This window comes from Carassius auratus, chromosome 31, assembly GCF_003368295.1.
Source record: "Carassius auratus strain Wakin chromosome 31, ASM336829v1, whole genome shotgun sequence".
In the NCBI taxonomy this organism is placed as follows: Eukaryota; Metazoa; Chordata; class Actinopteri; order Cypriniformes; family Cyprinidae; genus Carassius; species Carassius auratus.
The window spans coordinates 9,347,206-9,419,294 of record NC_039273.1 but is presented as its reverse complement, the minus strand read 5'-3'; the positions used below and the strand labels follow the sequence as shown (position 1 = coordinate 9,419,294).

The 72,089-nt window shown below is 35.7% G+C and overlaps 1 protein-coding gene across 2 annotated transcripts; it reads right to left on the bottom strand.

Annotated features, from left to right (window-relative positions):
* Positions 1-31,638: 31,638 nt before the first annotated feature.
* Positions 31,639-63,759, bottom strand: LOC113050484 (BMP/retinoic acid-inducible neural-specific protein 3-like). 2 transcript variants are annotated; one of them, XM_026213471.1, is made up of 8 exons: positions 63,214-63,759; positions 62,360-62,634; positions 51,538-51,725; positions 50,816-51,000; positions 41,480-41,585; positions 40,473-40,709; positions 38,456-38,678; positions 31,639-33,861 (listed from the first exon to the last, which is right to left on the bottom strand). In XM_026213471.1, exons 2-8 carry the CDS (start codon positions 62,587-62,589, stop codon positions 32,745-32,747), a joined length of 2,286 nt encoding a protein of 761 aa, XP_026069256.1. In that variant the 5' UTR covers positions 62,590-62,634; positions 63,214-63,759; the 3' UTR covers positions 31,639-32,744. The 2 variants fall into 2 exon arrangements, with proteins under 2 accessions (XP_026069256.1, XP_026069257.1); XM_026213472.1 differs by having other exon boundaries at positions 62,360-62,631.
* Between the last annotated feature and the right edge of the window lie 8,330 nt (positions 63,760-72,089).

Here is a 72,089-nt window from a genome sequence, read left to right as displayed (position 1 = left end):
TCACATACCAATTCTGTTCAATAATGTTGAAGAAGCAAGCTTTCTGCAGATTTCCTATCTGTGCATCAGGATCCATTTCTCGAACGCACCGCTGAGCACCTGCCGGACCTGCTGTCCTTACGGAACACCCAAACCCTTGAGCTTCTGACATGAGCGAACATCCAGGTGGTAACCTCACACTCGACTCAGCACTGTCACGCCGCATATAATCTATTTAGAGTAAAGGTTAAAGGCAAGGACACAACGGGCGTTGGCTGGTGTATCCTCATTAGAAGAGTAACACCAAATCAATCCTTTGTTCTCCCTCCACACATGCAATAAAATTCTCTCGCACGGAGCCCGGAGGCTCAAGGGGCCCGTACTGTTGATTGCTTATTTTACCTAGGTTCCAGCTGGGGTTGTGCGCCATGCTGGCACGCTGCACGGCAGACTCAATAAGCTGCTGCCCCGTGGAAACTCTGCCAATCACTCGACTGCCTTTGATCCTATCCGGCACTCATGCCATTCCTCTGCATGCCACTGTGCACATGAAAAGATGTTGGCTTTCACATATCTGCAGGTGCCTATCGCCTACATGCAGTCTCTGTGACTAAGTATTATTGGGACGTGGTGTTAGTAAAAAACAAGGTCAAAGGAAATAATTGCTCTTACGTTGGTGCCGCGTTTAGAAAGTCTACTGTTGTTTACCTCAAGGTTGTCTTACAAACTGGGAGCACTATGGTCAGTTGTAACCCAAGGAAATTAAAATTATGCGTGAAGCATGTAAAAAGTCGCTCGGAAATTAATTGGGCTCAAGCTTGAAGAATCATTATTGTTGAAGAGTAACTGTTCTAGATAATTTAAATTGGGTGCTTATGTATCTCCCCATCGATTTTACTGCATCACAAATCTGAGCACGGCGAGTGAAGCAATGCAATTGTTCTGCTGGAGTCATGGTGGAGTAGGGGAACTTTTCTGAAAATATCAGGTAATAAATTCAGCGAGCACTGATATCGATGGATGGGGGTTTCAATGTTATAGACAAAACTCAAAACAGCAAATTATTCGGTGTCTAAGTGATTCATTTTGTGGCAGGCCACTAATATCAATGCCAATAACTTACTCTTAGTGTATTGAAGTAAAGTTGCATGCTGGGACTGCGTTGGTGAACATGAACTCTATATTATGTGGATAACTTCTATGTTTGATGACTTCTTTGAACAGACTAGCAATTATATAAGGATATCGAAAATCCTGATCAGTGATCTAATGGTATACGTTTTAGAAATTTACTATAGAACCTATTGTAATGTAGCTGTGTGGTATTAAGAAGATTTCTACATCCTCACAAAATCAAATGGAGCAGTGAACACATATCATGAGTGAAATTTGATTTACAGTTTAGTCCAGTAATGAGATGTCTCTGTGAATTCTTCTTTCTGTTCAGTGTTATAATTGGCTGAAGGGTGTAGTGATCAATTTTGTTTTCACTGGGAATTTATAAATTCCAACTCTATTCGTGACTTACTAGCCTATATGACAGTGTCCCAACCTTTCATGTAAATCAGCGCTTTTGTCCAGCCTTGACTGAAATGAGGGATAGGATATTTTGCTTGATTCATTTATGAAGTGTCTCACTAGCGCCACCTACCGTGAAATCTGATTGGCCAAAATATAACACTACATTAAACATCAAATTGTAGGTTGACTGTGTCTGTGTGTGATCGCACAAAATTTTTGCATTAAATTTTGACAGATAAATTACTTATAATAATTTTGATGAACAAATCCTGTTCAAATGCGAAGTATATGTATTATATTATATGCTTAATTTTGATTAATTTGTAAACTGACTACAGTGTTTGAACAAAGAAATCCTCTTAACTTACAGTGTTATTGTGAAGTTACTATTTTACATTTCTGTGCTTTGGATGGATTGCATTCTGAGACAGAGATAAATGTGTTATGATTTATTCTGTATCTTTGTAGGAAAATGGAAATGTATGTTTTTGAAATGGCGATGATATCTGAATCCATCCCCCTGTGCTCTAAGGAGATATGAGATATATTTCAGCGCTCAAATGAATTGTTTGATGAAGAATGCATTTGTGAACTGATGAAATTTACTGAAGATGTACACATATTGCTCAAAGGCAAATGGGTTTAGTATTGAAGATCACTGGTGACTGAGAGAGCAAGATTTTTATTAAAACTCGAGCTGACGACATATAACCATAAACCCTGAGGCGCACATAGAGGATATTACCGATATTCGTGGTTCGATTACATAAAAACAGTTTAAATGATCTATTTGAACTGAACTGGGGATATTTCTTTTTTTTGCTCTGAGGGAAATAGCTTGTTATTACGAATAAGCACTTGACCAACCTTAGATGCCAGTGGTTTGAAGAAAAAAATATGCCTCAATAGAGATGGTTTTGGTGGGTGGGGGCTGTTCAAAACATGAAAACTAATGGCTGTGTAATTCCTGGTTCCTGAAATTGGCTGACATGGGCGGCCCATCTGGTACAAGTGTGTTCTAAACAAATTGTTTGCCAATTAGTGTTTGCAAGTATCTGAAAGTAATTACTGAGCCTGAATTGTTGAATGGTAATTAACAGAATTCCATCAGTTCATCCAAATGCCAGTACTGTTATGGCCAAAAGTTTTGAAAGTGACATAAAACTTGTGTTTTGCAAAGTTTGCTGCTTAAACTGTTCACATTGTTTCTAGGTTATTGTGTAGAGTGATCAGATGCATGTTAACTATTTGCTAAAAGCTTCATTGGCCAAAAAAGGAACTTAGTTAATCCAAATGATTTATAACATCTTTTAAAAATCATTTATTATGTCTGTCCTCTGTAATTTGTAATTATTTCTCTAGCCATCTGAACAGATAATTGTTTTGCCCCAATGATTGATTGTGATAAGGACCCATATAGCTATTTTTTGTGTCCCTCCCCCAAAGGAAATCTGAATTATTTTTTCTTGTATTTTTGTATTTTTTGGTATTGTTTTAAACAATATTATATAGGTGCAGTTATTTGCACTCCATTGCATACTGAACAAGCAAAAGACACACAAGAGACTTCATAATTTAAAATATGTTTTTACAATACTAGGGCCCTCTGCAATGTTATTAATTTATTTCTCATTTAGTCATTTATCCTATATTGTGTTTTATTTTTTTCTGGATTTATGATTTAATACAAATGTATTATCAAAAAACAGTGGTAATCAAATACAGCCATAAAACATCAGCAATTTAATTTAGAATATATCTTTTAAAATGTCATTAATTTTCAAAGTGCTGCACAGCAGAACTTTACTGTTAAAATTAAAACCTGAAAAAAGTGTAATATTATTCTTAAAATAATATTTATAATATTAATAATCAGTGACCTTTGGAATTGTGTGAAACTCTCTTCTCAAAATGTTGTGCTTTGGAGTAATTGATATGAGGTTTAGAAATGTAATTTTTAACCTGGTATACATGGAAAGGTCAAATGCACACATTTAGCTAGTTATTATGCATACCGTATACATCTGCTATTACCATCCTTCTGTACATTCTAGCTGTATGTTAGACTCTGAAAATCAATACATGGCAGGCTCATACCAATACTGCGCTTTTTATCTAGACTAACTTCAATCTGATACTGACTTCGAGGCTTTTCCAGAGGTCAGGATGAGAGGAAAGTAGAGTCCTTCCCAGCTGCAGATCAATGCATTTATTCATGAACGGAGTGAAAACAACTGATTTGATAACTCGCCTACTAACAGTTCCAGATGCTAACTGAAAGCAGAGCTATTAGTATAAGAGGGTCATAGCAGAAGTCAAGTACCATTATTCTGCACAGTTCTTTTTTTTGGACAGCTGATGGAGGAGAAACATAGTCGCTAATAAACACATTGTTTTAGCTATGTCATGTACTTAATGAGTCTACCAGGGGTGAAATCCCATAGGCTTACTGTAAACATTTGTTTTGATGAAACAACAGAGACAAGGCTATGGAGATCCAATGAGCAACATAAAATGTCTTTAAGAAACATGAAAGTTCTGCTGCCGGTTGTCAAAACAGTGCATGACACAATCCCTCATGGCCTAGTGCACAGTTGAGTGGTAGAGAAGTAATGGCTTATGTCAGCTTAAACACTTATTGTGTTGAGCGGAAGACTGCAGTCAGCCTGACTTGGCAGTCTCAGATAGATCCTCTTTTATCCCTGGAAAAAGGCTCGCCAAGAATTAATTTTCTGCCCAAAGTTGACTGCTGACTGAAAATGGAGGCCTTGCTAGAGGAGCAGTCATGCTTGACATTTAGCATGGTAAACCATTGACCCGCCTCTTGAAAAGCTCCCATCATGAAGCTTCAGTGTACTAGATGCTCGCAAACCACCTAACTCCATTTTAGAAGACGGCATCTGATTTCCGTTAAAGCTCCTCCAAAGTCTGTTTAGAAGTGCTGACTCAAAATAAAGTTTTCCACATACTGGTGCTCGTTAGATGTTCATATGCAAAACTACATATTTGACAATGCACTTTTCATCTATAGAAAAACCTTAATTATTAGGGCCCTCCAGACCCCGTTCTGACATGCTTCTTAGGAAGCATAATTGTGTTCAGAAAAAAGAGTGCAAACTGAATTCAACAGAGTGCAGCCCCTTGCAGTACATTTTAATCCTACAAAACCAATTCACTGTTTTTTTTTGTTTTTTTTTTTAATAACATTTACAATTAAAGCTGTAACAGTGGCAATGCTACATAAGGGTGGCAATGGCCCACTTAGATTGATGGCTGGTCTATTCAATGTATTTATGTAAAAAAAATAAAAAAAAAAATAAAAAAATTGGCCAGCTAATTTGGACATGCAAGTACAGCTCCTATCTCTTTGAATGGGGAAACATCGAATTTTCCATAACTTTTCACTAAGTTTACAAATTAAATTTCATATTTGAAATCACCAATAAAATCTGACAACTGTCTCAAAAATTTTGCAGCTGGAGCTTCTAATAACAGCTGTACTGTACTGTAGCTATTGGCTTTTTTATACAGAAGGTTGGACTATGGCTGGACTAATTCTTCAAGTGACAATAGAAACCTTTGCATCATTGTCATTGCGACACAATTGGATCCCGGGAATCCTACAGCTTTAGTAAAGCAGTATGTAATGTCACTCTAAAGCCCCTTTCACAATGCATGTTGGACCCGGAACATTGCCGGTTAGCCTTCTGTAGCACTTTTCACACTGCGATTCCGGAAAATGCATGGGTAATGTGTCCCGACAATTGTTCCCGGGTCACTAGATTTTGCACTTTCACACCGCCAGCGATTACCAGGGAATATGTGTGTGCGTTCACACACAACCCGTAAAGGTCATGTAAAGACACGTGACATCAGGATGTTACGTGTAATGTACGAGTCAAAAATGCTAGGCACGTTAACTTTCACTTAAGCTGGCGAATGATCTCAGCGTAAGCATGGAAAGTGAGGAACTAACTGATCTCTGCTTCATTACAGTTTGCACTTTTTTTTTTTTGTCGCGAACGTTGATCTGCCTTCAAAACTCCTGGTAAATGAGTATAGTGATAATGTGCGTCATCACTACGACACACCCTTTATGGCATTAGTTCTGACTTTTGTTCACACAGAGCTCATTCCGGGACTGAACTCGGCAATGTTACTAGGTCCCCAACCCGGGATCAATCCCGGAATCAATCCCGGGACGTGTTTTCATGTTATTTGTTGACTATAGGCTATATACTCCATTAATAATCAGAATACAGATATTAAGAGAATATGAAATCCAGATAAGACTCCGCAACCCTTTACAAAGTAAAAGGTCAAACATCCGTAAGATATTCTAGGAGCTCGTAAACAAGCAGTCCATCAATGTCAAACTTTTTCCACCATAGAAGGGGCATGAACTTGAGCCTGCAGCATTTGATTAGCCTCCTTACCTCTCCTTGTCATCCTCCACTTTGTCAAAACCAGCAGTTGTAACGGGAAGGCTCTGGGCTTTTCAGGCTGACTAGGTGACTAGTGAACCCAGTCTGAAGAGTCCATCAGCCGTCATAACTTTGGTTCATCTGCAGGCTTTTGGTCTCAGAGAGACAGTGACAGTTATGCAGGCTGATTTTTGTTCCCCTAGAACCAAATAAATCATGTCCAACCTTTGACTGGCTGGACTAGCAGAAAGGGCACAACAAAACAGGTCACGATTACAAGTCAACACCCTGCTAAACCTTATGTCAGTTGTCAGGTTGGGAACCTCTGCTACTGCTTTATCACACAGAAATACTGTTGACATTGCAGCTACAAATTAATTTCTTCTTCCAAACATTTGGAAACAATGGCAGACAGTGATATAAATAGAAAGACAATGTGTTCACTCATGCAGTGGAACGAATGAGGTACAACAAAGCCATTTTTTTGCACAATTTTTCCAGGCATGTCTGTGAGGTTCATTCATCACATTTCTCAATTTCATTTATCTTACTTCCCAATTTTCTTCGCAGCTATTTTACAGTCACACAAAATACATCATTTCAAATATATAGGGGATGGTTGCATAACATAGAAATTATATTCATCCCTGTTCCTAATGGGAGATATACAAGGTCATGTGAATATGAAGTTTTGCCTTTTTTTATTACTTATTTAGAAAAAGTATCTCGCAAAAGTTACACCTATGCATTTATACTCGCGTGCATTGGTTCATTCATTATTTTTTTTCATTTTCCCCCAACAACACTAGTTTACTTGCAATAACATGCATTATACAGTGCTGCCTCAAATAAATAATTACCTTTCACATTTCATTATTGTCAGCAGGAAAATAAACAATTTTGAAAAAACATTACAATAATAAGTAATGTCTTCTTTGATTATTTCTGTTTTACTGAAGAAATACTGATTGTTAAATTTACAAGTAAATAGTCATGGACTTTTGAGCAGGTTATTATTTTATCTTGATTTTGCCATAGAGAATACAGTTAACAGTAGGTACAACGATAACGATTTAAGACAAGTAGGCTTGGAAAACAGGCATGCTTTTTCAGCTGTATCTGTATCAAGAATTTTAACAGCATAATTGATGCTTATGAAGGATTTTGAAGGGAGAACACTACTGCCAGCCATATTATGGGGTCGCTCCAAACAGAAGTGCTAAAGAAGTACTTCAAAAGTTTTAGAAGGGCTCAGCTGATGGACAGTTTGCTCTCAATATAAGATTCTTTGTGCTGCAGAAACTCTCACTCTGACCTGATAGTTTTAAATCTGCTCAAAGTTTGCCAAGCGTAACATAAATTAAACCATCTGCACCTGCAAACGTGCTCTGCTTCTGTGAACTAAACACTTTGAAATTCCTTGCTCGCACATTCTTTTAGAAAAGTCTATTAGGAACTTTTTAAAAGTTTTCCAGTAACCTCTTTTTTTGTAATTGATTATAAGTGATATTACACTGCAAAGTTGTTGTACAGTATAATAAATGAGCTTAAAGAGGGAAAATTGCATTAAATAGTGTATAAAGTGATGTTTGATTTAGTTATTGAACATTTGCTGTGAACTACATGTCTAAGCTTTGTAATTGTCTTATACAGTAGTTGAACAGCATGAAACATTTAGAAAACAAACAAACAAACAAACCTTTTTGGTTTGGATTTGCAAATTGTCAATTGATGAGGCTTTTAGGTGTATCTTTTAAATATGATGTAATATTTAACACCATTACAAATTTGTTTAATCACTTTTGAGACAAGGGAATAATCTTGCATGTACAGTATATGTGAAATAATATTTTTTAGTCTATCACTCACCCACCTACATACTCCCTGGTTAGACCCTCTGTTACCATAGTAACAAAGAACATATAAACTTGTGGGACTGTATTTAATTCTCAGGTTTATAAATAACGAACCATGTTAATGACCCTTCAGTAGAATTTCCATTATGTCAAAATGAAGCAACAAATAAAGGCTTCTTAAAAGGAAATTGCTGTAAGCACCTGATCTGAGAACAGTTGTTTCATAGAATCATTAATTCTTCCCACTTAAAATGAAGGGCAACAGGGAACGTAACTCTCACATTTATATATAATATATATATATATATATATATATATATATATATATATATATATATATATATATATATATATATATATATATATATATCTGTGGAACTTATGATGCTTGCATAAACATGGAAAGAATAGTTAATACCAAATCAGGATATTAGAAAGACTTCTGAAGGACTGTGTGACACTGAGACTGGAGTATTCAGTTGAACTGTAATATTTCACAATATTAGAGATTTTCACAGTATTTGTTGATCAAATAAATCTATAAAAATATTGCAAAAACCTTATCGACCCCAAATGGTTTGAATGGTTGTGTGTGTGTCTCTGCAATTGCATTCAGTTATTGAAAGTAACTGTGCAGCTCTTCGTATTTACTTATATACTCTAACACTTTGCCCTGCTGTCACTTTGTCATTTATCATCTCCAATACTTTACATTAAAATGGAAGATGACACACAGTAAGGTACCACAGCAAAAAAAAAAAAAAAACTAAGTAATTATGAGTCTGATGTAATGACACTTGAACTGTCAAAATGCAAGGGAAACACAATAGTTAATTCATGCCATTGTTCGTTCAGTCATCTATTTCCCCAAAACAGTGCTAGTACTGCCTCTGCCTGCCATCTGCTCATCACAATTCCAACATTCCGGCTACTTCATTACGCTTGGACTGAGATTAGCAAGTGACACCAGATTGTTCTACCATGAATAAAACATCAATAACATTCTTGTCCAATAGATTTCCCGTGTTCATCTGCGCGGAAATTGAGATCGCCTCATTTTTCCACAAGAGAGTACTGTATGTCCTCCTGTACCGCGGCTCAATATTATCACTTCCTTTGAAAAAACTGCATTCCTTTAAGACGACTTGTAGGGTTGCCCTCACTGTGCCGGAGTTCTGAATAATTCAGTCAGGCCACGAGGACACCTGCTGTCCCATCAGCACAGCTGGGGCCCCGACTGCTCTCCACAGCTGCCCGGACACATGCCTGCACTAATTGCAGTTTGGGGCAAGAAAGAGTTTTATTTTCCTCAATAAATAAATAAATAAATAAATAATATCTGAGGGACAAGTCCCACTGCATTGCTGTAGAGCGAGATTTTCTTTGTATTGATCTGAGTGGCTGAATCAATTAATCAGGTTCTCATCTTCTGGACTGATGCAGCTTAGAGAACATGAGAACCCAAAGGCCATGTACAGTATGATTTATTTGTGCTTGGAAAAAGAATGAAAGCGAAACAAGCATGACCTTGACTTGATCTTCTCTTTTTTGCAGACCTGAATGGAAATTTGTATTGTGTTAAGTCAGAGGAAACCTGCTGTTACTTTTAAGCACTGATTTTCCAAAGCTGCAAACAAACTTTTGTTCAAATGAGTCATTCTAATAAACAAGTCCTTTTTTTTTCCTTAAGCAAAACTATCTGTAAAGCCTTTAATATAACTCTGCAGTGTTGCTCATAGACTTTATCAGATTGACTGTGCATGTGAAACTGTGCAGATGTATGAATATTTTTATGTCAAACTGAGATGTTATCTTTGAGAAGGGGTTTTCGTGGGAGGAAGTTCTCAACTGATTATTTTGACCGTTCCAGTGCTCTGGACTAGGTGGAAAGCACTTTATTTCTGATGTGTTGTCGGCATACTCCTGATTTTCATCACAACAGTGTGACAACTGCTTCCTCATTGTACCCCCCATCATTCTGAGAGAGAGAGAGAGATGTTCTGCTTTTAAACAGACTTTTTCACTGTTGCAATGGCACCCAGACTGTATGACATACATACTGTAATGAATATTTATGACATAACATATTTTCTAATAGGGGTGTGCAGTCAATGCATATGTCATCGAAATCTGTTGCATTGACAAAATGATTCATATTTGTATTCAGATAAACCAGAAGCGCAACACAACTAAATTATAAGATGTTTTAGATTGTTTATAGTTTTCACAAAGACAATATGTACAATTTGTAAACAGTGCTTAACAAATTTATTACAGACCATCATCCATCACCCAATGTAAGGTCTGTGCCACAGCTGCCCTAAACTGGTGTATTGTGTATTGCATTTGTGTGTGTGTGTTTGTGCGTTTCAATAAAGGTTAATCCACCATGGTATGTATAAGCTGCTAAAATATAATTGTTTGTTATCCGTGAATTTTTTTATTTACTGTTTTTACTGGTTTACAAGAAAGGCAGTATTTTTTTTTAATTCAGATGCCCAATAAAGAGCTTTACATAAAAATTATTTAAAAATAATTATGCAATAATTATAGCATACTCTATGATCATAGCTTATCTAACTGTCTGTCTTTTTATCTAGATAAACAGATATTGTTAATAAAGTTCACACTTCAGTCATAAGGGTTTCGTTGCTTTGTATTTTTTATGACTTTAAAATGTTCATTAGAAATATCACTTAATCCTTGTGCTAAACTTTATAACTATAACCAGTCTATTTGATAATTCAATGTAATTCGTTATTCATTTAAATCATTATTTGTGGCATTACAAATAAGGTATTCAGCTTCAGGAACATGCCGATTCCAAAGCTTGCCATGCCTTATCTTTATATATATATATCAGGTAACATTAACACTAAACTGCATTGTAAAACCACGACATATGGCGACGGGCAGGGTGCCCCAGGTTGGTTTGTGTCTAAAGTTTCTAGTTAGCAAGTTTTATGTTCCCTCTTTTCCCTGTTCAACCAAGGTCTTCATTCCTGAGGTCTGCAGGTGTGTAGCATCCGCAGAGCAGATGTGATTAAAAGGTCTACATGTAAGAAAGCATCTGACCATTCTGTCCTCTCCTGTTCATGTGACCCAGTTCTAACCTCATTTATGTTGGATCCCTATCCGTTTCCTCTTTGCCAGGGCAACTGGGATAGTTATTAAGCTGCATTCATTTAATAATTACTCATAACCTGTGTGGTGTGGTGCTGATGAGTTATAAAAAGGTTTTTCATTTTCAAAGAAACACATTGGTGTGTGGTTTTGGGTTTGGTTTCCTGTCATAACAGATGATTAAATATAAAGTGGCTGCCAATGCCGTTGACAACAACTTGAAATGGGAAATCAAATCAAATCCCAGAGGATCCTTCTATGTCTGTAAATAGGCAGGTTGACGTTCAGCCAACATCAATGAAACAATTAATAGATTAGTTAGGGATGAAATATGGCCTCACAAGAGTGAAAGAAGGAGGATTAAGGTCTTTCCAAGTGGATAGTGACATATCAAGAGTTTGAGACACAGGTCTAGCCCAGACTAATGAGGAATGATTTGGGGGTTAGCCTGAGATATAATTACTGCATCCACCTCTGCTGCTCAATGAGCCTTGGTCCTCTCGGGAACGGCCCATTTCCAGTCAGTAATAGGGAGCGAGGCTGAGGTTGGCTGATCAAATTGCCTGCTCAATGGCAGGTTTTTGCTCTCCTGATTGTCCCAAAAGACCCAAAGAGCTTGACCCATGGATGTGTTTTCTCTCGTTGTTGCCAAATTTAAAATCCAAAGCTCTCCCCAGGCACGCTGTTTGTGCTCCGGCCCTCTTTCCTACGACGTTTGATTTATGTGAAGCCGTTCAAAGACAAGTCCATAATGATGTTCTTGCAAGCACAAAAAATGTGGACTCCAAAGAGTCAGAATAAAAACGCATACATAACTGGTCCGCGATTGTCTCAGTGTGTAGTAACTTGACTAATGTGTTGTGGAAAGAACAAGGGATAACCCAGTTTACCGTGAAACTCACCATCTGGAAGCACGCGTCCCTGGTGTTTGTCTCTAACACGGGGGACAGGCGTTTGAATATGTAGGTGCATTCTGCACTTGACCTGATCCTAGGATGAGAGATATGCTACAGTGCACTTGTTTTGGAAACAAGTGAAAAGAAGCTGGTCAAAATTTCATGAGGAAAGTTTTTGTAACCCGTCACTTTGTGCTAAAATGCTAGATGAGCTTATAAATTGAGTTTAGAACTTATCTGGAGCTTTCATCTACATTTATAAGTTCTGGAAAAGAGAGCATTTTACATTCTGTTTGTCAAGTAATTTAAGTTTCTCTGTGAATAGCCAGGCGTTCTGAGAAAGCTTGTCAAAGGAAAACTATAGTATCGGGCAGATGGTTTACATTGCTAGCGGAAGTTTATCAGTTCAAGATCTTAAATTTATTTTCTTTGCTTTCACAAGTACAGCACAAAAAGCACGCTCCCATTCTCCCATCAACCTTTGTCGAGTTGTCATGACAACATCAGTAGGGGACCTCTGCTTCCATGTCATTGCCTGCAGATCCCTTTGGAATTAAGCTCAGCATCAAAGGTCCACTGGGTTCCGCTTTTACAATACAACTTATTAATCTGCGGACCTAAAAAACAAATTTGTAGGTGTCTGTACTGAATAAAATATTTGGTGATTTACTTAAATTATGTTTTTGATGTTGGCGGTCATCATTTTAAGAAGAAAAAAATCCTTGCCCCACACCATTTTAATTAAGACATGTATTTATTTCATTAAGTTTAAATAGTGTCCTTCAATGTTAAAATGCATATTAGCATTATTATGTAATTGACAATTTACATGGTCAAGGTCAATGACATGGCACTCAGTTTTTTTTTTTTTTTTTTTTTTTTTTTTTTGTCTGTATTAGTGATTTTAATTATACCATTACTGCAATGGACATGTTTTTTATTTATTTATTTATTTACTGAGTTTCAAAAATGTCAGGGCAATATAACTGTCTGATATCATAATAAATAAAAAAATGCATTTATGCATAACATTATTAATTCATTATTTAATTATTATTTAATATTATATAAGTAGGCATATCATTTTTTTGCACAAAAAAAGATACATATTTGTGGGTATTAATTATTAAATACAGTTATATCACTCTTTTTTAAATATATGTATATGTTTTTACAGAACTTATTCATAGCGTATTACTATTTGGAAGTCATGTGGTCCAACCAACATCCAGAAAAAAACAGAAAAAAAAAAAACAGCAAGTGATATAATAGAGAGAGGATCCCTGCAGATTCCTTTCTTTGTCATGGACACACTTATCATAGACCTAAAAACAAATCAATTTGTATACTTTTCATCTCATAAAGAATTGTTGTTCTCCTCAAGTTCCTCTGAACTTCAGAAGATAGTTAATTTTTAAATGATTAAAAATACAAATGGCTTATAAATGTCAGTGTATCTCTGGCGACACTCTTTCCTTGCAGACCACCGCAATTGTCTGTAACCATGCAATTAAATAAAAAAACTGAGAATTAAGAATAAATCTGGTATTGTTTAAATGTCTTCTGTCAATTTTCATTTTCATAATTTGCCGTCGATCCAGTCACAAAACTGGAAAAGGTCATTCTGTAATAAATTGGAAGAAGATGAAAAGGCACTGCTGGCATCACGTGTTGATATCCAGCTCTATTTACACAACACTGCCGAAGATGCTGTAGCAGTGTGGTGTCTTTGTCTATGGATTACGCTGAGCCCAGAGGTGACACGTAAAGGAGACATAAGGGTGAGAATCTTCATCCTGTGCGGATGGCCGTATAGCACCCCGTTGGCTGAGATGAGTATCAGCTGAAAATCTCTACGGTCGAGGAAAGAGCGTGCTCAGAAGCTGCCGTCGCCTAACATTCATCATCCACCACATTCAGTCCAGAAGAAATATGCCTTTGGAGCTGCCATCTTTCATGGGAGTCACTGTGTGAAGCCACCATTTGTTTTGTGGACATAAAGTTCCTTTAATTCTGCTGAAAGAGTCACAGAGCTGGGAGGCCTGGATAAGTACTTCAGCCAGCAGGGTGATTTGCCATTGGCTTATGTCATAAACCACGAAATTTACAAGCAACATATGCTGCAGAAATTAATCTCAGGTTCAGGTATTCAGGGGTTCGTGCTTAAATTAAAACAAACATTGATCTTGTAAGAGGGGGGTAACTTGTTCGACCCGTCCCGAAATGCACAGATGTGATAAATAGCTCAGAGACCAAATATTTGCAGTGGAGCTTCTTCATTTAGGTGAAAGTATCTTTTCACAGCCTATAAGGGCATTCATTTTAAAGACTGCAATTAAAAAGACTGCAATTAAAGAATGTTAATTTAAACCATTTGCTAAATTTCTTGCTATATTGTCACCAAACTGCCTACATAAAAAAAAAAATGGTAGCACTTTATTTTACAGTCCTGTTCCTCATGTACATACTATGTACTTATTATAGTAATTACAATAACTATGTAATAACTAGGTTAGTATGTTAGTATGTATGTACGTTATACACGTACTGTAAAATAAAGTGCAATCAAAAAAAAAATAATAATAAATAAGTCAACATATTTATAAAAAAGCTGTATATTGCAGAACATGTCTAAAAATAGAGCACACATTTATGTTTAATCTTGAATCTTTTTTCCAATATTTAAAGCAAGATGCTGCCCTTTTATCAGAGCACTCATTTGAGGACATGAGAGACTTGGCTGCTTTTACATGGTCTGGTGGAATATTGACAACTCTGAGATAGATTGGTATAATGGTGAAATGATTGATTAGCACCTTGTGGAGGGAAAACCGTGCATGTATTGGAAAGAGAGTGGAGGGATAGAGAGATTTAAACCTGAAGATGAAATTTCTGCACCAGTAGCGTTACCAAACAGAATTGAAAACTTGATGACTGTTTTTAATCTGGCTTCCTGAACACTCGTTCTTTCATTGTTCAGTTAACAGATAGTCCCTCTCAAAAAATAAAAATGTAAATAAAAAATGTAAATGGTGCACTCATTTGTCATTGTAAAGTTTGATGAATGCAGTCATTGAACATTACACATAATCATTCGTCTTCAGACTGGTTACATGTAACTGGAATGCTTTTAAATTTCCAAGACATAATCTGTGACATGATTGCCAGGGAAGCAATATTTTTTTTATAAAATAAAACGTTGGAGATCTCTGATGAGTACGATACAAATGAAGACTGCATCTTTGAAATGTAGTTTATAGTACTTTATGGCAAAGGTAGAAGCATTCCATCAAATTCCTTACATACATGCTGTTCACATATTATTGTAGCCCAGTTTGTGCTGATTAGTGTTACAGTGTTTTCGGCAGCACTTGTGTAGTTTAAAAGTAGACATGTCAAATTTTCTATAGATATCCCTCTCATGTCTCTTCATTGAGTATTCATGGAGTTACAGTTCATTTTAAAGAGCCACAAAGATGGGAACTCAAAAATTACCTGTATTCCAGTGTATGATGGAGCTGTCCATCAGTGTAAACAATGTGCAAAGTAATTAAACCAAAAAGTACACGATTTATAAAGTTATTGGCTTCTAAAGTAAGGAGTCGACTCTGAATCGCTGAAACGAGTCGTTATAGATTTCAAATCTTTTGCCCATCTATATGTACGTCACTAGGAACACTTTGCATAATAATCTCCGCCTACCGTGTTGGGAGAAACGGAACTCTGACCTGCCCCACCCCCCACACAGACGCTCTGGTTGGTGTGATAGCATCATGTCGAGAAGACAGTGTTTTTAATAGTAAAGGCAAGTTTGTTTTATTTTCACTGCCAAAGAATGAAGATCAGAAGAACCAATGGCTAAAATTCATTTTTACCACAATACCAGAGCAGTACAACCAATCCCTTTTGTTGTGTTCACAACATTTCACTGATGACTGCTTTTCTAATCTCGGTGAGTTCAAGGCGGGATTTTCAAAGCATTTGGCCATAAAAGAGGGTTCATTACCAACTTTATTTGGACCAACAAGCATCTCCGAGTCACAACCTGCAAGTATGATTATGAACTTATGTGTTTGTTTTCTCCCGAGCGTCTTATCAGTATTTTGCGCTAGCTCTTTATGTTAAACTTTAGCCATTAATATGTTTAAAAGCAACTGAAAAAGATCAAATGTCAAGGCATCTATCTATCAGTTCTTTCTGGTCCTCGAATCTGATTGGCTTATAAGAATGCATATTAGAGTGATAACAGAACTCCTCCAATCGATGGCCTGTGGCCTCGTGCCTATGACCAAACTTATAGTCAAATCACAGCCATGCCGATATAGGCTACTATATATGTATGTATATGTTTACAGTATATGTGTGTGTGTAGCTCAAATGATTCCCATGACTCAAAATACTGGGTTATTTAATGAAATGATGATGAACAGTACGGTCATCAGTTTGACCGTACTGTGGCCTGATGCACTGTACATCAGACATTTGTGATTGGTTATTTGATTGCTTTAGATTCAATGTCACTATCTGGCCAAAAAGACAGTCCTCAAAATACACCTTAGCATTCAATAATTGTATTAATTTCACTGACAAAATGGTGAATTTACATTGAATTTCAATCACTGTGGTTGTCAGATTTCCTGTAAAGGTCAAAAGTGTATAGACCGTATAGGAGTAAGGAATATATCTTCATAAAATGTATGTATAATGACTTGGTAAGAGTATGAGGGAAAAGCTCCTATATACCTTCAAAAAAGTTAAGCTATTTATTTATTTTTACCTTTGGTGCAGATTATTTTGCCTTATGAAGTATATCAGCAGGATAAAAAGTTAACAGTAAATCTAAAGCAAGACTGCCAAGCCATTTGATATAACAAGATATAAATATATTCAGCTAACCAAAAGGAAACATTTATTGGAACAGAGGGAAGTTTCCAAAAGCAGACCGAGTTTATATCTTACACCTCTTGGGACCTCGTTCTCTTGAGGGGAATGTTTTACAGGCATTAAAACCAAGCACAGATCTCCTGGGATTCCTGCACAGGCAAATATCACTTTGCCTCATCCACATTTTTATATTGCATAAAAAGATGTAAATTTGCACAATGCCCTGATTTCCAAATGCACTTGTGAATGGTCGTATGTTAGAAACTGAGAACAAAATGTATTAAATAAGTAGGCCTCAGAAAAAAAAAAACAAGCTGGTGTTGTCTGAACTACTACTGTTTTTAACAAAATACAGCAAGAAAAAAAAATTAAACACAAAATATAAGCCTCGACTTAGTAATTTGTTATCTTGGTCAGAGATTGCTCTAGTTTTTAGAGAAAAAACAAAAACAAAACTATATGTCAAACTCATATCCGAACAGACGATCATAATAATTAGTTGGACCTTCCTTGACCTTCAGATATAATGCATCTGCTCTACTGCATATGCATTGAAGAGATGGTTTGCCTGTGTTTTCCAGAACTATTATTAGGTTAACCCTTGAGGAAATAACTCATGCATTGAAGTGCGGATGTGTCAGAGCACATATGACACCTTGTTTCTTTTGCAACATCTCTGTGTAATAAAATGTGTTCAGAAACAAAAGCAAAAGTGAGACTATCCGTATAGTGTCTAATATACATAAGTACATGTATATCATTTTATTTATATATGTATATATATTATATTTTCTGGACTGCAGCAATATGTATTAACTTGAAGTTGTTAATACTGTACTATAAACAGATTTTTTTTTTTACACATTATATTTTCAAACTTGATATTATTTACACTATGGATATTGTTAGCTAGACTCATTATCAGTGCTTTACACAGCTTCTCACAACAATTTATATCTTCTGTGGCTGCAGCAAATTAGTGACTTGTGAATTTGTCTCTTTGCAGTCACCTCCTGCTTTCACAGTGTGGCCAGATATGTGCTGTAAGAGTGTCTTTTGGCTGTCGTCCTCATCAGTTTCACCTTCCCTAGAAAAACTGCCCATACATCTGCTAATTATGCACATAAAAGTACTGCATGGAAAACAAGCTCATGCAATGCACATCTCCAACTAATCTAACACATGCACCTGCTCATTTAAGCAGAATCTGTCAGATTAGTTTTACTTTAATAACATATTTCCTCCAAAAAAAAAAAAAAAAAGAACGATAGGAATAAACTTTTTAAAAATGGTTTTTAATGCATATATATATATATATATATATATATATATATATATATATATATATATATATATATATATATATATATATATATATATATATATTGAAACATTATTTGGAAACGCTGCATAAAAGTTTTTTTTTTGTTTTTTTTTGTGCATATTTTTAAACAAAGTCAATGCTGAATTTATCTGATCAAATATACAGTAAAAACAGTTATATTATGAAATATTATTGCTATTTAAAGGAAGTGTTTCCTATTTTAATAAATTTTTAAGTTTAAATGTATCTGTAATGGCAAAGCTGGATTTTAAGTAGCCATTTCTCCAATATGTATTGTCATACAATCCTTCAGAAATCATTCTAATATGCTGATTTGATGCTCAGATATTTTCAGTTTTCATAGTACTCAATTATTAGCAATAGTTCTTACCGTCAATGTTGAAAACAGGTTTTGCTGCTTAATCTTTTATTATTGTTGTTTGTGTTGTTGAAACACTTTTTTTTTTTTTTCCGGATTCATCAACATTTGACAGAAATCGTATGTAACATTATAATGTCTTAACTTTTGATGTCACTTTTGTTGAATTTAATGCATTCTTAATATAAGTATTATTTCTGTAATTCTTCACACTATTACTATGTACTATGTAAATATCTAAGTATTTTCTATTTTTATTTATTTATTTATTTTGGATTCAATGGTGTCTAATATATATTGTGTCCTTGTTTTGTTTTCGAAAACTGAGGGGAAAAAAACATCAAAAAATAACAAAAATATCATGCAAATACACAGTTCTGGCATGACATTCTGATGGTGCAGTCTGATAGGTCTAACTTAATCTGATATAATGACATCATAATCACATGGCACAGCTGATTGTTTCTCTCTTGTATTGGTATCCAATGAGCAGAGCACACTGCTCAGCATTCAAATATATGACTAGAGCTTGCTGTAGCAGTGCAGCTTGCTTCAGAAACCCTCCACCATCCCCAGCTCCACCTGTATAGATTTGCTACGAGGTGATTCAAATATGCTGTTTTGGGTTATTTCATGTACTGTATGTCATATTTGCAGCAGTAACATTTATTACATGCTCACAGTAGCATGTTGTGGGTGAATTGGCAGCAGGTAATCTCGGTACTTACTCTGCCGCAGCAACAGCAGCGTAGCAGATCTATTCCACCAAGACCAAATACATTACCATGCCAATCTCTCCAAGAGTTGTCATGACAGAAATATTTTTCCTGTGTTTTATTCAGCTGGTTTTTGATCATTTGTTTGCTGCATATATAAATGTACTTACTAAGCTGATATTACAATTTAAAAAAATAAATGTTGAAATCATATTTATATGACAGGCAGTGACTGCAGTCGGAGACTAAGGAGACTAATGTTTATTTTGACATCAGGTTTGTCTTTTTAACTGATTCTCAGTGACATATTTGTTTTTAGACTAGCATTGGTAGTAAAAAAGACAACAACAACAACAAAAAAAAAACAGTTTTTTAGCCATGTACGGTAGCAGCATCCACCACCAGTGGCAAGAAATTGATTCCTTCAATCTAACCTGAATTTTGGGATTCTCATTACACCAAATGGGAACAAAAAGAAAAATGAAATGAGACAAGCTGTCAGATATTTTATTTGACTGTCATCTCCTCCCTGTGGTCCTAATCTTGTATAGCACTGTACCAATTACCTTACATGAAGGGAAAGAGAACACTGAAAATGATGGCGGCGTCTTGGAACTTTGGAGGTCTAGGATTGACTGAATTGTTTATTTGTTTTATTTCTGCTGCCTATATTCATCAGCATGTTTATTCATCAGAGTTCATCACCCCATTCAACTATAGATTAATCGACCAGAAGGAAGTATCTTAGAAATGTAAACACATACACAGTTTGTGTACATAAATCAAGCCACTGTATAAGAACAATCACCATGTGCAAAAGAAAAATATCCAATACCCTCTCTCTGCTTACAAGCTCATATGCACCTCAGCCAGATGGCTCATCCATCTTTGAAACAATAGAACTCTCTCAAAGACTGGTGCTCATCCCAGGTGGATAATTGACAGATTGGCGGTCTATAGTAGGTATAAAAAGTCAACATTCTCAAGCTGACAGAATGGTTCTGAGGAGAGAAAATCTATTATTTTGGTCACGATTCAATCTATTGATCTGTCTGTAATGGATGGTAAGCTGCATTAATCAGAAACAAAATATGGTTGATATGTGAATGAGACCGTGAGATGATTGTTATTTACTACATTATATCTTCTCTGACTTGTCCTTTGAAAGAGAATGTGGAGAATTGCCCCAAAGGACAGACCAATTAAAGTGAAAGTTCACATAAAAAAATTACATTGTGACATTTTTTTCAGCCTGATGTTGTTCTAAACCTGAATTAATTTATTCTGTGGAGCACACACACACACACACAACTATTTTTATCAACTGTTTTTGTCAGACAATGAAAGTGAATGGGGTCCAAAACAACATTGGAGTCCACTCCAGTGATGTTCATTGTATAAAGGAAAAAACAGGGATGTATTTAAGATGTTGACAGGTTTGGAATGAAATAAGGGTGAGTAAATTATATAATTTTCGTTTTAGGGTGAAATATGCCATTAAGCAAGCTTCACTTTGCAAAAACCTGACATTTTGATGATAGTTTGTTCTGGTGTAATGTTTTCAGAGAAACTTAAGGAAAGCAATTAGTTTGCTTAGTTTATACCCGTCAGCAAAATGGCCTTTTGTACCTTTCTTTTAGAGCACTGTGCCATATTTATGATACAGTGAAGGATAATTATTATGGCAGTGTGCAGTAATTAGCACATTGCATTCCTTTACATCAAAGAAAGGGTTTCAAAATCATCTTGTTTTTACACATGCATTGTTTAGCTCTCTCGGGGCATTCTTTGCTGAAATAGGATTTAGTAAATGTACATTTGGGAATTTCCACAAACATTTATCTGGTTAGACATTATTGCAGACTTCTAACAGATATACTGAGCCTATAGGGGTCATTTAATAAATTAGGGTTGAAATGAAAACTGCTGAATACTGAATTAATTGCACTGGGATATAAATGGTTCATTTGTATTTATTTTGTCCCTTGTTTACCATCTTGGATTTCAATGTGGAACCCTGTGAGTATTTTTAATTGTTTGTAGTTTATGAAATTGCTTATGTTGTTTTAGTTTCTGTTAATGACAATGTAAACAGTAGCATCAAAAGTACATAGACACTTAAGAAAAATAAATAAAAATAACATATTACATATGGGAATATTGTACAAAGTGGCATGTATTTTAAAGAACAAACTTTAAAAAAAAAAAAATAAGTATTATAATTTATAATACAAATATTGTTCAAAATGTAGATACAATTTTTTAAGTGATTTGAAAAACAATTATAATTAGACCCATTTTTAAGTTTGTAGAAAAGTGTCCAAATATTTTTTTGACCACAGTATACACAGTACACACATACAGTAAACACACATAAATATGTATACATGCAGAACTGTATTCCCTTAGGCTGAGTGAAGTTTTTTACATGACAAAAGCAATGGAAAGTATTTGCCAGTGGAAAAATAGAAATGGTTTAGAGCCAATGCTTCCAAGCCATTAAAGGAGGCACGCTGCAATCTCCCACAATCATCTGTGCTATTTCTCTTGATATTCTATGCTGGCGACGGGTCACAGGAGAGAAAGTGTGTGATAAAGTCTGAAAAGAGATTCTGAAAATATTTATCGGAAAGTGCTTGCATGGTCTGTGCCGTATGATTGCTAGTGAGCTATGGGTATTCAGTCACATCTCTATCAGAAATAACTACTTTTTTAACTTGGATAATTTGGTTGATGTTTTACATCATTTTGAATGTTAAAAAAAAAAACATATTACATTTGGATTAATGGGAAATTAAAATAATAATAACAACAACAACAACAATAATAATAATAATAATAATAATATAATTATATATATATTTTTTTTTCTTTTTTTTTTCAGTACAACACTGTACTTCCTTAAATCAGAGAGAAGAACCCTCTGACATGACCAAAGACACATGGACACATGAAAGTGCATAAATATAATGTAAGCATGAGACCAAGTCTTTTTTATTGCACTTTGTACATGCATAAATTCATTTTTCATGCTCACTGTTCTGACATGAAGGTCCTCATAAATCTCCATAAATCAGAATTTTGAGTATTTGACATAGATTATTATTATTAGTAGTAGTAATAGTAGTAGTAGTATTGTTGTTGTTGTTAGCTATTTAGATCCTCTAACTACCAATTAAATATTTATATGACAAATGAGACATATAACATATTAAAACCCTTAAAGCAAGAACATGATAATCTTACATGCAGGTTACATTTGCCCTAAAAAAAACAAAAAACTAAGGGAGAGCATATTTTTTTTGGGGGGAAAAAATAAATAAATACATTTTCACACCAATCTAATGGAATGCTTTTTATTATTATTTATATCAGCTTAAAGGCAGTATAACAAATGTTACCTTAATGCAACAAACTTTATTTTATTTATATATCTATGCTATATCTTCACAAACTTGAGACATTTTTTACATTGCAGTAATGATAATGGTTAGTGTAATTAATTTTCATGAAAATTATTTTAAACATTCTTCAAAAATGCAATGTACTGCAATATATATAATATAGTATAAATATATCCTGCACATGATCTTGACTGGATTTATGAGGTTTACCCATATATGTGTTTGAGTTTCTATGTTTTTCCACAAAATCATAAATATTCAAGGACTTATTTTGAGAAAAAAAAAAAATCCTGGACATTGTCATGATGAAGGCTTGCTTGTTCTTAAACACCTCAGCAGGGCATAAATCCACACTCCCCAAAGTGCTCATTTAAGAGCTCATAAATTTTAAATTTTCTCTGTCTAAACCGGTTACCACAGGAGTCACGCTGTGTGAGGCAAAACACAATATTATCATGTATTTTTACCCTCTAATTATTCTGACTGTTACGCATATGGTACTAAAAGCTCAAAGTCACATGTATAACAACTGTGCTGAATGCCTTTTAATGTAAAATGCAATGAAATAGTCTCTCAAACTGCACCTTCCACACAAAATAGATATATATAGTGTCATCACGTCCCAAACCACAATAATAGAAGATACATTTCAAGTCATATGTTTGCTATTATGAGCTGCTTGAATGAAAACAACCCTACGTGTGATCTTGTTTTAATCAAAAGCAAGCAGGGCAACAAAAGGAGACGAGAGGAGACAGATTTGCCCAGACCTGAAGTGTCACTGATATCTCTCAACTTGTGCAAATCACCTAATGAAGACAGCTTTTCAAAAGATCTTTTTTTTTCTTTTATATAAATAAAAACTCTCACATAACCTTTCGAAGCAAAGCAAAAAGTGATGTTTTCATCCGGCGCTCGGTGGCGGATTCGAATGTGGAGGATGTAAGGTTGAAGGGTCTGATTCAGTAATGGTAGACCTTTTGCATTAGAAACCAATCCGCAGGACCCTGGTGGAATATTATGCGAAATATTGTCAGTGTATTTTGTCATTCCATGGATTTAAAGTGATCTCCGAACTCATTTGTATGTGCACAACTCAACTTTTGTGCACATACAGTACCATTTTTGCCCCTTCCAGTGCTGATAGGCTAAGGAGAAAGTAGGAGTTGTGGTGGATGCCCTCTTCAATTTTGTCTTTTTTTTTTTTCCCAAAGTGAATTTAGCCCTTTAGTCTCTAGTGAAAGTATCAAAGAACACAGAAAATCTAATCAAAAAGAAGCGGAAGCAGAATGTTTCTTGCCGCTAGAAACACTCATCTGAAGTTGGAGATATAACTGCTAATTTACGTCCTCCTGACAGGAAAAAGTAAGCGCTCTTCAAAGCCAGCCTGGAAGTCTTTGTCTGCTTTAGCATCAACATTCCAGCATGTTTTTTCTCCAAGGGATAAGAAATAATTGGCTGCATTGTGCAAGGTATCAGTGTCAGGTCTGATAAGTGATACAGCGATGATGTACATGAGGACATGAAAGAGACATGGAAGAAGACTCTCTTTTGAACCTTCAATGTGTTTATAAAGTATGCATCCATATTTAATGTCTTGATATGACATATTGCAATAATGTGAGTGAGGAATCTTGTTTTTCAGATGCCTACACCTGCAACTTTTTCCCATGGTGGCTGTCCCTGTTTGCAAGATGTGATTTGTGTGCTTTCCTCTGTTAACGTTTCTATTATGCTAATTAACTGTGGTTTAACACTTTTAGGAAGACTTCAAAGCTCAAGGTACAGAAAGTTCGGTCAAATGAAAGTGGCCGGTTGCAGTATTCCAAACCCTACTGGCCACATTTTATTTTTATTTTTTTTCTGACAAACTCTTCATTTTTCAATTTAACAGGAGGGATCTCAGTCTGAGAACAAGGTAGAGACACGGAGAAAACAACATGCAACGTGGAGAAAAATAAATAAACAGATGAACAAATAAAAAAGAAAGAATTATTTTGAATTGTAAATCTACTTGTAAATGTCTGTTATTTCATATGAACACAGAATTGTTACAGTGATGGCAGATTTGACTTAGTTTTTTAGTCAAAATCGGATGATTAGTAAAAAAAAACTGTAGACATAGCTAAAACTAAATTTGGTGTAGAAACAAATTGCAGTTAAAACTGTTACAAAGAAACATCAAGTAACATTGATTTAAACTTGATATTTTAATATAGAAATACTGAAATAGTAAAACGTTCTTGTAAAATGACCAATAATCATTAATCCAACAACATACATGTTCCAGAGTAGTAACTTAAAAACCCTATAATTACAACAACAAAAAAAAAAAAAAGAAAAGAAAAGAAAAATCTTTTTTTTTATGCCAAAAATAGATTGATTTGTCAAAATGTTATGACCCATACATCACTTGGATTTTATTATACATATAGTATACTGTGTGTATATATATATATATATATATATATATATATATATATATATATATATATATATATATAATAACTGAAGTCACAAAAGTCTTGGGGAAAGGATATAATATGATCAACTCATCTTGAACTAATTTGTTAGAAACAGAAAGTGTAGCCCTGAAACTGAATTCAGACAGAGTAAAAAATAATAATAATAATAATCTCCCTTTCACAGTACAGTGTCAGAGAAGGTATTCAGCATAGATTGTTAATTCAGAATTTCGCAATATATAATGAGGATTTTGGGCATGTTTAAGAGCACAGAGCTCTGTTATTATTATTTTTTTTTTTACAGCATCCTGAAATAGCCTCATACTTACAAACAATATACCCAGCAAGCTCTTGAGCATTTCACAAAAAAAAAAAAGGAGGAATGGGCACTCGGTGTTTTCTGCAGTGACAGCTCAGAGTAGTTTTAATAGGCTGATAAAATGCTGACTTGAGCACACAAAGAAACTGCGATGGTTTCGCAGTGTTAGGCCCTGACTGATGGAAACTGGTCTCTGCCACAGGTTTTATCATCTGATGTGTTTCTCTGCCATTTTTTATTTATTTACGTTTCTGAGAGATAATGAGGAACAGGCTGAACCTACCTTAGCATTACTCCCGCACTGAAACAGATACAAATAAGGTTTTGTCATTGAAAGCTGGAGTAAACACTGGTGACATTTACACTTGCAGGTTATAATTGTGTTTATTAAGATGCTATGTTTAGACTGCTAATTGAAAAATGATTTAAAGTGTCACTCTTTTTCTCTCTTGACCATTATGCTTTGAAACCTGTGATGAATTGAACACCAGAGAGCTTTCGTCTGTAACGATAACTGGATCTAGCTGTTAATTAAGCTGTTTTTCAAACAATTTGATATCCTCAGGAGAGACTGTCAGCAATGCATATCACATTCAGCCATTTGCAGTACCACCAGGACACCAGCATAGCTGTCAATTTACTTCCACCATGATAACTATAATCACGCCATGTGTAGCTATTGTTGAGAACCAATCTTTCTTTCTGTCTCCTTCCACCATCTTCAAAAAGAAATATGATAATCAACCCTTCTACTAGAAGGTAGAAACATTCTTTTATTTAGCTGACTCAAATCCATTTTCCAGCAAAACTTAACTTTTTAACATAACAACACTTTATAATCACGTTTGCTTGTTTAAATTCCGAAACTCAAATGATGCAAACCTGCTTTTGGTCGAGGTCCTTTGAATCCCTGTCTCCCCCCAATAGATTTGTATTAGTATCAACTCATTATATTAAATATATTTTAAAAGAGCATGAAAAATAATTTAAAAAGTCGATTTAAAATATTATATTTCATTAAAGTGTGCTTCAAACGTTTACAAATGCAAATTGATTTTAATTTCTTCTAATAAAATGTATGTAAGCATGCAAATGATTATAGTAGCCTACTAATAAATGGTGTTACTGTGTACAAGTGTGTAAACCGTGGGTAAAGTCCGACTCCTCTGTTATCCGTTCAGAAACAGTAATTGATTATGACAGAAGGCAGTGCTGTCTTAGCAGTGTGATTGTGAAGAGTGCTGACATGTTCTGCCATTTGCTTTCAGAGCCAGTTACAGAAACATTCAAACCTTTAGTGCGTTACTGCATTCCTTCAGCTTTCAGGCATCCATCAGGAGCCACTCATTAGGGGGCTTGCCTGACTACTGTCAGCCCAGGAGTCTTTCTCGTGTAGTTGAGCAGCCATCACACCATCACCCTCCTCCCACCTCCATCCTTCATTCCTATCTTTCCTATCTGCACCAGGCTTGTTAAACAGAGCCCCACATTAGTCCGGCTTCTCCCTCCATAGCGGCTCACAGGCCTGTCAGCCCCAAGGTTTAGTTAATCACTCAGTGAGATCAGCCCTGCGCTCGGGCCCCGGACGCTAATAGAGCGACGAGTGAGACTCAAACACAACATGAAGGCCTCGTTAGCACAGCAGGTATTTAAGGAAACACTCTGTTTCAAATGAAAGTATAATTTGTCTTCGCGCGGAACCATGGGGCCCTTTTTGAGGGATGGCTATTCGTCGTCAGCACCAGTGGCATTGGGAGGCTCTAGGCTGGCACCATTGACACCATGAATTTGACGTTTAATACATACTTCAGAGGAATAGCTGTATATTTGATCCCCAAATATACAAGTAATTTTGTAGCATTAAGGGATATTTGCTGACAGCCCTTTTTTCTCTTTTATTTCTTCCTTTTTTTTTTTTAAAGAGACAGAATGATAAAATATAACTTCTCCCTGCAGTCCAATGTTAGTCCAAATTATAGTGCTGGCCAATGATGATCAATGCGATTCAAACAGGTCTTCATAATTAACCCACATGTTTGTATTGCAAAATCAATACACCTAAATTGGAAATCTACCTTAAGCTGAAAGTTACGAATAACATTCCATATAAAGCATTTTCGGCTCTGGAGCGCCAAATCTATTATTCTCCACTAGAAGAAGCCACAAACACACTACTTTATCTATTAATAAAGAGCCAGAGGCAGAACACTTTTAAATGCACATTGCTCAAAAAAAAAAAAAAAAAAGACAATGTGGTCCCCACAGGCAGAACAGTCCCTCAGATGGGGTCTCAATGGTCTCGGGTGTTTGTTATTATGCCATATTATTAGAAAGAGCATCACAGTGTTAAAATGTTGTATATGTGACATAATTAACTGTTCCCCGACTTCCCTTGTTGCTTCTCGTGCATTAATCCACCCGCTCTGTCACGGCAGCACCGGTCCCTTCTCTCATTAGTGCTGGCAGGTATCAGAATGCAAATAATGAGGAACTGCCCGCCAGTCAAACTACATACTGTATATATATATATATATATATATATATATATATATATATATATATATATATATATATATATATATATATATATATATATATATATATATATATATATATATATATATGAGAGCGAAAGAAGGGGATTGGGAGTCCAGGAAGTGCCAAGAGTGAAAAGCAATCATAAATGAGAAAATGCCCAGGAGAGCACTCCAACATGCACTAACTGCAGAGGAACACAGTGACAAGCCACACGCCTTCATTTTCAGTGAAACGGGGCCGACTTTCAGCGCAATGTGCCAATCAGTGTATAATGTCACTTTCGTCGATGATCAGAATTAGATGGGGACAAAAGACTGCTGGAGAATGGTTTGTGTCAATAACGTTCGCCACTCATCCTTAGAATTCCCTTTCATTTTGTTTACTGTATGGAGAAACAATGGCATGCAATACAAACAATTATTTTTCCACCCTGTTGATTTCATCTGACACATTCTCTAGGGAGGTAAAAGAGGCAATTTTCTGTATTTCAAGGATGTCTCTGCATGGCATTGGGGCGTCTCTTTTGGATGATTGTGCGTAAAATCACTGCAATTATGGCAGGTGGTATGTACAGCAACTATACTGTATATGCATTATGAATTTGAGGATTTGACTAACTAGGTGCAATGAAGCTTTAAAGCAAATTACAAAGTACATAACACTCCTTGTTTTCCTCTCAAAGTAAATGCTCATTAGCTCTGGATGGCATCCATAAAACTGACGTTTAAAAAAGACTTCAAGGTGCAGACTGCTGCCCTGAAATGAATTACATACTAGGACTTTTTCAAATTATTATTACCTTCAGATGGTGATACACAATATATAAGCTTTATTATTGCAGTACACATAAACCTTAAAGCCGCAAAGTTAAAAATGTCTCAGGGAAGCGACTGGATAAAAAAATGAGGTATGTGCATAATTCCTTGCGCCCCTAAAAAGTTGGGTATTGTCCTGTTTATTTGCCTTTTGTGGACATTAGTGTACATCAGACTTTGTCTGTCTGTCTGTCTGTCTGTCTGTCTATATCTATCTATCTATCTATCTATCTATCTATCTATCTATTTTATTGTTATTATTATTGAAGGGCTGCAGAACAATGTCAAAACTCTTATTTTAGTACATGCCTAAGTGATTTTTCTCCAGAGCATATATCACCACCATTAGCCATATATGAATGCCCTGCTTCCAGTTCATTAAATATGCTGAAACGGTTTCACCACTGGGCCAAATCCATGTCTTTCTTGATCAAAACGGAGATGATAATCTTTAATTGAAACTTCCAGCGAGAACATTTATTTTTGGCATGTAAAATCATTACTTTTTATGAGCCCCTTCCACAATTACATACTCTCCATGTTAATATAACTTTCAAACAGAATTTCTTCTTTATGTGCTCAAATGCGTGTAGTCCATTAATTTCGTTTTATTGCCACTAAATTAGTTTCACTTACCCCCTCAGGCAGCAAAATGTAATGTGCATAAATATAATTTATGCCCCTAAACATTTGCACTACAAATATGCAGCTCACACAAATGTCAATTACCTGCCATGTGCACTCTCATATAAAACAGATGCACTTCAGACCATTTCCAGATAAGTGGGAGTTATTCTTGTTAGAAATGACCTCAGACTGCTAGGGCGCCTTGTGCTAGATAAGATGAAGTTACACCATAAACGATTTTCCTGGAGATTTGATTTTTTTGTGTCATAGTGTCACCTTCACCTAAAAAAAAAAAAGAGAGAAAAAAATTCCTACACCATTGCACTTTCATATTATCTTTTAGTGAAACCATTACATTTCTTTGGGAGAACATATTCCTTTTGGATCGGCTGGTGTTCAGTAAGGAGATGGTGTCACTTTGGGAGTTTTTCTTGATTGTGCTTGTGTGATGAACTATGAAGAACACCGAATGAGGTTTCAATGATTGCTCTTCTGGGGAACATTGAGTTTTTAATAGGAGGAGTAAAAACAAACAGTATAGACAGTTCACGGATCGTACATGTTTGTAGCATGTGATAGGAATGATATGTAATGTGAGGTACAGCAGTTTGGGGTTTCTTTTAAAAACGTGTATGCAGTTTGGGTATGTAGTATCAGAAAATCAATGTTACAATCTAACATGATGAGACCATGCAATGTATACAATATAAATGTTAGATCTGAGGTGACCATATATATTATATTACATATTTCAAGAAAACCTACAAAATCTTTCAAAAGTTTTTTTTTTTTTGAATAGCAGCTTTTGAATTTAACACTAATTTGCCTTAGAAGTAATGTAGCAAGACCAACCATTTGTTCTGACCCCTTTATAAATGTGCTCATGTAAACAGCTTTAATGAAAGTTGGAAATAATAATAGTTGCAAATAACAATTACAATTTGTTGTATAAAGTGCACATAAGGGAGAAGAAATTAAAGGGAAATCGCACTTCAAAATAACATTTCTGTTATTATTTATTTACCCCTCATGTCACTCCAAACCAGTATTTCCTTTGTGGAACACAAAAGGTGAATTAAAAAAGGTTCTGGCTGGGTCTTGTAATTTAATGAAAGTGAATGAAAACTGGAGTTGTCAAATCACCATAAAAGTGGTCCATGACTCATGCACTTTATTTCAAGTCTTTCAACTATAACTTTGTATGAGGAAGAGACTGAAATATGAATCGTTAGTCACGGATAATCTTACACCCTGGTGGGCTGTTAACCATTGTGATTGGATCATTGAGCTTTAGTTCCCATTGACTGTAATTGCACAAGAACATTATTCAAACTTTTTCGTTTTGTGCAACATGAACGAAAGACAGTAAAGTTATAAATGTTTTTACTGACACAAAGGTGATTAAATAGTGGCAGAATTGTCATCTGTGGGTGAACTAATCCTTTAAGAACTAATTAAATTACAGAATTGGGAGTCATTGCTTTTTATGAACGTCATACTAAGTAATCAAGAATGCCATTAATTGGATTCCCATTGAAATTCATTTAAGAAAGCCACAGAGAGCTGGTAATGGCAGCCTTAGTTAGTAAAACTCACAAACCACACCCCTTTTTAATAAGAGACTCAGTCCTTGTGGTACACTTGAGTATGGATGGTGGAAGTAGCATTTATGAAGCCTGAAAAAGCGAAATCCATCAATTTCCAGGGAAGTCAGAAGATAAACTATCTAAGAAAATGATCTCTGTTTGTTATATCACAGCTAAAATGCATTTGTTTACCCCAAATGTAAGACAATTTCAGTGTTTGTCTAGGCAGAAATCTTTCACCTGTCACTTTAGAACTGGATATGTAGAAAACAAGTCCCTCCAGATGTGTCTGCTGTGCAGTATGCCCCAGTTGTTCATCACAAAGATTCAATCATATTTGTGAACTGTCCCTGATAACTGCTTCCTTAAATTCTCATTAGCTTGGCCCCTTCTGTTGCCAAAATGGATGATTATTCTGTACCCTTTCTTGAGACATATCACAGCTGACTAATCAATAACTAATTTAGCTTTTGGTTATCTCGGAGTTTAAAAAAAGTTGCCTTACTTTTGTTCTTTTGAGGCAGTTTCACTACTTCTTCCTTAATGATTTTACCTATTTCATCTCAAGGTGATCTAATAAAAAAAAGTTGAGGAACTAGTCATCAGGTGTTTATGTCAAAGTGTAAGTTGACACTGCTCCTAAGTGTGTGTTGCTTTTAATGTGTTTGTGTTTTTTTTTTTTTTTTCGTGGATGAATTGGCTATATCAAGGAATCATTAAAAATAATAATAATAATAATGTGCAATTCAAGCAATTGGATATTTACAGATGCCACATAAAAATGACTTTTATTTAGAGTATTAACAAATTCATGTTCTATACAATTTATGGACATTACCTTTGTAACTTGTCACAAATAATAGATTTTATAAAAATAAATGTACATGAAACAGCATATATAATAAGTACCTTGCTTATGGCATTGTGATTTTTAAACAGCTTTCCTCCTACATTCATATTTCAACAAACACCGTAAAAAGAATGTTTTAAGCATCAATAAAACCATCTATTGTTGATTAGGATACTGACATTTTTGAGAGTTACAGTGTTGACAGACAGCATAGAAAAGGCAAAATGTTTATTTTTTAAAGTCAGAATTCTGCCCAGACACAGCAGGAACCCCTGATTACACTAACAAGGTTTGGCTCACCATGTGTTTGCTGCCTCTGTTATACTTAAAGAGAATAAAGAGGTGAAAATAAAAGTCACTTTAAAAATCAAGAGTCTGTTCCTGGACAAGTCCTACCGCACACATCGTTTATCAGCACTGAGGCTGATGCTAAATTCTACAGTGTGCCATGAAACTGAAATGAGGCCATCAGACTATTGGTGCTTTTCCACTGCGTGGTATGGCTCGGCTCGCTACGGCTCAGTGCAGTACCACATGACTTGTTTTGCATTTCCACTGCAGTTTAGTACTGATTTAGAGTGGGCGGGATTATCCACATGTCCATTGTTGCGACTCCTCTACTGCCGCAACTCGCGAAAAACATTTTCATTCTGCGTCGTTCCATCAAGCTCTCACTGGATCCGCTCCTTTGAAATCAACGAGAGGAAGATTGAACGTATCAGGTACTGTACTCAGTGGAAAATCCCCCAAAAGGGAACCATACCGTGCCATATCATGCAGTGGAAAAGCATGAGTTATCGTAAGTCATCATTGCAGTTAAGAAACAAAAAGGCAATGGATTTGGCCATCCTTCTGAAGTGGCCCATTACATCAGTGGCTCAAACAAACCAACTGTTGCATCACCATCAACACTGTATCCCAGCAGTTTTTCAATATATATAATTATATATATATATATTCTTTTCTAAAAGTATATCAGGCCATTTAACTATAGTTACTGAAATAGCTACAAACAAACTGCTACCTAGCAGTGCCTTATTAGCTACATAGTTTGGTAGTTTCATACTCCATTGAGTTGGGCTGCTTGGAGCTGAAGGCCTGAAGAGCAGTCTGGATTCGGACAACATCAGCGGTAGAGAGTTTGAGACGGTGGCGTAATAAGCAGGCAAACAGGTCCAGAGGTTGTTGGCCTGGTGGAGAGAGACGGTTGACCCGGTCTCGGATCTCCAGCAGCTGGAGCAAGGCCGAGTCCTGCGAGCCCTGCGTGTACGGATAGTCCAGCTGCAGGATCAAGTCCTGAATGGCATCTGGATCAAAGTGCATACTATATCCGAACACCTGCATACTGTTAATTTTCATGTAGCCCAGGTTACGAGAAGAGTCCATGTATTCCAATGGCTCGAAATGGACGCTGCCGTTCCCCTGAACTGATGCCGTTTTGACACGGCTCCTCAGGTAAATGTGTACCGTCTCAAAAAAGGTCTTCCACTTGTTACCCAGAGACAGGGTCCAGTTATAACAGTCAAGCGGGATGTCTAACTTGGTCCTTTCCCAGTCAGGGTAACTGTTCTGGTCAATTGGCATGATCCAGCTCTCAGAATGACTACCTCCAAATGGATTGATGTAGACGGACAGCACGGGTTCCAGGGTGCTGTTTTTAGTAAGGCATATCTGCAGGGAGATCCCTAGGAGCATGTGGACATGGTTCGATTTGAACTTGTTGCTCTTCAGTGTCAACAGCATCCTCTTCCTCCAGCTGGGATCGAACCAGTTGTTGAGTCTGACATCATTGCTTATGAACATGGCATGAATACTGATCCGCCCGTCCTTCTTTTGAAGCAGGTAGCGCAGCTCCATGTCCTGAAGGTCCGTCTCGAACCCGATGTAGTTGTCAGTAGAATCCGGTATGGTATTCCTACAGGACCCTTGGCTCAGCATGTAGCCGGGATTGCAGCTGGCACAGCGAGAGCGGTTCTCGTAGGAGCAGGAGGCGCAGTGAGGACCATCGCCTACGTAGCACGGGATAATGCCCTGGCAGGATGGGTGCTCATAATGACAGGAGCAGGTCCGCGTTTCCTCCATGTAGGAGCCTATCTGTTTGTTCTCACTGCAGTACATGATGGAGAGGATATACCTAAGCCAGTAGTTGTGAGGCCTATGGTGAAGGAATTAAAGTGATTAGTCAGATTGTCTTGAAAGTCATAAATTATATTAAATTTCATCCAAGATAAAGTCTAAAGATAAAGTACTGCAAGTAGCAGTATTAAAGATGTCACAATAATTAATCAGGGTACTTATGGGAACATGTTTTATTTTGTTCATTCTCCAATAGCTTAGAGCCTAAAACCTTTTTACATTGTGTACACACACACAGTCTCACACAACTGGGCACAACATCCAATATACTCTAAACACAAAAAGTAAAGTATGTGCTGTTTAAAATGACATGAAAGAATACTTTATTCTTAGAAAAATACAGCTTGTTTTTCTTCATAATAGATGATTTGGAAACACAATTTGGAAGAATCAATACTAAAAAAATAAAATAAAAAAATAACACCAGACACCAAATTATTTCCAAATAATTTCATCCATTTTATAAGCATGAAAAAAATGCCATCCTGCAAAAAATTAACATAACATGCATATTCAGTCACTGTAATGATTCTCTCTGCAGCCACTGGTAAATGAACTCAGTGGAGTGGATCAGCACGATCTGTCACATGGAGTCAAATTGTAAACATCAGCTAAATTGTACTTGTTTCCCATTTTCCATTTCACTTTGTTTTTTCCAAGCACAATAACAGAGTAAAAATTCAACTCATATGGCATTTATAAAGCCTAAGCTAAAATAGCAAATGACATGTCTGTTACTGCACCAAGTCTGTGAAATTAAGCTATACTGGATGTAATTTTTGACATATTAATGTCATTGGTTAAAAATCAGTGAAAGACAAATTATAAGCTGAAAAGGATGCTATTTTGTGTATATTTAAGATTAAATAAGACCCGAAACATTCTTAATTCTCCTCTGAACTGGCTTATAGATAAACAACTCATTATTTTCAAAGCTTGACGTATGTGGCAAATCTTCTTTTCACAGTTCAAAAATCTATTTCAGCAATTGCACAGTTCCTTTTGTTATGCTATCCTGCGAGATAGCTAAAGACTTTCATAGCCATAGAATTACCACTTGGGCAGAGAAAAACAATTTACTCTGGATTAAAACGTAAGTGATGGCAACAGAATGAATAAATATTCATGGCACCAGGCTGCCTGAGAGACAGTCAGTATGCAGGTGGTTGGCGATCGAGGAAACCTCAGCAACCTGTCAGCATATTTCACTGACAGCGAAATGGAAATTCACACCAGAGACAAAACATGCATGTACATTTATTCTATGAGAAAACAATTTCTTGAAAATTTCCATATTTTCATACCATAAAAAAAAAATTAAAAAAAATCTGATGGAAGATATACAATAGCAATAAGCATTTTTGCTCTTCTTACGGAAATTACACCAATGAAGGAATAAGCATTTGTCAGGCAGTGTCCAGCTATCATATTCATAAAGTTAAAGTATTTGATTAATATTTTAAGGCCCCAGTGTATTAAGCTATAGTGAAAGACAAAGTAATATGCAATCATAAAGCAAAAGAAACCTTCAGATATATGGGAATGCAGTTTAAGAACACATTTATTGAGCTGTGGATAAATTCAGCTTCACAAAAGGAATTAAAAAAATATATATAAATAATTTAAAGGAAGTTTGAAAATCAAATAAATCGAGTGTGAATGATGAAATGACAGAGATAAAAAAAACAATAAACCTCAAAAGCATCTGGTTTATTTTAATTTTATTTTATTATTATTATTATTATTATTATTATTATTATTATTATTATTATTATTATTATTATTATTATTATTATTATTGTTATTAGTATTCTTATTCTTATTATTATTATTATTATTATTATTATTATTATTATTATTATTATTATTATTTTTGCTACAACTTGAATCATGTTATCAAAGAAGAAGGATGCTCTTGAAGAAAGATCAAGGCAAATTGCAGAAACATTTCAAACACATGCTCATGATTGGAATCTTTGGAACATACTGCGCTTGGACTTAAGTACTGATGTTATTCTCATATATGGAAATGTTTGTTTTCACCAGTGCTGCAAGATAAAGTCAAGTAAAGCAATTTTCCTTTGTTTACTTCACATTTTTAACTAACAGGTTTATAAGATAGAATAATATTAAAATAATCATTAATTATGCATGCTTAATACACTAATTAATCATGTAATTATTTCCTTTAGCATCCCGCAAATTGTTGTTAGTGCAATGCATGTTAGTTCACTAAAATGAAGTCTAATATCTTGTATACTTGTCAAATATTCACTCTAAATTGGTGTAATAAAAAAAAAAAAAACATTATTACATTATTATAAACATTATTATTAAAAACTTTATTTATTTATTTTCACTGCAAAAATCTGCAATTATTATTATTTTTCATAACATTAATATTGTACATTAAAAAAAGCAATATTTCTGGTAAAATATGCAATGATTTAAAAATGCCTTTTTAAGATTCCATTCTATTATTTTTATTCTGATTAAAAATTGAATTATCAATATTAGAGTTTACATCTCACACTGTTTTTTTTTTTTTTTTTTTTTTATATCAGAATTGCATGACACAAACTTACAATTACAAGGTATAAAGTAAGAACTGCAAGATATTAACTCTCAATTGCATGGTATAAAGTCAGAATTCCGAGATATAAACTCATAATTGCGAGTTACAAAATCAGATTTTTTTCATTGTTCAGATCTGCCATTTCCTACTTCTTTTTTTTTTTCATAACAGTAACATTATTGACAGAAAATACATTTACTTGAATTAGCGTTTGGTTCTGCAGGCTAATTAGCAAGAGGCTTTTTTAGAACATTTGTTGTTGTTGTTAGTCAATTTTTGTTTGTAAGTAAATACTGTGTAATTTTTATTTAGAGATTGTACAGCAGACTGGCCAACTTTACATTATTAAGTTTACATTATTTTATGCTGATCAAAAATTTGACCAGTTAATAAATTCTATAAATTGTATAACTGTTAACATGCATCAAGAAAATATAACATATATTTCCCTTATACTAAATGTTTCTAGTGAAAAGTTGAAAGCTGAAAATCTCACTGTCCCTTAAGGAATAAAATATACAGTATATCAGAGGATATCCATTGGCATTAACATGACTCTGCATCTGCAGCATCTGTATTGCATGTCATCCCAGAGCACCCAGCCAGCTTAAGTGATAATATGGGGGTATCTGAATAGTATGTCTTTGAGAAGTCAATATGAATATTAATGAACCAAAAACTTTCAACTATAAAGCTGATCATCGCTTTACACTTGGCTTTCACCTCATCTGACTCAAGTAGTTTCCACTTGACTTGGCTGCCTGCGTGGTCTGCATAATCATTTTACCACAGCCCTGACCCTCTACCATCTTTGAACACTAGTTTTAGACCTCAGTCGTGAACTTTCTCCTTCCACAGCCCTTACCAAAGGCACTGCATTATCATGCCAGTGCAGAGCCCATAAATTACCTGTTTCTTGTGTCTTCCATTAAAACACAACCTGCACTTTAGCCTAAAGATGGGAAGATAAAACCAATTCATCCACTAACTCCTGAAATGATTAGATGGGACAGTCTCTATCATTTCAGAGAGGCTGGGACTTCAGCCAGGATACTAGACTTAACGCAATTACGCTTGCCACAATTGCCCTCAGATATGAACGGAGTAGTGTGTTAAAGGCATTTCTTAATTAATTAGCTCGGAGGACATGCATTTTAAATCTCCTATTAGTTCATCCATTTGGAAGCAGATCAAAAATGAAGATCCAAATGCAACAGCACAATATATGTATGTGACATCATCACAATTAAAGATGTTATAGGAGAATTAGAGGTTTGAACTTTATATGGACATGGGTTTTTCAACATTTTGCAATCTGTGAAAGAAAAAAATATATCAGTAATATTTTACAGTAAGGTCTGCTAACATCAGTTAATACATCAGGTATCATGAACTAATTATAAAAAGTACTTTAACTGAATTTTAATAATAACAAGTACTCTTGGTTAATGTTATTTTCTACAAGTATGTATAAATTGATGTCTTGTAAGCATCTATTGGTTATATTGATACTATTATTAATATTCTGAATTAATGATAATAATAATAAATTCCTTTAATGTTAGATTTTGTAATGCCACAGTAGCTACTTTGACTGTTTTCATGGTAAAAAAAAAAAAAAAAAAAAAAGAAAACTAACTACAGTAGTTAAAATTTTAATTAACTAATTTTAATTAATTGGATTAACTTAATTAAAACTTAAAACAAAAACAAAACTAAATCTAAACTAGAACTGTAGCTTATTAAATGCTACATTTAGCAATTTGTAATTGTTTCTTAATGATACCTAATTAATTAGTGTTATCAAATTGAACCTTATAGTAAAATGTTACCAAAAAGGCCCTTAATCTTTTTGGAAGAAATGAGAATCTAATGTTAATAAATGGAATCTTATAAAATGTTACCAAAAAAGCCTGTTCAAACCTGAATCCTTCAGGAAGCAATGAAAAAATATTGTTTACCTCTCATCACTTTACAATCAATTGTAAACATGGACATTTCCAGTTATAACCCTTTAGGAACATGGCTAATCTCTTACCTCTCCCTGGGCACAGATATTTTGGGCTGAGTCCGACACCTTTTGCTGAGTTTGAAGAGTTTGCCGACAATCCGCTGCGCTTTGCTGAGCAGCTGCTGAGTGCTAGTCTCCAGCAGCTGAAAGCGCTGCTGAACGCCAGGGTCCATCTTCCAAAAGTACTGCACAGCAGATGTGTTCAGAGCATAGAATGTTGGTAATCTCCTCACAAAATTTTGGAAGTCCTCTAGAAAGGCAGACAAGTGTTGAGAATAAATTACTGGAATGACTTTGCATCATGTCGGGGAAAAAGAAATCAGTCATGTTTGACGAAATGTGTCAACAGTGAAACTGGGTGTGGAAGGGGAGCAGGTGGAACGTTATTTTCATTCCTTTGATGAAAATTGAAAATTGTCCTGTGTGATTGAACACTGATAGGCGAGAACAGCAGGGTATTTTCAATGAGTTGCTAAGAAGCACAAAGCCTTTTCTAAGAAGGACAGAATGATTTTGAAGGAGCACATGTGGTTCAACTTCATCAAAAAAAAAAAAAAAACACATTAAGTTCTGACAGTATAGCAAGTAGTTAAAGCATAGCAGAATCATCTCAGCCACACCGATGTCTTCCAGCAAAGGGAAGTTCATTCTCATTCATGGCGAGAAAAATCAATAATCGTGTTATGGTGCTCAACACCCCAATCAATCCTACCTAACATCTAACAAGAAATGATCTCAGTGGCTATAATTAACAACACATATCCTCATCATAGCCTGACAATTCCAGTCTGTGCAGAATTGGATTTTTTTATGCAATCAAACATTAGGTAACTGAAAATATTACAAGTTCAATTTTTAGATATCCGCCAAGTTTTGTTTTGATTAGGAATTTCATTACAAAACAAAAACTGTGTGATGCCCCAGACAAATAGAGAAGCGGACTGGTAGATGATCTTGCTCCAGCAGATGATTGTTGTTTATTTATTTGGTTTAGAGTCATTAAGCAGTGGTTTTTCACTCCCCGCTGGTGCTGCAGGAGGAGGTAGAGCTCCAACATGGCTGCGATGCACACAAAACCCTTCTCTGTGCTGGCTCAGTGCCTAGCTTAGGGACAAGTAAGCCTGCCAAGTCCAAAACGCTGCTTTACCACAATGACAATGACACTAGATCCCAGGAAGCACTTCCTACTATTTCCTTGTCAGCCATCAAATCTAACAAGGTGACAAAAATCACTGTGTAATGTCACCCCACTATGTGTCAGGGATATACACAGATCTATGCGGCATGATGGAATTAACTTGGTGCTGGCATACCATGGGCCTCTCTGAATTAAGAGTAATTTACAATAAAAATAAAATAAATTATATCCATAAAACCTCATGCAAAACCATTTAATGCTATGTTTTTCACCCCAAAATAATTCTCATTTGCCTATCCCCATATGATTGTATGCATAAAAGGAGAATTATAAAATAATTGTGCTAGTCGCTCTTTTCCATGCAATTATTCCGCATTGGGACTAAGAGTTTTAACTAAAAAAGGAATAAAATAATCATAAAAGTGGTCCATATGACTCTGTGTTATTAAGTTATACAAAAACGTACAAAAGACTGAAAATTAAGTCATTATTCACAGATAAAAGCGAGTGAGAACTGGCAAGAACCACACCAGTCATGAATCACAAAATCATTCTGACTGTTTTTTTTTTTTTTAACCAATTCATTTTAAGTTCTGATTCAAATAAATTTTGTTCACAAACTGCTACTTCTCCCATGAACATGACAGAACAATTTTATAAAACATATATGGTTTGCTTGAGTCCTTTTAGAAAATTGGAAGATTTAGTCTCCCTATTATTTCCAATTACATGGAAAATAGAAAACTATTATAGAAACTATTATTAAAACAGAAATTAAGTACAGTAAATGAAGAAAATAACTTAACACAATTGTGTTCCATTTATTTTAATTATTCAACATGTTCCTTGAAAAGTTACTGGTAAATTAAAATAAATAAAAAAATAATTAAAATTGCATAATCTTACCAGACTCTTCAAACTCTTGGTTGGCTTGCATCCATGACTCTCTGATGAGTTTCAGACTGTCCTGCATTGCCTTCAGGTCTTCACTGGGACAGTTGCACTGGGGATAATCACCACTGCATTTGCACCAGCAGTCATTATCCCGGCACACAAACTCGCCCTCAGAGTGGCAGCCAATATAACTGAGAGCTGCCTCCACAAATCTGCTCCTTAGGTATTCTGGCAGAATGGCCTGAAGCCCTAGAAGAAAACAAAATTAATTATATGAAAATGCATCATATGCATTACAAAAATGAAACCAGTATACACTACCATGTAAAAGTTTGGGATCAGGCATTTTTTGTTAGTTAGTTAGTTTGTTTTGAAGATTAAATTAATCAAAAGTATATATATATATATATATATATATATATATATATATATATATATATATATATATATATATATATATATATATATATATATATATATATATATATATATATTTTTTTTTTTTTTTTTTTTTTTTTTTTTTTTTTGAGCACTAAATCAGCATATTAAATGATTTCTGAAGGATCATTTGACACTGAAGACTGGAGTAATGGCTGCTGGAAATTCAGCTTTGCCATCACAGGAATCAATTACAATACAATAAAATACTAAACAGTTCATTTTAATTGTAATTATATTTATAATATTGCTGTTTAACCATATTTGTGACCAAATAATTCAGCCTTGGAGAGCATAAGAGACTTATTTCAACCTTAAAACTATTAAATTGTATAATAAAATACTAGTTTAACTTTAACTTTAATCTATAAGCATCTTTCAAAATATATTTTCATACTTTTCATAAGCCAAATTTCCTTGAAACCTTTAAAGACTAAGTGTGCTTTAACAACAAAAGACGGTTGTCGAATATTTCTGTGAACACGCTGCTGCCTCTTTGAATATCAACATAAAAGAATGAAATGAAAGGAGTGATGATATCACTGAGAGTCTTGGATATAGTTAAATAATAAATGTGCTACCTTGTAGATGAATCTTGTTTTCAGGACTCTGGACCAAAACGGAACTGACAGAATCGAGGTTGTCATAGTTACTGCATCCAAGAGGGCCTGTCCTTGTTTCGGTCACCTTAAGGGAAGACAAGAGAAAGCACATGACAATACTCTGTGCAAAACAGAGACAGAAATGACACTGAGGCTATTAAATATGCAGAGCAGGCAGATGACTGGCCTGTGAAATCTAAGTTACATCCAGCTTCTACAAGCTCAAAAAAGGCATACTGTTTTAAACACCCCCTAGAAAAAAAGTCATATATTTAAAACACATTTATTTCATACTACAGTAAGTATAGTTAAAATCTATTAACATATTTACCAACATATCACTCGATACTTACTGATATAAAAATGATGGTAGCACTTTAATTTTACAGTCCTGTTCCCCATGTACATACTATGTACTTATTATAGTAATTACAATAACTATGTAAAACTAGGTACTAACCCTGAACCTACCCCTAAACCTAACCCTACCCCATGTACTTACCTTGTATTACCAGAACTTTCTTAGATAAATACACTGTAAGTACACTATAAGTACATGTAAGTACATGTACTGTAAAATAAAGTGCAACCAAAATTATAATGCACAGTTCTTAATATTAAGCCTAAAATGTGTTTAATGCCAATATTGATGAGGATTGCCTGGTCTTTGAATAATATCGGTCATCAAAAGCAAAATATTTAAAGTGTACCTAAAGTATACTTTTAATAGTTCCACTTTAGCACAATCAAATATAGTTATTTACATCTTTAGTTGGACTGGTAGAACTCCTGGTAGAATATAATAACTATATAATGAAAATGTCCCATAAATATGTTGTAAAGGAGCTCCAACGTCTGTCTAGAATACTATAACAATTGGTCTGTTACACCAAGGACCTGACTGTTATTGAGAAAGCTAGGGTATTATTTAGAATCAGAATCAGAATCAGAATCAGAAAGAGCTTTATTGCCAAGTATGTTTGCGCATACAAGGAATTTGTTTTAGTGACATAAACTTCCAGTACACAGAGACACCAACACACAGACAAAAAAAAAAAAAAAAAAAAAAAAGGTAGTCAAATAAATAAGTGTATATACAATTGTGCTATAAATGATAATGGAATAGGATTGAAAAAGATGCAGGGATGTACTAGGATGGAGGGGTAACAAATAAATATAAGGATGTTGCACTTGTTTGCATAAGCATAAGTGGGGAACATTTAACTGTTCATGAGGTAGATTGCCTGGGGGAAGAAACTGTTTTTGTGCCTTGCTGTTCTGGTATTTGCGGCTCTGAGACGCCGGCCAGATGGCAAAAGTTCAAAAATGGGGTGACTTGGATGTGAGGGATCCAGAGTGATTTTATGAGCCCTTTTCCTCACTCTGGATGTATACAGTTCTTGAAGGGTGGGCAGGGGAGCACCAATAATCCTTTCAGCAGTCCGAACAGTTCTCTGTAGTCTTCTGATGTCTGATTTTGTTGCTGAGCCAAACCAGACAGTTATAGAAGTACACAGTACAGACTCAATGACGGCTGAGTAGAACTGTTTCAGCAGCTCCTGTGGCAAGTTAAACTTCCTCAGCTGGCGAAGGAAATACAACCTTTGTTGGGCCTTTTTTACAATGGAGTCAATGTGAATGTCCCACTTCAGGTCCTGAGAGATGGTGGTTCCCAGGAACCTGAATGACTCCACTGCAGTCACAGGGCTGTTCATGATGGTGAGTGGGGGGAGTGCAGGGGGGTTTCTCCTGAAGTCCACGATCATCTCCACTGTTTTGAGCGTGTTCAGCTCCAGGTTGTTAAGACTGCACCAGACAGCCAGCTGCTCAACCTCTTGTCTGTAAGCAGACTCATCACCGTCCTGAATGAGGCCGATGACTGTAGTGTCATCTGCAAACTTCAGGAGCTTGACAGAGGGGTCTTTAGAGGTGCAGTCGTTGGTGTACAGGGAGAAGAGCAGAGGGGAGAGAACACATCCCTGAGGGGCACCAGTGTTGATGGAGCAGCTGTTTGATGTGAATTTCCCCAGTCTCACTAGCTGTTGCCTATCTGTCAGAAAGCTGGTGATCCACTGACAGATAGAGCTAGGAACAGAGAGCTGGGTCAGTTTGGTCTGGAGGGTTGTTGGGATGATGGTGTTGAAAGCCGAACTAAAGTCCACAAACAGGATCCTCACATAAGTCCCTGTTTTGTCCAGATGTTGCAGGATGAAGTGCAATCCTATGTTGATTGCATCATCCACGGACCTGTTTGCTCGGTAAGCAAACTGCAGGGGGTCCAGTAAGAGTCCAGTGATGTCCTTCAGATAACCCAGAACCAGTTTTTCAAACGACTTCATGACGACAGACGTTAGAGCCACAGGTCTGTAGTCGTTAAGTCCTGTTATCTTGGGTTTCTTTGGGATGGGGATGATGGTGGAGCGTTTAAAGCAGGAAGGTACTTCACACAACTCCAGGGATCTGTTGAAGATCTGTGAAAAGATGGGGGCCAGCTGGTCAGCACAGATTTTCAGACAGGCTGGTGTAACACCATCTGGGCCTGGTGCTTTTCATCTTTTGGTGCTTTTCTTCTTTTTAGGCCAAATTCACTAATGTACTGAAGGGCAATATTTCACAGTGAACGTAATGCACTTTCAGTGTACATAAATAGTGAAGGTTAATGGACCTGTGGCTGAACGCGACTTGAATTTGACAAAACATTTTGTACATATCAACATAGATATTTCAGATCTATTTATTATATTGGAAGGAACAGCATATACTGAAAGAAATGCAACGGTTAGAAGAAACGGATGTAAGTCAAATGAATCAATGCTCCAGAGCAAACAAACAGGTATGCATAAAAGTAGAACATCTATATCACTGACACCTCACTGACAGAACTATCAACACAGTATCTTTGTTCCCATCCAAGATTTGTGTTAAAATGTGCACAATCCCAGCTCAATCATTCCTGACAAAACCTTCAGTTTTTCCCTGACAAAAGTCACTATATCAAGGCTCGGCTGACACATGAGAAGAAAACTTACCGCCTGTGGGCAAATATATCTCCCTACCTGTCACTTACAAATTGTTCTCTGCTCTACATTGTCTTCTTTAATATATCCCCCAGTGAGTGAATAAAAGTCTTCATGTCATGTTTGTAGATTAATGGTGACCCAAAATTTCTGTCAGGCGAAACTAACTCTTCTTCTTCTGTGTTGGAAGAAAAGTTGCCTTTGTTCGACATCTACTCAAGGGTCAGTGGATAAACGGTGAAGCGGATCAAATGAGACTGAGTAAACACTATAGTAAACCCTCCAAGCAGAACGCAGTTGTTGTCATGCAAGTGAACCACTGAAAATGACTGAGGACCTGGAAAAGCCAAGGAAGCATTTCTAATGTCTTACACAAGCAGCAAATCCCCATTATCGAGAGCTGCTTTATTTAATTTCTATTCAGCGTGTTGAAATAACTTTCAAGCCAGTGAGAGAAAGTGAAAGCCGAATCAAGAGAAAAAGCACAAGTTCAGCAAGCCTACAGCTAGCATTTTCATTCCTCTTATTGACGCGTCCACGCAATTAATTAAAATCCAAGGAACCTCTACAGGGATCAGCAGATTAATTTCTAACAAAGACAGATGTCCGACTTAGGAGGGAAATTGACCAATTGCAAGCTTAAAGATGGGTTTTTCTATGCATAGCAATGAGCCGGTACACAACAAGGGCCCAATGAAGCGGAGCATGTGCAGAACTTTCTATAATGAAACAGAGAAAAACTGAGAACTGTTGCTTCAGCTAGTGCATCTGAATTGGAAATTCTGAATCTACCTGAGTATGCACTATGTGCCATCCATTATAGATGCTGAGTACAAACCATATGGACTGAAAACTGTTTTTTTTTTTTTTTTTTTTTTTTTAACAATCTTCAGTGTTTTATTTGTGCTGACCACATCAGAACTTCCAGCAGCAGGCTTTAATGAAATCAGTAACTGGTACAAGGGCTGCATTCAGTGTGGCTGAGACTGAAGGGATGTATTCAAGGAAAGGGGTCAGTTGTGACTTGTAACATTCACTCTAGATCACTCTGAGCTTCATAAGACTGTTCCCTCTGTCTTTATTAAAGAAGACCCGGTGCCCTCGATCCTAGACGTGTCATTCTATACATAGACATTCTTTTATCTCTAACTGCCATGCTTAGAGACTAAAACACTGCACTGAAAATAGAAAGCATAATAATCACAGCCCCTATGCCTCACTTTTAATGCTCAGATAGATAGATAGAAAGTACAGAACAACATGACAGTAATCCTTCAAAAGTAGCTAAAATGATTTGCTAAACATTAGCCATCCATTGCATTTCTCAAACAGTAAATGAGGAAAAACAGACAGTTCTGTAATTCCCACCTGTGATTAATTCAACAAAGACTGTGGAAAATATCATTGAGTGGGCCTGCGTAGCTACATATTTGAATAATAATGGATTTTAAGATGCAGATCCCAGCTTTTTTGATACGCTAGAAATGTCATTAATGTTTCATAAGCAATGGCACTTATTATACAGTTGCTTTAAACAAAGTTCCAGCTAGAATGGGGTCTGTGTTTAATCAGAGAGAATTAGTCAATAGGCGTTTTCCTATTTGCATCAGGCATGTTTTTACACTGCATTGAAACAATCTTTGAGATATTTTAGCAGCTGTTTTCATAAAAAGTCCCTTTCTGGTGGGTTAGCATACCCTTCGTTTCAGTGGGCGCTATGGGGGAAGATTATCATTGTTGGAAAGTGTGCATTAGAATGGAATTATACCCTTCTCTACAGAAAATATGACTTTATTGAAAGCAGCAGGGAATCATCGGCGAGGCTAGTAGTGGTTAATGCTCTCAGCTCCAGCTTGTGAAATCTTAGAATGGAACACAAAGGCATGCTCTCTACAAGAGAGCTTCATCTGCACGCATTAGCTTGAAATTCTTTTTGATTTTTCAAGCATTCTTTCCTCGCAGCTGGATTCGGAAGTTCTCTCTCTGGTTTATGGCAGTTAAAAGGGAGAGACTGGGGGAGTTGTCGAGGTGCTTGGCAGAGTTTTCATGCCTCCCAGCTTGTGCTCGGGATGCTTGACTGATGACCCAGACAAACGTCAAAGCACTACCAGTGGCAAAATGCCCAACTCTTTCTCTGAATTATAATCTTCCATAAAGTTTTCTACAGTTCATATACTCTACCACAGATTTTGTGAGAGAATTCATAGCATGCAAAATAATTATATGATTGCTTAACAGAGAAGAATATGAGTATTACAGTACATATGAAAATAGGGAATAAAAATAAAAAAGGCCATATATTTTATATATAAAAATTATGTGTATGCTTAATTTAAAGGGACAGTCCACATAAAAATCAAAATCGTCACCATATTCTTAAGTCATTCCAAGCCAAAAAGAAAAAAAAAATATTGTTGAAAAATGTTGGTAAACCAAACTGTTTAGATTGCCATAGAACCAGTCTAGCTTTCCCAATAAAAGTCGTTAACTGTCAAAAAAAGAAAGAAAGTTATAATTGTTTTGTTACCAACATTTCAAAATAACTTCCAAAAACACCTTTTGGTTGAATGAAGAGGAGTCAATGATAACAACATTTTCATGTCTGGATCGTCTATATTTTTAAAGGGGACATCAGATGCAAAATGCACCTTTACATACGAGAGTGTGGACAAAACCACCCTAATTAAATACCATTCACAATTATTATTATTTTTTTAATCCCAAGAAATCCTAAGTCTCAATAGGCTTTATGCTCAATAACTTCTGCATTTTGCCTCAGCCAGCTCATTTACATCAGGTGCAGTGCCTGAAGCTGGCATTAACTGTGGAGACATTACAGGAGAAGTTGATATTTTACACTCACTTTTTAAAAGAGCTTCCACCGATTACTGTGAACAGTGCTAACTGCATTGTGAGGCAGTCAGATTTCACTAACAATAAGGAGATGTTTCAAGTAACATCAACACTTTGAGGCTGAGTATTTTCATGCTATATTCAACTAGCTAAGTCTCAGTTTCTTATAGCTTACATTACTCATTTAGCTGATGCTTTTATCCAAAGCAACTTACAATTGCTGTATATGTCAGAGGTCACACACACCTCTGGAGCAACTAGGGGTTAACTGCCTTGCTCAGGGACACATTGGTGTCTCACAGTGGATTCAAACCCGGGTCTCTCACACCAAAGGCATGTGTCTTATCCACTGCACCATCAACACCTCTTATAGAAATTATACGTGTCTTTTCATTATTAGTTTTAACCTATCCAGATAACGTGTTTACTTATATTGTATTCATTTTGACTGATGTGTGTTTATGCAACATATACAGTACGATTTTTGTATGAATATTAACAAAATAATTTCTTAATTTCAAACAAGAATTAGGTGACTATGAGAGACAAGCATGAGGGTGTTTCAGGTCAGTGAATAAGGCAAGATATTTCTGAAATAAATTCTCATAATTCTAAATACATTTCTACTTAAATATTTAACAAATATTTAAATAGATTATTAATACATGACTTTTATAGTTTATAACAAAATATTTAGTTTAATTATTTTCACAGGATGGTAAATTATTAACCTGTATTACTGTCCCACAGCAGTTGTTCCTGTGATAGCACTGTGTGACTGCAATGATGTTGCACTATACTGTATCAGACAGCACAACACTCGCAGCTTAGCATCAGTGAAGTTCCTCCTGTTCGTAGCTGTCAATTTATCTAACATAATCAGCAAATTTGTCAAAATGGTATTTTACATCCACATTTCTTTTTATAAAACTCATAATTTATATATATATAAAAAAAAAAACTACTGTATGAGACCAGGCCTAGATATAACAAATGGACTGTCCCACTAGCAGTGTCAGAAATTAACTTTTTTTTTTTTTTTTTTTTTCAAGAAAAGTATTTGCTTGAAATTGATTTTAAGGGGCATTTGAAAGCATTATGAACTTTCGTTTTTTCTAACCATGCAAAAGTACATATACAGAAGTGAAGTCATTGGCTAAAATTCTACTAGAAATATGTGACCAGCGTTCTTGCATAAAGTCAATTATAAGCTGTTTCAGTTTTCTAATATGATGTCATATTGCACAAGTCTCGCCCATGGCGGATGACGGACTGTCCCGTATTAGCATATTTTTGCCCTCAGCCAGTTGTACGCTGTCCACCATTTTCTCCACGTTCGAGCAGCTGTAGTGACAACAATATCTTGTAAGCAATACAGGTGTTTTGTAGTTGGATGTAAAAGTGAACATATGACTCTTCATTTTCTCCCGACATTAGAGCCACTGAGGACGCAGTGGATTTGTTTTTGATTGTAATACTCCACCGAATACACCTAAATTGCTTTATGTCTGCGCAAATCTTATAACTCCAGGCTGCTTTCCGAAAGTGGGACAGTTTGCTGCTTATTAATAGGTGGCAAGGTAGTTGTTAAGTTTAGGTATTGAGTAGAATTAAGGGATCTAAAATATGGACATGCAGAATAAGACATTTGTACTGACACATACCATTCAGTGGGTTGTTACATGTGTGTATTTACACAAATAGTACAGCAGTAGATACTATGTTGTACTTACACTGTGGTTACATACTATGTACACATCTAGTTACCATGTAAGTAAACAGGTATCAAGGACACAATATAAAGTGGGACCCAAAGTCTAATGAGTCCTTGACCCATTGCCTGGTGTTCATCCAAGCCACTTCAGAGATATCAATTCTGGCCACTTAGCATGATGAATTGGAAGTATATCACCATGATTGCAGAAGGCATTCAGGTGACATGAAATCATAAAGTTGGACAATAAAATGCGCTTGAATACTCCAATCATACTCAAGATTCTAAATGCACTGATTGTTATAAACCTCAACTAACACTCCTCCCTCCTGTAAATCAAAATGAAATCCTGCGATTCATCTCAACTGGCACTCAGCACATTTCCTGTCCACCGTCATCTCTGACTGTGGAGGTTAAAGATTCATTTAGTATTTGCGATGCAGAAAATCCTCCTCATAAGTCTATTATTCATTAGAGCCTGACACCTCACTTATATTCAAAATGGCTGAGGAATGGACTGGGCTCTCAAAGAAATTATTGAAATGGAACGGTTAATTTGTCACACTGATGCATAATTCCACCTGCACCTTTATATTTATTAATTTATTTGCTATATTCCCTCTATACCCTCCCCCAAGAAAATAGCTCTTCCATTTGAGCAGACCACTCTCTCTAAAACGTTGTAAGTTTGCAACAGAAAGAATCGCCAGTTTGGTGTGAGCCTTTGTATTAACATCCACATTACATTGTCTTCATCCACGTGAGGTAAAAATCCATGGGCTGAATTAAAGACAGCTGATCCTGAGAATATTTCACATCAATCACCTGAAATGTCAAGCAAAATAAAGGCATCTGAAAGGACCCCCATCTACTAATTTCAATCATGATAACTTAAAAGCTCTTAAGCCAAGACACTTGCTGTCAGGAGACAAGGTAAATACAAATAAACTAGAGTGAAATAGGGAATAAATGTATGCGTTTAGCAGACGCTTTTATCCAAATTTTTATTACATTCTTTTTTACCAATATGTGTGTTCCGGAATCGAATCCACAACCTTTTGTGCTGCTAATGCAATACTCTATCACTGAGCCACAGGAACATGGAACATAGTTCAATTCTTTCAAATTCCGGAACCAACAGCTGTGCGTTCTTCCAGCGATGCTGATTGAATACCATCAATCAGCAGTATGACAGATATCATTACAGAATCATCCTTTGTTTTTCAAACCATTCTAACTCTAACTTTCCAATAAGTATTTAGGAGAGTGTATGATGCATGCTGCAGAAGTATGCACATAGGGCAGAGTATGTGGGCTACTGTTTCAAGCACAATCCCTTACCTGACACATATTACTTGCTACCGGTAACTTGTTTTGGATTAGCTGATGTATGATGTGTCAAAGAGCTTAAAGCTGAATATGTGTGTAAAAACAGTGCCTATTAAACACAATTGAACTTTATCAGATGCTCCTCTGTGTGTACACACATCATTTTGTTCAAACCTGCGATTCATTAATACCTCATATTTCCACAACCGAAAACACAGGAACAAAAATGAAGGGAAAATTGATGTGCTTCTCTAACATTTAACCCACTTCTTTTGATCTCCAAATGATGCAGCTGCAAAACAACAGAAACAGCCGAGCTCAAATCAAACCCCTTTCCAAAAATAAGCACTCAAACATGGGGTCAGGTCCCCAGGTCTGAGTGCATCTAGGCCACAGGGTTACCTTGATAGCAGTGGAAGCAATCTGGAGGTGGTGTAGTCTGCGCAGAGTGCTCTCTCTGTCTATGAAGTAGGAGGCAGCCAGCTGGTGCAGGGCCTCCAGAGTCACAGCCGTGCCATTTGAGTCAGTAAGGTCTGCCGTCCGGCTTAGCCTCCGCTTGTCCACAAATATAGTCAACGCCTCCTCACCTGCAACAGGGCACAGCAACATAAAAGAGTGAGGAACGCTGGGGAAAATGGCTTCTTGAAGAATGTTCTTTGTGTTTATGTTAGGAAGAGTGAAGCAAGGGAATTGTCTATACAGTAAATGTCTTGAAGGGAATAGAACATGGATCATTTATCAAATAAAATATGTTTCTTTTTCTATAAATGTATTATGCTAACACTTATAAATAATGAGAACGTAAGCTGTCATTAAAAGACTTTAACACTTTACATAATGCTGAACAGATGCATAGTTATGACATGAGTATATCTGAACATTTTATGAAATCTTATTAATACGATTATGATCCTAAATATAGATACATCTAACAAGTTACAATATATATATATATATATATATATATATATATATATATATATATATATGTTTTCTTTTTTTTTTCTATGGAAATTATGATAATCAGTAGAATACAATTTAAGAAAAAAGAAAAAAAAAATGGCATATAAAAGCGTCTGCCAAAGTGCATAAATTTACATGAACAGTCAGCTTTGTTCAAGTACCTCCGAGTGTAGCTGAGAGCAGAAAGTGTGTGCCATATTTCCTGATGATGTTCTCGGTAATGGCACTGAGAGTGGGTCTGCGGCCCAACTGTCTGATGGTCTGCATGAACTCTGGATCGAGGGGTAGAGCCACGCCATTGTCCTCTCTCTCCAGAGCCAGGCTGTTCACCTTCCAGCGCCCAAACTCTCTGCAAGGTCACACGAAAACACACACACATACACCCTATTTGGAAATGTCCTTCATTCGAGCCACAACGGACACAGGAGGATAAAACCCTGAACATCATTTCTTCAACAGCTGGGAGAGTTTGTTTTAGTATCTGGTTCAGTGGAAGCCACAGTACAGTTTAAGCTTTTTTGAAATTGCCATCCTGTACATTCTCCAAGCTAAAAAAAAAGTAATGTTTAAAGAGAGGTCTGAGAAACCTTCACACAGCTTAAGTACAACGCATATTCGGTTAAGACCTGCTGAGGAGAAAATGCGATGACTGCATGACCCCCGTGCCTGCAATTCAATCATATTATGCATTCCCTTTATTTTTTCCAGCTTCAGCTTTAGGAATAGCTCTGTCATGCTTTAAAAGCTGTTAGCCTCTACATAATGGTGCAGTTTGTGTTTGTTTATTTTATTTGTGCCTGTGACTTCTACACCTAAGAAGGGCTGACTGGGACTATCTGTAACAATGGCAATTTTCTTTCTTTCATGGATAAAAGGTAAGAAGAGTCTGTTAGATGAGAACAGTTGGAATTTAGTTTGAGAAAATCAGCTGAAACTATCCTTTTCTGCCTTTCAATTACAGCAAATGCTGCTCACCACAATACACAGTGAAATGTTCCTTACATAACTTTTAGAACTGCAACTGAAAAAGATGTGCCTCAAGGCTATGTGGCTGTACTAAGTTATATATTACATCAGAATGTAAGCTATACTTTAAAAGAATGACCATCACGGTGTTGAGTTAACAGTAAGATGCTTTAATTAATTAATGCATTAATTTGGTATGGTAAAAGAAAATGGTTAAGAAATGCAGAATGCAAAACACAAAGTGCCAGTGCTGGCCTTGATATACAGTATAAGTATAAAACGGATAGTGAAAAATGAAATTTATTTTACAATACGTGCATATATGTGTACTTACAGTGAACTTACCAAAGAAAGTATAAGGTAGCTACACGGGTTAAATTTAGGTGTAAGTTCAGGGTTAGTTCCTAGTTATTGTAATTATTATAATAAGTATATAGTTTGTACATGTCAAACAGGACTGTAATGTAAAGTGCTATCCAACCAAAATGACAGAAGTTAGGGAAAGACATTTGAGAACAATGTGCATTTAATGATCATTTTAATTTTTAATTGTAATGTGTAATATTTATACAATGTGATGATTTATCATTCAGTATATTATTAGAGGAAATATTTTGGGACATTTCCTAGTAAAGGAACCTTATCTTTGCAACCAACTATTGGGTAATCTGGTTTCAGTTGTCAGCTGATTTTTATTATTATTATTATTATTATTATTATTATTATTATTATTATTATTATTATTATTATTATTATTATTATTTACATAATCCTTTTTTACATGTTGTTAACTTGAAAGTTTCAGTAAAAAAGATTTCATTTAAAATTAGATGCATCTTATTAATTTCACTGACTAAAAATAGATCTGTCGAATTAATATCATAATGTTGTCACAAATGTCAAAATTCAGCAGAGCATACCCTAGAGGTAATCTTGCCTCATTATACCTTGTATATTATATTGCAGAATATAGCTTGCTAAATATGTATGTATCTAAATAATAGCAGATGACATTTATTGACACTGGAAAAGAAGAGCAGCAAAGACAATGAGACAGAGTAAGACAAATGGAGGGGAAGAGGGACAGAAAGAGATGAAATGGAGAGAGGAAGTATGATCGACACTGTGCCAGAACAAAAGTTCTTGATGGACAGTTATGGATGGAGCTGGAGGCTAATCCACCACTGAGCCCACGCTGCAGCCTCACAGCAGGAAAAGGCATATTGAAGAACTACCTGCCAGCCTTCCCCACAGAGACACAGAGTCAACGCTGAGAACCTGCTCCAGAGGAAGCAGTCTGAAGCCAAAGGGCTGTCACAGTACAAGCAAATGAGACCAGCTTGTTATAATGTCAGAGGCAGCGCTATGTTTGAAACATCCGGATGACTCTTACATCCAGTCTTCATTAAGAGGAATGAGTCAGATTTATGCAACATTTTTGCAATATTATGCAACACATTCTAAATGAGATTTGTGGATAGACAAAAAAGGTTTGAGGTTAAGTTAGATTACATTGAGTTATTAAACTAGTTTCATGGCTGAACATTTATTGTGATTAAAAGTGATGAAAAAAAGAAAAAAAAAACTAAACTAAATTTAACACATAAAAATGAATCATGATTGGATTTTCCATCCATTAGATCTATTCTGGTTTGAACAGCACAGCCCAGCTGCTATACAGCCATCACACCTCAACAAACCACATTTACAGAAAGCAGTTAGTACAGAATGACTATAAAGCTGTTCACACAGAAGAGATTTTCATGTTCAAAAATAGTTATATGTGCATTGCAATGAAACGGGAATCAAGAGGATGTAAGACGTTTTTAAAAGTTGGATTATTTTTGACATGGCAGAGGTCACTTCTCACCTCAGTTTGGACATTTTTATATAAGTGGAAGAAAGGGGGAAGAGGGAAACCACAGTGTCTGATCCAGTGAGTATTATGTATTTCACTTAAATGTTGTTAACCGTATCAAAGTTTCCCACAAATGTCCACTCATATTCAAAACTACATGCAACAAAATGCAGATGAAAGCAAATAAATGCTGCTTAAATACTTGGTGTCAGTGATACTTTTATTCTTCAAGGACAAGAATAATGTTACAAAATATTTCTTTTTAAAATAAAGAAAATTCTTTTGAACTTTCTATTTATCAAAAAGAATCCTAAAAAAAAAAAAAAAAAAATGTAACACATTTTCCACAAAGGCAGCACGACTGTTTGCAACTTTTAAAATAATAATATAAATATTTCTTGAGCACCAAATCAGCATATTAGAATGATTTCTGAAGGATCATCTGACACTCAAGGCTGGAATAATGTCTGGTGAAAATTCAGCTTTACCACAGGAATATATTACTTTTAAATATCATTTCACAATATTACTGTTTTATTCCATTTTTAATCAAATAAGTGAAGTCTTGATGAGAATAAGAGATGTTTAAGATAATCGTTTGTATCTGTAAAGCCAATCCATCTTAATTTGTGCTCTGCATTGAAAATATATGTTCTTTTGCATTTTTAATAACTTTTGAGGCTGTTATTTCGCTATGTTGACCCACAGATTGGTTAACACACTCACAGCAAGGATGGATGGCATTTGTATCCAAGACTATCTGTGTCAGGCTGCAACTCAACCAGTCCATAAATCTAGAAACTCTCACATAATAAATGCTTGCTGCACAGAAACATGTCAAAAGGTGTCAGTCACTGTTTGAGAGCCTGTTAGTCTGTCAGCATTCATAGAGGACGCCATATACAGTGCACACTCAACACTGCAACAGTATACACATGTATACTGTACATACCATACCTTGTGAATTATTGTGATGTTTTTATCAGCTGTTTGAACTCACATTCTGATGGCACCCAGAATGAGGTCCTTAATTTGTCTATTAATTATCTATTAATGAGAAAGTGATGTGATGCTAAATTTCTCAAATTCTGTTCTGATATATATATAAATAAATATTTATACAATTAAAAAAAAACTTACACTAAACAAACTGATCATGTGATGGCAAAGCAGAATTTTCATAAATTATTACTTTAGGATTCAGTGTCATATGATCGTTCAGAAATCTTTTTTTTTTTAATTTTTTTTTTAATAAGAATAGAACAGCATTTATTTGAAATAGAAATATTTTGTAACTTTCATTAAAAAAAAAAAAAAAAAAAAAAAAAAATAGTTTTCCATCATGAGTGATGAGCAACATCTATATGTTTGAAAACAGTTTCCCTTTAAAAATGTGATTCAATTAAAGAGCCGGTCATATGGTATTTTAAAGTGCCCTGATACTGTGTTAAGAGTCCCCTACAACAGGTTTAAATGCATCTTAGGTCAAAACATTGTTATTTTCTCAGAATATACATTTAATATTAGAATAATTTTTCAATGATTTCAAAACGATTTGTCCTAAACAGTTCTGAGTTTAAGGTCTGCAAAACTTCTCCCTTCCATAAGCCTACTCTGCTCTGAATTGTCAGCTGGCCAAGGCTGTTGTGATTAGGGTTGCAAAAAAGGTGGGAAATTTCCAGTAAATATCGGAAATATTCCTTTACGTGATGTGAAAGAAGTTTTATTGCAATCATTATTATTATTATTATTTACTAATTTCAGGTTCACGTGTGGGAACTATGGTAGAATCCCCAGAGAGGCTGAAAACACAGCGTCTTCTCGACATGATGTAAACACACTCACTAACTAGTGGAAGTGTTTGTCAGAGTGTTCGTATTTCGGGATTATTCAAACTTGTTACTGTACCTTGTGACATATTATATAGGTAACAGGCAGAAGATTTAAAAATATGACGACTCATTAAGGCAGTTCAGAGTCGACTCTTTCTTTCGAGAGACAATATCTTTATTTATCATGCACTTTTTTGATTGACATCTTTGCAGACTGTTTACACTGAAGGATAGCTACGTTACAAACTGCAAAAAAATATATTTCTCAAAAACCCATACGACTTGCTCTTTAAACCTTTATAACAGCTCTAATTTCAAAATATAAAAAACTATTTTTAAAATATTTTTCAATAAAGTGCACTTTATTGCCAACTAGCAGCAGAATTGTCAATTCAAGACTAACCTGAGGCTAATTGAAAAGTCAGGCTTCACCTCATTAGTTGTGTTTATCAGACACTTCTTCCTGCTAACATTAATCTGATGTAAACACGCTCATTAAGGCCTTACTCATTCCAAGGCATAAGTCATTTAGAACTTTAAGAAACATTCTGGACCTAAAATTAGAGCTAATTGGTCGACAAAGGACTAAATTTGTTATTTATTCGAAGACTATGTCTTCATACTGAAATATTGAGTCATCATAGCCCCAGTCATCATCACTCCTGTCAGTTGTGAGATATGACTTAACATACGCACCTCTGTGTGCTTCCATCATTCATTTCCCATGAGGAAAGTCCAACAACTCATCTCTCTTATTCAAGCCCTGGCGCTGATAAACTGAACTAGGAAAACAATCTACCATGGCAATGACCGAAGAGCCAGTAGGTGTTTTGTCCTTGATTGTGTTTCCAATGCAAGTGCAACCGTACTCAGGGGATATAAATGTCGTGAAACATAAATAATGAGACGATTAGCTATTGGGCCTGACACTACTAGCCTGATATCTCTTTCTCTCTCTCTCCCTCTCTCTCTCCTTCTGTCGATCTCTCTCTCACTCCCACCCACCCACCTTCTCTCCTTCTCTTATATAGGGTAATTTAGGGTATTCTGGGACACTTAGTCTCTGTAGAGTACATACATTTTTGGTCTATGTTAGCTTTAGCATATTAAGTGATAATTTACTTACAGTTTATGCTTTTATATCTAATGCATTAAAAAGTATTTTAGTATCTTTTAAGTATTTTTTGTTTTTTAGGGCATTGAAATGTTTTGACATGCCCTGATGTTTGTATTCATTTATGCTTATAACATATTTACATACTTATAACCTATTAATGGCTAAAGTCTGATTGGACTATATTCAGCACAAACTCTGCTTTAATAATATGTGACTATGCATGTATGTCCACTTTTGCATTTTTTTTTTTTTCATGAATTATGTCCCGCAAAACACCTTATAATGAATTGTGGGATTTCATGAATACTTTATAACCAGTTGCAATACATTATAATACTCATCTATTGTTACACTTTTAGAAAGTATAATGCGTAAAACACTCAAAGGGCAAAACACGAATATCTGATGTAACAAAAAAAAAACAACAAAAAAATAGCAAACATTGTAGTGCATTTTAACTTAAATTACAATTATTTATGAAAATATATAATGCATAAGAATGTACATTAGAAACATATAGAAAGGCTTCAAATAAAATGTCAAAAATGCAAATAACAACCATGATTGCCATAAATGATCTAGTGTTGAAGTTTCTAGCTGATTTGATTGCTTTTGGAACAATTTCCCTTGGCGATGCAAAAAATAAAAATAACTGTTAACATTGTGTGTAAGGTGTGACTTATTCAAAATGAACTTCTTGTTCAAATGATTTTTGTATAATGGCAATAGCACACTTGCAATTGTGCTGTTGGATTTAAATTAAATTGTCTTTGATATAACATATAACTGGTGTAGGCATGTGCCGATATTCCGTGATGCTATATATCACGGTAATGGATATGCACAATATTCTTATTGTGGGCACTTCTAAATACCATGAATAATTATATAGTACAAATCATTCAGAATTTGGAATGCAGATTAAGAATACTTTTCCAATCAACTGGTAAAAATGCACAACACCGCCGTATGCTGCTTGAAAGACGCGTGTGCGTGATGTTAAAAGGCCTGCATGAGAATCACATGGAGGAATGCATGAGACATGCACTGAATAAAAACAAATTCACTCTCTGACAGCAGATGGTGCTAAAGTGCAGCCCTTACCCTGGAAAAGCCATAAATAAAGCAGCTGTGCTACTTTCTAAAACATATTTAAATAATTTTAAATAGCCATTCAGATTTGTATATTCGCTATGGTGTTCATCACAGCGCCAAATACTTGTATATTTAGACTTAATAGGTTATTTATTATCAAGCTTTTTTTCATTTTAATCTGGAAAACAATATGCCCTAGATATTGTTGAAACTGTTTTGATTCTTTATTGTTTATTCACACTTTACATTAGAGGTTCGTTAGTTAACATCAGTTAATTCATTGATTAGAATAAACAGCCAATGAAAAATTCTTCTGAAAATTCACTAATCTTAGGTATTCCAATTTTTAATAACACATTAAAATCTAAAGTTGCAACTGTGTTATGTAATGAGCTTACATGAACTAAGACTTGTATTTTTTAATAAAGATTAATAATTTCTGTAGCAAATGTATCCATTGCTTGTTGTGAATATTAATGGTTATGTAATGAGATCTTATTTTAAAGTGATATATATGGGTCTTTATAGTTCTTTTGCACTTTAATCTGTGTAAAACTTTTAACTTTAACTAGAAAAAAAGTATTTATACCTGTTATACTGTATTATGACCATTTATATCATTACATTATAATACCTTATACTGTGATAAAAGCAATAGCAAATAATCACAAAAGGAAAATTTGATGCAGGCACAACCCTAAACTGGTGTGGTGAAATATACTAATAACAAAATAAATCCAACAGTAAATAAGAGGTGCACAATACAAACATTTAATTCCACGAAAAAAAAAAAAAAAAAAAAAAAAAAAACTTTTCAAATAGCAGAAGTCTTGCGTGTGTTTCATTTGAAATTCCACAACAGTGAACATCACAGTTTCTGCTCCAGTTTGATTTCCAGGACAACACTGAGATATTCGTTTGATAAGAGCAGTTCAAAGAATATCTGCAGAACCCAGCTGTCAGTAATGTCCTGTAAACAGTACACACGACTGCATTAAGTTAAATATCCCTCTAAAATAGCACAAAGTAGAGCCACTAATTGAGCAATCAATGATCGGAGGCTTTTATGGAAAATCTTCAGACATTACTGTCGTTAGGCTAAATATTTTCCGTCTAAATTTATTTGAATGCTGAAGAGGCCGGAGGCTAATAGACCTCTAATGCTTCAGGCATTAATAACACTTATGACTTTTACATTATTTTTTTAGAATGTATAATAATTCAATTATATTTATTCCTCTTAAACCCTTTCAGACGCTTTCTCCATTGGAAATCTTGATTGATTCAACACTGTCCTTACTCAAAGTTTTTGCTTTTGCTGTAAAAGCAGAGGTCTGTGTATGTGCAATGGTTATACTCTATATGTTTTTAATTAAGAATTTTACCATTTTACTTAATTACATTAATTACATTAATATTTTGCCCTAAGTTTATAGGTTTTCCCATAGTCCCTTAATTATGAAAAAATATCTTATTTTGTTTAAATTTTTTTCATATACAGACTTGTATACTGAAGTTATGACTTACTAATTTATAAAAAGGTAATAAAACTGTAGCACCATCATCAGCACAGTCACATAAAAGCATACGATTAAAGCCATGCAGCTCAACTCTCCTTCTCTATAAACATAATTCAATATATTTAAATATCATGAACTCAACCATTTAGCATCTGAAAACAACAGCAAATATTTTAAACACAACTAAACATGGGAAGGCAGCAAAATATCTCCATTGTATTTATTTTAAATGTTTGACTATGATGTATTTAAATGTCCCTAATACTCTAAATATATAATACTCTAAATTCTAGTAAAGGATGGAAAGTACACATGTCCTGTCTAATTTGGATGTAAAAAAATAAAAATAAAAAACATCACAGACTCTGTCGACTTTATACACTGAGTCTCATTGCAGAGTGCAGGAAAACTTCAGTAAGACGGTGTTTGCATGGGGGAATTACTGCTTATCCTCATTGTTGCTCACACAGCTCTGGCTAAGCCGACAATTGCTGTCACCTTGTCCTCATGGAGCTTCACTATTAGCATCACAGGGAGGAACGAGTGAGCACGTATCTGCTCCGGCAACCTTTTCCACTCCCATCGGCTTGTCCGCCTCAGTCACCCATCATCCCGTGCAGCACCCTCCCATCATACACTTGTCAGGCAGCATATGTCTGGTGTTTTATGAGATCCCTTTCATGCATCTGACAGGAAGGATAGACACTACTGACTCTTTACTGTACCCTTGGGCTCTGTTCAACCTTTGGTGGAAGGTAAATGGGGAGAATGAGAATATAATATTTGACACAATTTTACCTTTAATGTATGTCACCGCACACCACAGGCAAATTCGTAGAAATCTAGGTTTGTTTTCACCAACACAAACAAACTTCAGATGCTGATGTTCTACAACTTTGAAGCAATAATTTTTTGGGGGGAATTCATTATCCAGACAGATTTTACAACCAAGCAGATTTTGCTGATTTTATTTTTATTTTATTTTATTATTTTTTTACAGCGATTGTGTAATGAACACGGGTTTGAGTTCTTGATTATAAAAGCAGCAGTTTAAATTTTATTTAAATTTTGTTTAATTATACATACAAATTTCTAGAGTATATTTTACAAGAGTATGTTTCAAGTCTTTCTACTTTAAAAATGTCACATTTAATTCGATGTGATACCATTTCTTTGTAATTGTTTGTAAAATTTGCCAAGCGGTGAAACTTGCTTCTATAGCTAAGTTTTTCTCAGTGTACAAACCAATACAACATTGCATTTCAAAGTAGTCTATACAAAGACCAAAGAAGAGATGGTAGAATGCCTGACACATGCACACGCATACAGGCTAATAAAACTGTTCCAATGTCACCCATCATTAACTGTCCTCAAATACCTCATACAAGTCAAAAAATTTTAAGAGAGACCAGGAAGCAGAATTGATTCTCTCTCAACTCAGATGTGTGGTAGATGCAAACCTATCCATCTCTTTACTGCCAGTGTGCGAGCAAGGTACTTAAAAGTCATTCAGGCACAAGAGATGTTGAGATAGAAGCCCTCCCTAGCATGCAAAGTAAAATCAACTACCTAGACATGCACATGTCAGCGCATGAACACACTCATGCGCACGCGAGCTGCTGGTTGCCACCAGCAGGGGGAGATCTGACATTGAGAAAGCACAAGTGTACTTTGTTGACTCCTATAGTCTGTATCTACCAAAAAATAAAAATAAATAAATAAAACCAGTGGAGCATTCACAGATACACAAGTATGTTGAGGAGAGAACGTCTGACTAACCCCAATGTTGCCATCTCCATCTGCGTCTGGCAGCATGGTCCAACGGCCCTGCCAAATGAGCGTGTCAGTCAGGTTCAGTTCAGCCAACTCTTTTCCTGTTTTTTTTTCCTCCTCCCCTTATGGGCTGTTTATCACTTCATCTAATCCTCAGCTCTAACTCAGCACAACTTTCCTCAACAGCTCACCCCACATCAGTTGCAACTAATAATCCAACATTAAAACTTTCAAACTACACTTTCACCAGCTGTCAAGAAGTATCTGAACCAAAACCAGAAAATTCACCCAGCATATCAGTAACATTATAGCATATTAAAAATGTGTTCAACATTCATCGGTAACATTCTATCATACCAGTATTTGAATATTTTAACTACTACCTAATTACTACCGTCAACATGGTTCATATCATTGGTACATCTGTATACTGTCAATATATGTGTGTGTGTGTGTGTGTGTGTGTGTGTACAAGTACAGTATTTTGTATGTATATTTATTATACAATATAAATAATATAAATATTATACTTTCTCTCTCTCTGATATATATATATATATATATATATATATATATATATATATATATATATATATATATATATATATCAATTTGCATATTGAAGTTTATTTTCTATTCTATTCTAATCAGACACCAATAAACAAAATGATCCAGCCTCCATTAGTTTCTTGTTAATATTATTATATGGCAATATGTGCACAAATAAATGAAAAGCACCATCTAATTCTGCATATCATAAAAAATTCCAACACATTTTACACGCAATTGGCAACAAATAACAGAGGTAATTATCCAACTTACCTGTAAATCTTATATTTGGTTGTGAAGCCCTGTTGATAACGCTCCACAAATTCTGCAAATTCCTGTGAGTGATGAAAAGGCCCTTTATCTGAAAGGAGCCACCCAAATGGACCAGCGGCATCATGGGAGGCTGCCACAGGGGCTGAAACCCAGCAGTGAAGGCTTAGTGCAACACACACCCATAGACTCATCAGATACGCCAGTCTAAAATCAGTACACTGGCAGCTCATGCTTCACCCTGCGACTCGACATTCTCTCCAAACTTTCCTCGCCTTCTGAAACAACAAAGAAAATACAGTGAATCCAAGTGTGTATAACTGTGTACAACACCTATTTTTATTTATTTATTTATTTTACACAGCAGTAAAGTCCAGGGTTTTCAATCGGGGGTTCCTAAAGATTAGGAGGTCTGTGAAGACAATATATAAGACATAGATTGAATTCGTATGACATTTCTTTACATAAACTAATTTTTAACTTGTCTATTAACTATTGTTAATCATAAACAGTTATCATAACATGTTACCAGGAGAAAAAAAAAATGTATATATTTTAGACGAATGTCCCTGGCTTTGTTTGGCTGGGGGTCCCAGAGTCTTTAAAAATTGAGACGTATAAAATCGACTTAAGCTATTGAAATATATTTCCATAGGTATAATATATATTGCATTGTCTTTTTTTTATTTATTTTTTTTATCCATACTGTGTTTCAGAAACATTTTTTTTCTCATCAATACAGTTGATTTCTCTCATACAAATAAATTATTAGGCTTGTTTTTATTATTAATTTTAAGACAATTATTATATTAAATTAATACTTGCAGTTTATATTGGTCTATTTATAATAAGTTTACCTTCTCCAGGTGTCCGATGTCTCAACCACTGGAGTCAACAGCCTCTACAGTTTTACAGTTAAAAGCAAAGGATAGTGAAAGCAAAGCATTGGCAGATTGTTGAGGGTGACCTTTGCAAATTTGGCTCAGTTCAACTTGTTTTTAAACACCATCGCAAAGCGAGAAGAGCCCTGGAATCACAGCATCCAACTCCCTGCTTCCGCTATCGAGTATATTTCCAACGTCTAGTGCCATATAATCCGGGTGAAGAGAAGAAGAAGAAAAAACTATCGAGAGGAGAAGCGGTCGATCTGTCTTCACTCTTCTCTCTCCAGGTAGAGACAGCTCTCTTATGAATTGGAAGTTACGGTGAAGAAATCCCATAACCATTAGCGAATGACGCGATTAAAGTCTACTGTTTCCCCTTGGTCGACATATTTACCTTAACCAGCTGTCCAAAAAGCACAAAGCATTATAAATGTAGACTCCAGAGGTCCACTCTGTGCAACCGCGCGCACGTCGGCTGCTCAAACCCGACGCATCCCATTACACACCATGAAAATACCCAATTTATTTCAGAGACAAGCCTCCTCCACTCCTCATTGGCTGCGAGCAGGATAGAGGGGCGGGGTTTCGGTCTTGAGAGAATGTACTTTGTCAGGGTAACAGTGAGTTTGAAAATAATGTGCTTGTTTTGAAAATAATATTATACTTATTTATGAATGGGATCTTTATGATACAAAATAATAGCCTTCTCGACTTGACTAAAATTACATTGTCAAGTCGTTATCAGGCTCAAAACACTGACGGAGGCAAACTATTGAAATATGGCTTAATAGGTTTGAATTGAGATGTATTGGGTTTACTGTTACATTAGTGTTATTCAATACCTTCTGAACTCGTAAATACATACATATTTAATATATAATTTATTTGTGTATATCAATTGAATGTATTGTAAAGAAGAAATATGATGGAAAACATGAGCATTGCTTATGAGTTGTTATAGGACAATGACAAAAACAATCTGCTTCAACCAATGTATAAAGACTTTTATTCTTAAATGAAACTTTTATTACATGAAAACTCATAAACAATGCATGATTTCCATAAGATGTGTGGGTTTCATATTTTATATGAACATATTAACACATATATCAAGGGGAAAAGTACTGCAAAACAGGAATGTTGACTCCTTTGGATTATTATGCACAAATCAACATTTCTAACACATACAATTACACTTTATGATTTTTGCACTTTATCTACCCCACTCCCATCACAAACCCCTCAAAAGGTGTCTATGATTATGTTCTTAATAAGACATTTACCATTTTAAAAGTTATTGAAGGAGAGACTGACCATGCTAACAGCTGTTTTAAACAGATGAATTAGCAGAATAAGTCAGACATTGACTTTCAATTGATTCGCAGTGATCGACCGTGAGGAGAAATTAGCAATCTTGGGAGGACAGGAAGGGAAAGAAATCAAAGACAAAATTAAATCAAGTCCTCCAAGTGAGAGAGTGAGAGAAATATCAGCACTGTTTTTGCCAAAATATTAAAGATGCGGATAGTGAAAAAAACAGGACCAATGGCAGATCAGTGGATAGTGCAGAAAACAGCTGTTTGACAAAGCTGAGATAGCACTCGACTGTTTTAGGCGGCGTTGAGATCTACATTTACGGTATTGTGTGCGAGATCACAAAGCGGGGACATTTATCAATGCAGGGACAGGAAGTCATTACAACAGGTAAATATTCCTTGATGGAGTCAGTGATGTGATGTGATGTGTTGGTGAAGTGTAATCAAGAAAGCAAAGTAAAGATAATATTTTAATTAGCTACCATATTGACAGCTGAGGCAAGGTATTTTTGCATATCTCCTTGGATGCATTATGCCTATTTGCTTTTTTCCCTCATCTCACCCTTTCTCTTGCTCCCTCCCCCACAATGGCTCATGTAAATAGGTTAGACTGTGAAAACATAAGAAGTCTTTGGAAAATATAATTGCAGGCAAGAAAAATTCACTCCAGCTCTGCACTTGCTTGCATAATTTGAAGATGGCCACTACATATTAACTAACTATGTGTAACCAGGTAAAATTGATGTTTATCAATGTAGCATGTTATCACCAGAGGTTTCACAGACTATTAATTGTCATAAGCAGTGTGTGAAGTTTTAGTCTCAGCCACTGCATGTGTAGATGAAGTGTCAGACTCTCTTCTGGCTGTATGAATCACCCGAATAGTGATGAGGCCAAGCCAGTGTCATGTTCTCCTTCCTAATGACTCTGACATATGAGCTTTGTTCCACAGTAACAAGCACCATTGCTACAGCTAGAAATGTCTAATGATGATGTCTGAAAAAACATTAACCCTCTCTTCACAATGCCACATGATCAATGTGCAGGCCCATAAATCAATCTGCTATGTTGCGGGTTTGTAATAGGCTTTGTTTAACAGCTCGCATGCAACATCAAATTCATATGAATACCACAAGGAATACATAAATGCCTCTATGCTTAAAAAAAAGAAGAAGTGTGTGTGGGGGGGGGGGGGGGTGGGGTGGGGTATTGCATAACTTCATTTTTGAAGTGAAGTGACATTCAGCCAGGTATGGTGACCCATACTCAGAATTTGTGCTCTGCATTTAACCCATCCGAAATGCACATACACAGAGCAGTGAACACACACACACACACACTGTGAGCACACACCCGGAGCAGTGGGCAGCCATTTATGCTGCGGCACCCGGGGAGCAGTTGGGGGTTCGATGCCTTGCTCAAGGGCACCTAAGTCGTGGTATTGAAGGTGGAGAGAGAGCTGTTCGTGCACTACCCACCCACAATTCCGTCCGGCCCGAGACTAGAACTCACAACCCTTCGATTGGGGGTCCAACCCTCTAACCATTAGGCCACGACTTTTTCTAAAATATACATTATTTTTAAAAATACACTACTAATAAGGATTTTTACACACAATAAAAGCTGAACATATGAGTTTTTATTCTAATATCTTCTACTTCATTCTGTTCTTCGGGTTGAAAATATAAAATAGTTCACCCACAAATGATTTGCTGAACATGTATACTCAACCTCAGGTCATTAAAGATGTAGACGATTTGGAGAAATTTAGCAGTACATTACTTGCTCACCAATGGATCCTCTTCAGTGAATGGGTGCCATCAGAATAAGAGCCAAAACAGCTGAAAAAATAGTCTGAATAGTCCACAATTTTCAAGTACTGTAGCTCGTAAAGGGTGTTTGATCTGTGCATATTAATCTCATAATTCAGACAATATGACATCTTTACTCTAGACAGCAATATTATGGATATACAGTAGAGGACACTTATAAATATTTATTTTCTGATCAAATGGAGTTGTGGAGAATACCTGGGGAGTTTTTTTTTTTTTTTTCCGGCTGTTTGAAAGCTCATTCTGATGGCACCCATTCACGTTTGTACCCATCTGCCTTCTTTGTGTCTGATGATACGGTATCTGAAATACTTTATGTTGAAAAAAAAAATAGCTCAATAGAAAGGAATATTATTATAGAAAAAAAGTCTGAAGCATTCAAACATAACAAGTAAACCTACTGTTGAACAAATAAATAAATATATAAAATAAAAGAGGCAGAGTACTCTCATTCCAGACCTCAGGTCATTTGCTAATGGCATCTTTTTTTCTTTCTTTCTTTTTTTTTTTTTTTTTTTTAAACCACTGTAGGGATACATTATTTGTGTGATGTTCTGCCCTCCAAATAGATCCATCTTGATATTGGATTTTGTCATGGTTGAGAGGCAACACGATTTTCCCTTACTTGTGGCATGACTTTTTCTTGAATAAGGTGGACTAAAAAGGACTTGGTGGCATTTATATGGGGAATGAACAGTTTGTACAGGTCATTCATAGAAAATGGAATTTCGCAGCACAAAGAACTGTAGTAGTTGCTTGATGAATGGCACAGTCTATAGAGCGAGCCTGATGGACTTCAGCCTGGAAATCCAAATAGTTTCCTTTTTATTTTATCCATAATGTATGTTTATATAATAGCTCCATTACTAGCATGACATTAGAAAGAAATTGAGATGTATGGCTAAGCATATAGCACACTAGAACTCAACTGGTTGCTCAGAGTGTCGTGTAATGGGAGAAAAATAACAAAACAAAAAAAAAAATAATAAGAAGAATTAATGTAACGAGTGCTAACATGCAAATATATATTTTAAAAAGATAATGAAACACTAGTGGCATCTAATAAAATGATAGATGTAATATAATTATTGCCTTTCCTGCTTAAATAGCTGACTAAATGTTTCTCCTGGAAAAAAAAAAAAAGATCAAAATAATAACACCATAATCTTCTCAAATAGTCATTAAATCTTGCCAAAAGAGAGGCTTAGTTATTAAAGGACGGTTTAATAAAGATCTCAGTTTGAACATCGTCTTTTTTGCCATCTGTCTTTTTAAATAATCGCTGTCAATGAAAAGGCTGGCAGCATTCTTGGTTTGGCTCATCATCCTTTACCATGCAGCCAAAAAAATACAAATAAAAAAATAGAAAAACAATCAAGTCCTTAACAGACTAGCATCATGCATATTGTGACTAGAAAACACACAATATTGCATGAGTGATCCGATGGTTCTCTAGCACTGAGCCGTATTAGAATACAATTCTGTATCACAAAATGCTTCAACAGTCACACCGATAGCATTGGGATGATGTCGAATGGGAATATTCTGGGTTCACTACAAATGAATGGAATAGTTCACCCCCAAAATGAACATTTGTTGAAAATGTTCTCACCCTCTTTATCAGAAAAGACTTGGAGTAATTAAGCATTACATCATTTGCTCACCAATGGATCTTCTGCAGTGAATGGGTGCCATCAGAATGAAGTAATCAAGTAATCATCATGACTTTAGTACATCAGTTAACATCTTGTGAAGTAAAAATCTACTTGTATGCAAGAAATAAATTCATCAAGGTTGTTTAACCTTAATCCAGCTAAAATATCAAATTTTACAACTTGACAATGCAAAACTATAAAAATTTAAATTACCTTTCAGATTTACAGATTTTATCCTGTGGTAATTTATGTCATTTATCCATCCACTATGTCAGTTTTGTTTTTGAAGAAGTAATTCCAAATGTTTACAACAGTCTCAGGGCAGTATGTACTCTTGAAGTTCTGTTAACTCACCCTTAATCGAATAGTTGATCTCACTCACTTTCTGAGATAGGACTAATTGAATGGCAGTTAGGATAGCAGTGGGGATTCGCTTTACTCAAGTGGAAAAGCCAAGGCAGAGTCAACAAGGAAGTGTTCAGATGACTTACTGAATCCGGGCCAACGTCTTGCTGCTTCCTATGAAACTGTTTATTTACGTAACGGTTGCTTCAGAATCTTTCAAAGTTGTTTGAGATATTTGGTATTTTCTATAACAGGTATTCCTGAATTAAACTATTTGCTTGGTAAACATCATCAGTTCAATCACAGTAATTTAACTTGGAATAGTGTTTGTGGCAACATCAAGGACAGAAGTCAAGGCTGCTGATTTAAATTAAGCTTTTATCTAATGTGCCCATCACCTTTGGCAAAAGGAGAAGTCTTATAGGACATACTTCATTCACTGAACGATGGCGCAGTAAATTAACCAAATCCCACTGGTGAAGTGTCAGGTAATGATTTCCCTAATTACTCTTTAATTCAATATCAGAATATATTGACACCCTTCAGTAGCTTTTGCATCTCTTTTCCCCCTCTCTGTCTTCCTCTCTCTCTCTGTCTTCCTCTCTCTCTCTCTTTATCTCTCTCTCTCTCTCTCTCTCTCTCTCTCTCTCACACACACACACACACACACACAAACATACAACTCCCATTCTTTCTCTGGAGAGACACTTTCATGCATTACTTGTGACTGTTATAACTCTCTTTATTTCTTTAATGGTTCATGACCTTCATGACCGTGCAACAATATCTTTATTGCAACAAAATGTTAAAACATATGTCACGTTGACACTAGAAAGAAAAGGAATCTTTCTTCCCTGTGCACTTTGTATTCTGGTACACATATGTGTCTGCAAGCATATGTGGTCACCAGGGTTGGGCAAACATTTGTTTATTGGGAATTGGCTTCCTTTTACTGGGATAGAAATGCAGTTGAATTGGTCAAACCCCACAAGAAGTTGAATTGGAATTTAAATGAGAGGAAGAGAAAATGAGTAAATTGCAATTCAACATAGTCACACAAGAGATTGATTTAATTTCCATTTTATTAGTTAGTATGATTTGATTCAATTAATTATGATTAATTATGCCTGTTTAGTCTGTAATAAGCAGAATATGTCTCAACTAATTTGGCATATTTCTTTAAATGAGAAATAAAAGTACTCTCCTTTCTTTTTAGTTTTCAGTTTGAATCCAGCACCAAATTGTCATCCACAGCTTTCGTATAACTTTTAAAACATATACAAATACTGGCATACATTTGCATATATATATGTATGTATGTATTGTGAAATTATCATATATTGATTGTTTTTATTTATTGTAACATAATTTTATTTTTATTCTTTTACCAGCGGGATTTAGTTAATATACTGGTAAAATATAAAATAATTTACATTCAAATCCATGCCATCTCAATGTTTTACTATTAAAATTAGAATTTCCATAGGGTATATTATATATGTGTACACAGAAATATTATAAATTCACATCGTTAGTTTCAATTATACAGCTTACGTGTTATGAATGCAACATCCGTCTTTGTTCAATAGTATCGCACTTGATTGTTAATTCGATAAAACTTTACATTTTATAAAAACACTTTTATAGCAATTACAGCAATTTCTTTGAATTTCATCCCACACTAATTGTTCTTTTTTAATGAGTAAATGTGAATTATATTGCACTCTGTCTGCTACTTCAGTTCAAATTCAGGAACTGAAAGGCATTCTCAGTTCAGTTCTTGATGGTGCACAATGCTGATGATACCTTCCCCTGATTAGGAACAAATGTCCCTGCAAGAACCAACACAGAATGGGGAGAAGTTGCCGTTAGCCGTGGGGTACATTAGCATGGAAGTGAGACAGAGAGGGAGAAGTCATTGTTAGGATATCATGCAATATGTTTTCTTCACCTAAACTACTGTGGGGGAAATTAGCATAATGCTGGCAAGGATTTTTCTAAAAAGGGGGAGAAGGTGCAGCAGTGAGAAGGAACAGAGGAACAGATCAGGACTTAGAGCTGGAACAGGTGCAAATGCACAGCACAAAGAAGGCAAACAGAGGAGTCAGTGTTCAGCTCTGTCAGAGGAGTGAAATATTTAAGGGATTTGGAAACAGTGAGCGTTCTTAAGTCCCCCAGCCATCACTGTCGACTGCTGTGCTTGGCCAAAAAAAAAGAGGTCTGTGTGATTCTGTGTCCCTCCTAGACCCAAGCATCCCTAAAACCAACACATATGATTGAATTTTTATGTTTTTGCAAGTAAGCTGTTATCTTCCATGCAGGGTCAGAAAAAATGACAAATTCTTTGAGACAGTTTCATGTAAAATGCATTTTCTTTACATTGCTCCTTTGCGCAAATTGTGTGGCTTTGCTTCTCACAGTTCAACTTGTATGACCTTCAGGAATGGACCGCTAAAAAAAGCTTTACCCCCGAAAGAAATAAATAGTAATTTTGAAGAATCTAGTCATATTATTAAAACAAGATTTCCTTCATTTTATATGGAATTAAATTTACAGTTCCAAAACTGGTAAGTTATGTTACTTGTGGTTCCCCTCCTCACAAACCTTTTTCACATGATGAACAAAAGACACAACCAATGGATACATTGGCACATTTTTATTCATTCATGTACTACACAGTACAACAACAACAACAACAAAAAAAAAGAGAATCTCATCCACATCACAGGCTATATTAGCCCTAGCCAGGCAGCGGGGGTAAAATCCTCTTGCATGCCTGATCCACCCCAGCACGCATCTACTGACACATCTTGGCAGGCTTCTTCCATGGCCTGGACGAGGTGAACACGCATGTAAGGTTCTCGATCATACACTTTCCACTGCCATGCCGAAAAAAAAACTCCTCTATTGGGTTTAGAAAGGGAGAGTATGCAGGCAGAAAGATGTTTGAAAATCTCGGGTTATTGGTAAACCAGTCTCGAACTAGAGCAGCGCGATGGAAGCTGACGTTATCACAAACAGCAACGTAGTGAGGGTGCTCTGGTTATGCTGGTTCCCTGTGGTCCAACAGGAACATATGCTCTCTTAGACCATCAAGGAAAGCAAGGAGGAGCATAGTGTTATAGGGACCTAAAATGGCATGACGGTGGAGTACCCCTCGTTGGCTGATGGCTGCGCAGATAGTGACATTCCCTCCGCGCTGACCAGGGACATTTACAATAGCCCAATGGCCAATTATGTTCCTCCCCCTTCTCCTTCTTTTGGTCAGGTTGAAACCAGCCTCATCTACAAAGATAATTTCATGGGGAACAGGCCAGCCTTCAATCTCAAAGATTCTCTGCAAAACACATGAAACACAGTAGAGTAAATCACTATGCTGAAGCACAGTTCAAGAGGGCACAAATGGCAGCATAAACTGCTATACTCTGATGGTACACAATACTTCATGCGATATCAAAATTCATACCTGAACATATTCCACTCGTTGGTCTTTCACTCTGTCAGAGTTTCGTTCAAAAGGGACGCGGTATACCTGTTTCATCCAGAACTGGTGCTTTCGGAGGATGCGGTCAGTTGTGGAGAGGCTGATGATCGAAAATGATTATTATCCTCAATCACTGATCACTGATCAATTGGATGATGGAGGCGACGGTGAAGCGACTCAAATTAGGCTGTACTCGTTGCCCAGCCTCCCTCATAGT

What these genes read in the sequence shown, in the direction of transcription:
- LOC113050484 (XM_026213471.1), bottom strand. Translation starts at nt 62,589, where the DNA reads ATGAGCTGCCAGTGTACTGATTTTAGACTGGCGTATCTGATGAGTCTA. An exon ending in ACCAAATATAAGATTTACAG is followed by an intron (nt 51,726 to 62,359) that starts GTAAGTTGGATA and finishes GTGACCTTGCAG; the next exon opens with AGAGTTTGGGCGCTGGAAGG. An exon ending in AAACAAGATTCATCTACAAG is followed by an intron (nt 40,710 to 41,479) that starts GTAGCACATTTA and finishes GTTTTCTTCTAG; the next exon opens with GGCTTCAGGCCATTCTGCCA.